Genomic DNA, 72,089 nt, shown 5'->3' with positions numbered 1-72,089 from the left:
GAAATGGGAGACCGCAGTGAAGTCATTAGAAATATCTCAAAGGAAATCCAGAAGTTAGTCTATGTTAGAACACAAGAGTGGACCCCTTCATTTGATACCAGCTGGTGGGACAATTTCTGGTCATTAAAAGGAAACTGGTGGAAGAAAAACCAGCCTTTTTCATCATATGTGAAATTTCTAGTTTGATCCTCCTACCTTGCATGCTCCCCTGTATAATCCGAGTTGTAACATCTGCTGTACAAGCAAGTTTAATGATACCAAAAGAGCTTCATAAGAAAGAAGTAAAAGTAATCATGATGATGAATGATCAAGAACGTCCAGATGCCAAGCAAATTTTCAACCAATATTAAAAATGTACTTTCAAGAAGAAGTAATTGCTAATTGATGCAGGCGTAATCCTAATGAAGAATTAGAGAGGGAAATTGCAGAGAATTGATTGTTAAAGGAGTTGATAGAAAGTTCATTGTTAGAGGAGTTAATATAAAGTTCCAATGTTAGTCATAGATTGTTTGTTGAATGTTTTATAGTTATGTCAAGTTCCAATGCTGGTTAAAGGATTTATAATTATGTAAATCTTCTCACTGTCAGGTGTTCCCCCCACTGCTCCTGTTAGTGTTCAGAAGCACATAATCACGAGAATGATTGTATGCAGGTGCTTTTACTGAAGAGCTCTGAGTGTCAGGGGTACAAACCCAAATCTGTCTCCAACATGAGTTCGGGATGAACATGTTTTTATATTCTATCGTTACATAACTTTCATGTTAATTATTAAACTTTTATTGTTCTGTTGTATACATAGATTTCAGCCAAGCATGGGCTCCTCGTGACCCCCCCCTCAAACATCTAACATAGTTTCTCATGATTCTTCTTATGATTATACAATAATTATTTGTCATTACTAAACAATCATCACATCTAACAATTGTATCATTTATAATATACTGCTTACACAGGTGCAATTTCACATGATCTGGCAAACACAAAGCCTGACATTTTCAGTCTATTTTTAAAATTTTTCCAAGGCCTCACTAAGTCTAGCTTCTTTCTAATTCCCCAATTTTTATGATTTTAGAATCTTTTACTATCACTCCCACTCTCATCTAAGATGGCGAACCACCCAACACCATACAGAAGAGGATTATGTCATAATAACCAAATATGAAAATGCCATAAGACCTAGCAGAAAAGAATGAGCTAATAAAAACCCCTAGAACAACAAGCCACCCTGCAAATGAAGAATTAAAATAACACCACTAACCAGAGAAAACATCAGACAACATCAGGACCGTGGTCAGAGCCTTTTGCCTTCGTCACCCTAACCAGAACAGGCCAAGAGCAGCACAGGGACCATGGACCTGAAACCAACTGTGCCTACCCAGAGACTCTTGAAAGGAGAGAAAACCCAGCCCTGCCAGGCCTTGCTCAGCATTGCAGTTCCCTGCTCACAGCACTGGGCTCCCTGCAATCCTGCCCTCAAGGATCTGCTCACACCAGGTCCTGGGCAGCCTTGGGCACTCCCTGCCCTCACTGGGGCCCAGCCATGCTCCAAGGCACTTGGAGTTTTGCTGCTGACTCCTTGAGCAGCTTCTCCATCCTTCTCTGCGTGCCTGAGGCTCCTGGAGCCAGCCCCATATCCAGGGTGGGGCTGATTAAAATACAGAAAGGCCTCAGGAGCTCTTTGTCTCCCTTCCATTGTCTTTGAGTCTCCAGGGCTTGTGCAGTGATTGGAGTCAGTTTGGAGTTGTCTTCAGGAGGCAGATTCCAATGTGCACCTCATGATTTTTCTTTTCTGTCAAGGGAATATTGTTTTACTTTTCATTTCAGAGAAGAGAGGACAGAAGCATTCCCCAAGTGATCTGGATGCTGAATGTCTCCTTAGGAGGTCTGGGCAGGGAGAAGAACGAGCCCCTTGCAGGCTGAGCCTGTTTGGACAAGCTGGTCCTCACCCACAGCCTCACCATGTCTGACAACATGCACCTGGGACTGAAATCCAAAAATATCCAGAAACGTTCATGTAATTTATTATTTTATTTTTATTCTACACAACATTTTGTGTTAATATTTATTTATATTTTTATTAAATTTATTTCTAAGAAAAATATTGATTTTTCTTACCTAATTTTTATATTTAAGAACATATACATTTTTAGTAGACAAAAAAATTGATGTTCATTGTTTCTAAGTAACACAATTACCTTAATTCATATTAATTAAGGTCTATTGGCTATCTCTTTCTTCCTCTTTATGGAAATTAGGAATATTTCCAGTCATTTTCTGAACATCTTCAACATCTTTTTCAGACACAGGGACAAGAAGGGGCACTTCGGGGCCCCTGGAGACATTTCTGGGGCCCATTTGGGGCAGTTTTGGGTCTGGGAAGGGAATTCAGAGACAACTTGAGGGTCTGCAGGACGCTTGGGGGAGCCGGGTGGCCACTTGGAGGGGCACTCAGGGATTCTGAGGGACAGTTCGGGGTCCAGGGCAGCACTTGGGGGTCCAGGGGCGGCCCTTGGAGGTCAGGGAGGGAAATCTGGGGCCCTTCGGGGTCCGGGCGGACCCTTGGGGGGCTCAAACAGGGCTCTCTGGGGCGCGGGGGATGATGGGAGTTGTAGGCGCGGGTATAATACGGTTTAACGGCGCCGCGGAGCATCACGGGAGTTCGAGGCGCAGCTGCAATGGCTCTCGGTGGGGCGCGGGGCACGACGGGAGACGAAGTCCCGTCTGGAATACCGCCAGACGTTCGCCGCGAAGCATGATGGGAGCTGTAGTCCCGCAAGTGGCTCGAACACGATGTTTGGAGGTCAGAGAAGGCTCTTGTGGGGGAAACTTTTGTGTCCGAGCCGCGACTTAATGGCCTCGAGGGGAACGTAAATGTCTTCGGAGCCCTTGGGAGGAGGTCTGGGATCCCTAACTGGGCTCTTTAGGGCACGGGTCACAGCAGGAGTTTTAGGCGTGGGACTGTGTTCTGAGGGGCTCTGGGGCCGCGCGGAATGAGAGGAGATGAATTCCAAGAAGTGGCTGTACCGGGCATCTGTGGGGTTGGGAGCACTCAGGGGATCCGGCGACGCTTTTGGGAGGGTCCGGAATAGGCGCTGAGGGGGTACTGGGGTATCCTGGAGGGTCTGGGGGATACTAATGGGACATATGGGGGCGGATGCCGGGGGGGGGAGGGGGGGGTTTGGAGCGCAGGGCATGACGGGAGTTGTAGTCCCGGCTTCAATGGGGCTGTATCCGGCGCGGGGCATGACGGGAGATGTGGACAAAAAGAAATATGGTGCCCATCTAGGCACCGCCCCCAGACCCAGATCCCAGGTGCTGATTGGCTGCAACTGCTGATGGGTGGGAGCCTCGGCAAATGGGATGCGTTGTAGGTGGGAACAGCCAAATCACCCTCCTCCAGTCCCTCCCAGTACAGCCCAGTTCATTCCCAGTACAGACCAGTATAACCCCAGTAAAGTCCATTTCATCTCAAGTAGAACCCAGTTCAACCCCAGTGCCCCTCCAGTTCCTCCCAGTGCAGCCCAATCTATCCCAACACACCCGAGTTCATTCCCAGTTGTTCCCACTTCCTCCCCATGTCATCCACAGGATGCCCGAGTGTCCCCCAGTCTTCCCTGCAATATCCCCAGTGTCCCCAGTTTCTCCCAGTATCCCCCAGTGTCACTCCCAGTATGTCCCAGTGTCTCCCACAGCGTTCCCAGTGTTCCCCAGTATGTCCCAGTCCTCCCCAGAGTTTCCAAGGACAGTTTAATTTCTCTTGGTGGCTGTGGCAGCCAAACCCAGCAGTGGGGTCAGTGCAGTGCCCATGGCCACAGTCCCTTGCAGTGGCCCCGTGCAGCTTGGGCTGATGATCCACCCTCACAGCTGGCCCAGGGCAGCTCTGCAGTGCCTTTGGTGGCACCTGGGGCTGGCACACACCTGAGCAGTGTGTCTGTTTGCAGTGGGGAAACTCAGGAGTTTCAGATTGCTTCAAAAAATCCCAAAAAGGGAAAACCCCTCTTAGGCTGAGTGCAGCCAGCTCTGCAAGCAGAGCAGGTCCCAGGGGAGTGAGGACAGACAGGATGAGGCTGGGCAATGTGGAGCAAGGTTGTCCCCACTGGGTCAGAGCTCCAGGCACAGCTTCTGTGAGCAGGCCAGAGCTGCTGAGGAGAGACCTTGGATCAATATCAATCACAGAATGCTGCAATCACCTCTGTTCTAAAGAGAAATAAAACAAAATGCATCCTTTAAAATAGGAATGTGTATTTCTTACAAGGTCTTTGAAATCTTTCTCCATAACTGGACTAGGAAAATTTTAATGATCCTCCCAGGCCTTTGATGTTGTTTACATCAGACTCAGTCCCTGAGAGTGTCTTCAAAAACTTCTCAAGAACTTAAACTCAAATTTAGACTCCAAAGTTCCTTGACGTTTTTATGGGTTCCACTGAGGGACACAACTGGGAAAGTGTCCCCAGGTTCCAGTTAGAGCAGAGCACTGGAGGCAGTGATGGCAGCTGGGGACAAACAAGGCCAAGGTATCTCTGGTGCTGAGCAAAGCTGGATGTGTTTGAGGAATGCAAAGGGCCAAGGCCTGAGCCCCAGCCCCTGGCCAGGCAGATGCTGTCCCTCCCTCCTTGCTCAGGGCTCTTGCCGGGATGGGCACTGGCATGTGGGGATGTGCAATGGCAAGGGCAGGAGCATGGGGCGGCCCCTGCCAGGCTGCTGAGCAGGGACAAGGAGGCAATGAGGCCCCAGGCCTGCAAGGGTCGCTTGTCTCCTGCTCCTGCCTCAGGTCCCGGCCCAGCAGCCATGGCCAAAGTGCTGCCCAAGTTGGCTCTGGCAGGGCTGTCTTGCCGCTGCTGCACATGCCTGTGCCCTGTGCAGCCCATTCTGTGCTATGGTGTCCCTGCCCTGCGCCTCTGTCCCTGCAGGCTGTCGGCATCCCCCGGCTGCCCCACCTGGCTGTGCCCTTCCTTTGCTGACAGCTCTGCCTCCTTCCTGCCCCTGCCTGCCCACACAAAGCCTGGGGCTGATACCAGAAGGATTCATTCCATGTTTACCCTGCCTGTGAACTTTCAGCACAGGAACAAGTCATGCAGGGGCTGCTTTCCCAGCAAGGATGGTTTGAAGAGAAGACGAAGACATCTGGCTCAAGGGTGCAGAGTTAGAAAAAACAAGGAGTGAATCTTGGAACTTGGGGTGGGTTTTATGGAAGTGAGTAAATTGTAATTCACATTTAGGGACTTTATATAAGTAACACACTGGTAGAATTCCATGTCCATAAATGGTTAGAAGTTATCCCATTTTGGACCTTAGCCCTGAATAAATGATACCCTCTGAAATAGCAAATGAGTGTTCAGGACCCTTATTCTGATATTTCAGAGATTTGGTGACAGCGGGGCCTCACAGAACCAAGGAGTCAGCTGTGACATTTTGCGAACTCATGGAACAAAAGATCCATGGTGACACAGCAGAACCCCATGGAACCAAAATCCATTTTGGCACATTGGGGCCACAATGAACCAATGGTCCATTGTGATGCTGCGGATCCAAGGAGACCATTGTGACCCTGAGAAACCTCATGGAACCAAGGGGCCATTGTGACACAGCAAGGCCTGGTGGAACCACGGGTCCATGGTGACACTGCAGAACCTTACGGAACTAAGGTGACCGTGTTCTACTGCAGAACCTCATGGAACAAAGGGTCCATGGTGACACTGCAGCACCAAGGAGACTGCTGCTGTCAGTGTGAGAGCTCATGGAACCAGAAGTCCATTGTGACACAGCAAGGCCTGATGGAACCAAGGGTCTCTTTTTAAACTCTGTGGCCTCATGGAACCATGAGCCATTGTGATAGAGCAGAATCTCATGGAACCATGGAGGCCATTTTTACACTTGGTGGCCTTGAGAAACCAAAGGGCGATCGTGGCACTTCAGACACTTGTGGAGCCAAAGGGACCACAGTGACACTATGGGGCTCCATGAAACCAATGGTCTGTTGTGACACTGCAAGGCCTTATGGAAGCAAGGAACCATTGTGACACTGTGGGGTCTTGGCAGGCCAAGGGGCAGTTGTCACACTGTGTTGCACCATGGAACCAAGGAGGCCATTGCGACACTCAAGGGCCCCATGGAACTAAGGATCCATGGAACAGTGCAGGACCCCATGGAACCAAAGGTCCATTGTGACATTGCAGGGCCTCATGGAATCCTGGAGGCCGTGATGACACTTGGAGGCCTCGTTGAATCAAGGGGCTCTGCAGGGCCTCATGGAACCAAGGAGACTCTTCTGACATTGTGAGTCCCCATGGAACCAAGGGTCCATTGTGACACTGCAGCACCAAGGAGACCCCTGTGACACTGCAAGGCCTCATGGAAGCCAGGGACCATTGTGACACTGGAGCCCCATGAAAAGAAGAGGCCAGTGTGACACATCTGGGCCTCATGGAAGCAAGGATCAAATATGACACCACCACTGTGACACTGCAGGGCCCCATGGAAACAAGAAAATAGGGAACAGGTTGTGTTGGTTTGGCCTGACTGGTCCAACTGCCCTTTACATGTCGATGGTCGCTTCCTATGTACTCCTGAAACCCTGGGGCTCTGGGCTTTCCTTCAAATGGGAAAGTACTGCTCTTCTCGTTCAAGCATCCATGGCCAAAATGGGATTCCCCCTCCAAAATTCCCAATATCCAGGGATTTCTCTCACATAAAAGCTGCCATTACAACACGTCTGGCTGACCTTGTCTTCCTGAAGGCTGGGTCTCACCTGCCTTCAGACACTGGGGCTCTGTGCTTTCCTTCCTATGGAAGAAATGAAATATCCCTCCTGCATCAGCACCCATGACCAAAACTGGTACTTGTCCTCCAAAATTCCTGCATTCAAGGGTTTTTTCTCCCAGACAAGATCTCCCAGTACAGACAGGTCTGGCTGGCCTTGGCTTCACGTGGTTGCCTGAATTCTGCCTTGAAATACTGGGGCTCTGCCCTTTCCATCCTAAGGGAAAAGAACCATCCTTCACCAGGTGCCCATGGTTGAAATTGGGTTTCTACCACCAGAAGTCTGATATCCAATTATTGCCCCTACACAAAAGCTTCCATTACAGACAGGTCTGGCTGGCCTTGGTCTCCGCTGCCTGCACTTCATCAGCCCCTGAAGCACTGGGGTTCTGTGCTTTCCTTCCTATGGAAAAGAATCTTCCTATTCTGTCGGATTTTGGGGCTGTTTAGATGGTCTGGGAAAAGCCCAAGATGGCCTTGGGTCGCCCGCGTTCCAAAGGACGAGAAGAAACTTCAGATTTTTTCTCGGTCTCGGTGTTTATTAATTGCTTATCTAAAAGATTTTCTCTTAGCCTGACAGAGTTCTGCTCAGCAGTCAGCCATGGGCACACACTGAGAGCCCCTGGGGCGGCCACCTATCTTTATACCCGGAGTTACGTATACAATATTTATCATTTTTCTCCAATACCCTCTACCCTTATTAACCAGTGTTCTTTTAGTAAGGTCCAATCCCAGAGTGCCAACACCACCACAGAAGATGGAGGCCTAGAGGAAGAAGAAGAAGGAGAAGGGCACGCCCCAGTTCCTCCATCTTACTTCTCTAGACCCCCCTGTACAGAAATCTTAAACCCTGTATCTTACACTCCAATTAACTTATCCCTTCACCATTCACCCCGGTGAAATCCTCCTGTCCTCATACTGATGTCATCTCCCATGTGGGATCAAAGTCCAGCCACCAGACATTTCTGGCAACATTCCAGGACTCCCGAGCCCCCCAGGGGTGGTCTCGTTCACCCTGCACCCCAGTTCTGAGAGACTGAGATCCCACATCTCCCCCTTCTGTTTGCACCAAAAAGATCTTTTTCGCCATCCGATTCATTGCACGTTTTAAACATGCAAATATGCATGGGACAACAAGTATGAGGACTAGGAGAACTATTAAAACATTAAACCCTATCTTTAAGATTCCTCTCCAAATGGGAGAGATGTCAAAGAATTCTGCCAGTTGATCGATCCATGATCCTGTGATCTCGCCAAGCTTATTTATGCTGTCCTTTATATTTTTGATATTTTCATGAATTGACTTTGAATGATCTGAGAGATTCATGCAGCACATCCCTTCGAACTCTTCACACCCATGTTGTATGTACTTCAACATGCTCTTTCATAGGGAGACCTTCTTCGTCGAAGATTGACATGACCTCTCCAACTGCGTGTGGCGGCAATGCGAAGGCTCTCGCAACCACAGTATTTTCCGGCACAGTCAATGGTGGACGAAGCGCTCTTGCCAAAACTGTTAACTCTGTATTTTTATCTGCTGAGACAACTGTTGGATAAACAATGAGCCCAAGAATACTGCACTTATCTTGTCCAATTATCAAGAAATCTTGTTTCTTGTATGAGTCCCCGCGGATACCTGTCGGTATCTCCGCATGACTTTCATCTAGAAAGCATACTAGTTTTGAAGCTGCCAATGCACACTGTGCCCCTGGTGGGAGGAGGTCTGGGTCGCTGTGGAATCGACTGAGGGTTTTGCTGAGGGCATCTGCTTGTCGCTCACTGATGACTGCCCTGTCTGTTCTTGTGACACCGCCAGTACTTGTGTCTGAGCGCGCTGGGGATTTCTCGCGCTCAATTTCCCGTTTCCCGGAAGCGGTAACGGATTTCCTTCCACATCTGTCCGGGAATAACATTCTTTCACAGAGTGTCTTCCTCTTCTGCATCGTGCGCAAATTGGTCTTTCCACTCTCTGGGCTGGCGTTGGTATATGTGTCCGTGGGCAATTCCTTTTCATGTGCCCAGACTCCCCACATCTGTAGCACTGTCCTCCTTGGGGTTTGTTCTTCATCTGAGCTTTCATCATCTTCATGAAATTCCGAAGTGGATAGGTAATCCCTTTGTCGTGTTAACATTGTCTTCTTCGAGGTGCTTTTCTTTTTATCTATTGTTGGAAAAAATTGCTGCATTGTTGCAGTCTCGCCACAAGACGGCGCTGTGGCTCTGCCGAGCCGACCCGGCATGTCATGCACTTCCGCCCTCCTGCCACTAGGTGGCGCTGTCACTGGCCTCCCTGGCTCGGATGACGGAGTAATCTCGACTGCCCCACTTCCTCTTCCGGCTCGGCGTCCCCCGTGAGGGGAAGGGACTGGGACTCCGAGGGTTTGAACCAAAGGCACCAGGTCTGGAGACGGTGTGGAGCCCCGGGACGTAGAATCCCTAACACGGCCCCTCCTCACCCGCGACGTCACAGGGGACCGGGCTCGGGTCCGCCCGCGCCCTACTTTCTGCGCATGCGTGCTCTCCGAGCCGCTCCCTGTGTCCCCCAAGCTGACGTCATCGTCTCCCCCCTGTCCCACCTCCGAGGTATTCCGCCCTCGGTCTTTCCCTGAGTCCACCTCCTCCTCCTCTGACGTTGTGTTCACCTCTCCCGCCGGCACTCCGGCTCTCCCCATGATTCGAGCTGACCTTCGCACCGGGTCTGACGTCACAACCGCGCGCCTCCTGCGTCTCACCACGGCGGCCCTCTGAGGCTGTACATTTTCCCTCAGTCCGCCTCCCGCGTTCGCCGCCCCCGCGCCCGTATGTGAGTCTACACCCCGGTTTTTGCGAATTTCGCCCTCCGCGCGCGTCTCCTCATCTTCACCCGCGCTGCTCGCGTTTGCCGCTGCCGCCGCGTCGCCGCTTTCGCCGCGAACGAGCGCCCCCCCCGATCTCTTATCTTCTTGCTCCCCCCCTTCTGCTCCTGACTCCTCTACACTCTCTGGAGTTTCAGGACGCCCTTGGGGTTTGTTGCGTTTTTTGATCGGGGGTTTTAATATTTTTTCCTGCTCTCTTTTTCAAGAGCCCTTTCCCCCTGGCTTTTTAAAGCCAGAGCAATTTTTTTCCTGGAGCTTCGCAGCTCTGCTCCGTCTTCTGAGGGTACCGCAGCTTCTCGCTGCTTTTCAAGTCTTTTAGACTGCACTGAGATACTTTGTAACATGATTCTTTCCGGCGAGAGTAGCTTTAACGCTGTCTCATCTTTTTTTGTTGCTAAAATATATAAATGCTTATTAATTTCTTGCCAAAACCCCACTTCGAACAACAAACATGTCTCCGCAAGTGGATAATTAAGCTTTGCTTATAATAACAGATGTTTTAATTCTTTCTTTGGGATCCCTTCTGTATATAATTTTGCTACACTTTGTAAGGTGGATAAGATTTCCCGTTGTTCCTGGGAGAGTGTGGCCCCCATGATATTATTTTGGCCTTCTTACCGAATCTGTCGTCAGAGTGGTCTGAAAGCCCTCAGTCTCCGTCCAGCAGGTCACGAGGGATAGATCCAGAGGCGCCTTTCTGGTCCCAGTCCAGGCCGCTCTGCTACGAACTGTCTTCGGCAGAAGCTGAGAGATGGAATTTCTCAGTGACTGCTGATTTTTGCAGCTCCTCCTGGCCGGTTTTTTCTTTTTCTTCTTTCTTTCTTCAGGCTTTTCTCCTCAGGAGTTATCAGTGCTGTCCTTTTGGCTCTTCAGCTCTTCAGGGCTTTCCCCCCCCCGAAAGGTTTGGTGGGAGATAGCCCGCACAGCGGACGCCAGTTGTTGGATTTTGGGGCTGTTTAGATGGTCTGGGAAAAGCCCAAGATGGCCTTGGGCCCCCGGGTTCGAAAGGACGAGAGGAAACTTCAGATTTTTTCTCGGTCTCAGTGTTTATTAATTGCTTATCTAAAAGATTTTCTCTTAGCCTGACAGAGTTCGGCTCAGCAGTCAGCCATGGGCACACACTGAGAGCCCCTGGGGCAGCCACCTATCTTTATACCCAGAGTTACGTATACAATATTTATCATTTTTCTCCAATACTCTCTACTCTCATTAACTAGTGCGCTTTTAATAAAGACCAATCCCAAAGTGCCAACATCACCACAGAAAATGGAGGCCTAGAAGAAGAAGAAGAAGAAAGAGAAGAGCACGCCCCAATTCCTCCATCTTACTTCTCTAGACCCCCCTGTACAGAAATTTTAAACCCTGTATCTCACACTCCAATTAACTTATCCCTTCACCATTCACCCCAGTGAAATCCTCCTGTCCTCATACTAATGTCATCTCCCATGTGAGATCAAAATCCAGCCACCAGACATTTCTAACAACATTCCAAGACTCCCGAGCCCCCCAAGAGTGGTCTCGTTCACCCTGCACCCCAGTTCTGAAAGACTGAGATCCCACAGGTAACCCTCCAGAGGAGACCTAAAGACTATTGGAGACTGTCTATAGTCAAAAACTTGTTAAGAACTGTTTAAATAATCAAAACTTGTTAAGAACTGTTTAAAATTGTAGTTACTGTTATTTATATTTTAGTTTTGAGTTTGAAAAGTAGATACTTTCCTGTTGCATTTATTATTAGTTAGTGATTATTAATGAATGTGCAGTTTTTAGTTTGTGTTGGAGCCTTTGTTTGTTTCGGCGTATATTGTGATTTTGTAGGATTAGGCATAAGAGTAAATACCTTGTTATTTGTTTGGAGTATTTTTTCTATCATTTTGGATACCCAAAATTCTTAAAGTCATCTGACCATTGAGTTCAAGGTTTTTAGGTCATGTTTTCGTGTGAAAAAGTTTAAGTGCCCAGTTAACTCCAATCTTAGTGTGCAAAGCAATCTCCTATAAAACATCCCTCAGGGCAAAAATAAATTAGTAAAGAAAAGTCAAATGTGTTGACACCGAGAGAATAAAATCTCTCCACTAAAACCAATGAGCTCTTCTGTAGCAGAAAAGCATAAGCAGGAGGCAAGGCTGGGTGAGTCTACAGTCCGCCTAAAAACAGCCACTCCAATCACTGGGTGCAGCTCAGTAGTTGTAGAGTTTAGGGGAATGCCTCATACCAGACTCCTGGGAATGCTCTTACTGATCTAACTTGTTAGCAACACGCTGGGAAGTCAGAAGAGCCCATGTGCTAAATGTTACTACCCCCTTTACAAAGGGGAAGAAACCGGATCTTTATTACGAGTACAAACAAATTTAAACTGTGCCGACCTCTCTCTGTTAGCAACATATCAAGGGCACGGGAAGACTTACTGGATTTCACAAAATATAGCCACTTATCAGCAATGACTGCTTGGGGAGTGTCCTATAGGAGATGCTTGGCATTGCTTTGAACATAAGTCCAATCAAAAAGGCACAGCAGACTTAATAAAAGAGAAAGAAGTAACAACATCTGTAAATGAGAACGAAGACCTAGAAACATCTCGTGGGAAAAACTTGTTCATAGATTTAGTGGAAAAGATCAGTAAAGAGTTGAATGTAATCAATTGCTGAATCTGTGGAAATAAACAAATGGCCAAAGTCTGGCCTTGGGAAGGGATCAGCTTAAGACCAATAGATATGTTAAAATGGACACAAACGAGACAAAAAGTACCAACTATTGGACAAAGAGGAAAAGAATGGTGGGAATTAACGTCTAAAATAATTGGAGAATAGTAATGTATATCAAGGAAAGGGAAAATGTATAAAACTCCAGTAGGAGAAATGTCCTGTAAAAGATATTTAAAAGTAAAACATCCATTAGCTAGACAGATCCCTAGAGAGTCCAATAAATACTTGTCCATTGGGAAGAAAGAAATGGGGTGTATCTATCAAGAAGGAGATTAATTCCATGAGTGTACTGGAAAAGGAATAAACCCATTCTGGGGAGTGAGAGAAATATCCAAGTATTGGGAATTTCCAATGACTATCAGTGATGCTTCTTGGAAAGCTCCAGAAAATCTGCTTTAGGTATGTGGGAAAGTGGCTTACACTGAATTACCCGGGGAGTGGAGCAGAACTTGCACTATCGGAATTATTAAACTGTCATTTTTCTTAGTCCCAAAAGAGTCTGGATTGAATCTAGGGGTCCCAGTATATGATGATTTGAACAAATCTAGCTGACCAAAAAGGAACTTAATTGAAATTGGAGGAACCCAGACACGGAAAAACACAGTATGGACTCCCCAGGAAATAATTTGCACTTATGGACCGGCGACCTGGGCTCAAGATGGGTCCTGGGGACACCAGAGCCCAATTTATACGGGGTTAAATCGGATTCTGAGATTACAAGCAGTACTCGAGATGGTATCGAACCGAGCCTCTCTGGCTTTAGACCACATAAGTGACCAACTATCCCAGACTAGAGCTGTGGTGTATCAAATCAGACTAGCAGTAGATTATTTATTAGCCCATGAAGGAAGCACATGTGGAAAATTTAACTCCTCGAGTGCTGCTTAGAAATGGGAGACCGCAGTGAAGTCATTAGAAATATCTCAAAGGAAATCTGGAAGTTAGTCTATGTTGGAACACAAGAGTGGACCCCTACTATTGATACCAGCTGGTGGGACAATTTCTGGTCATTAAAAGGAAACTGGTGGAAGAAAAATCAGCCTTTTTCATCTTATGTGAAATTGCTACTTTAATCCTCCTACCTTGCATGCTCCCCTGTATAATCCGAGTTGTAACATCTGCTGTACAAGCAAGTTTAATGATACCAAAAGAGCTTAATAAGAAAGAAGCAAAAGTAATCATGATAATGAACGATCAAGAATGTCCAGATGCCAAGCAAATTTTCAACCAATATTAAAAATGTACTTTCAAGAAGAAGTAATTGCTAATTGATGCAGGCGTAATCCTAATGAAGAATTAGAGAGGGAAATTGTAGAGAATTGATTGTTAAAGGAGTTGATATAAAGTTCATTGTTAAAGGAGTTAATATAAAGTCCCAATGTTAGTTATAGATTGTTTGTTGAATGTTTAAATAGTTATGTCAAGTTCCAATCCTAGTTAAAGGATTTATAATTATGTAAATCCCCTCACTGTCAGGTGTTACCCCCACTGCTCCTTTCAGTGTTCAGAAGCACATAATCACGAGAATGATTCTATGCAGGTGCTTTTATTGAAGAGCTCTGAGTGTCAGGGGTACAAACCCAAATCTGTCTCCAACCATACATTCGGGATGAACATGTTTTTATATTCCATCATTATATAACTTTCATGTTAATGATTAAACTTTTATTGTTCTATTTTATACATAGATTTCAGCCAAGCATGGGCTCCTCGTGGTCCCTCTCAAACTTCTAACATTGTTTCTCATTATTCTTCTCATGATTATACAATAATTATATTTACTTACTAAACAATCATCACATCTAACAATTATATCATTTATCATATACTCCTTATGCAGGTGCAATTTCACATGATCTGGCAAAACACAAAGCCTGACATTTTCAGAGTCTATTTTTAACATTGTTCCAGGGCCCCACTAAGTCTAGCTTCTTTCTAATTCCCCAAATTTTATGATTTTAAAACCTTTTACTATCACTCCCACTCTCATCTAAGATGGCGAACCACCCGACACCATAAAGAAGAGGATTGTGTCACCCAGTAACCAGATATGAAAATCCCATAAGACAAGGAAGAAAAGAATGACCTAACAAAAACCCCTAGAACAACAAGCCACCATGCAAATGAAGAATTAAAATAACACTTCTAACCAGAGAAAACATAAGACAACATCAGGACCATGGTCAGAGATTTTTGCCTTCGTCACCCTAACAAGAACAGGCCAAGAGCAGTACAGGGACCATGGACCTGAAACCAACAGTGTCTACCCAGAGACTCTTGAAAGGAGAGAAAACCCAGCTCTGCCAGGCCTTGCTCAGCATTGCAGTTCCCTGCTCACAGCCTTGGGCTCCCTGCAATCCTGCCCTCAAGGATGTGCTCTCACCAGGCCCTGGGCAGCCTTGGGCACTCCCTGCCCTCCCTGGGGCACAGCCATGCTCCAAGGCACTTGGAGTTTTGCTGCTGACTCCTTGAGCAGCTTCTTCATCCTTCTCTGCGTGCCTGAGGCTCCTGGAGCCAGCCCCAAATCCAGCGTGGGGCTGATTAAAATACAGAAAGGCCTCAGGAGCTCTTTGTCTCCCTTCCATTGTCTTTGAGTCTCCAGGGCTTGTGCAGTGATTGGAGTCAGTTTGGAGTTGTCTTCAGGAGGGAGATTCCAATGTGCACCTCATGATTTTTCTTTTCTGTCAAGGGAATATTTTGTTACTTTTCATTTCAGAAAAGAGAGGACAGAAGCATTTCCCAGGTTATCTTGATGCTGAATGTCTCCTTAGGAGGTCTGGGCATGGATAAGAATGAGCCCCTTGCAGGGTGAGCCTGTTTGGACAAGCTGGCCCTCATCCGCAGCCTCACCATGTCTGACATCACGCACCTGGGACTGAAATCCAAAAATATCCAAAAATGTTCATGTAATGATTTTATTTTTATTCTGTACACAACATTTTGTGTTAATATTTATTTATATGTTCATTAAATTTATTTCTATTTCTAAGAAAAATATTGGTTTTTCTTACCTAATTTTTGTATTTACTTTAAGAATATATACGCTTTTAGTAGACAAAAAAATTGATGTTCATTGTTTCTAAGTAACACAATTACCTTAATTCATATTATTGGCCATTTCTTTCTTCCTCTTTATGGAAATTAGGAATATTTCCAGTCATTTTCTGAACATCTTCATCATCGTTTTCAGACACAGGGACAAGAAGGGGCACTTCGGGGCCCCTGGAGACATTTCTGGGGCCAATTTGGGGCAGTTTTGGGTCTGGGGGGGGAATTCAGAGAGAACTTGAGGGTCTGGAGAGCACTTGGGGGAGCCAGGTGGGCACTTGGAGGGGCACTCAGGGATTCTGAGGGACAGTTCGGGGTCCGGGGCAGCACTTGGGGATCCAGGGGGGCCCTTGGAGGTCACGGATGGTAATCTGGGGCACTTTGGGGTCCGGGCGGATCCTTGGGCAGCTCGAACGGGGCTCTCTGGGGCGCGGGGGGCGATGGGAGTTGTAGGTGTAGGTATCACATGGTTTAACGAGGCCGCGGAGCATCACGGGAGTTCAGGGCGCAGCTGCAATGGCTCTCGGTGGGGCACGGGGCATGAGGGGAGATGAAGTCCCAGCTGGAATAGTGCTGGACGTGCGCCGTGGAGCATGATTGGGAGCCGTAGTCCCGGAAGTGGTTGGAACGCAGCGTTTGGGGGTACGGGAAGGCTCTTGGGGAAACATTTGCGTCTGAGCCGCGACTTGAGGCCCTGGGGGAAACTCAGATGGTTAGGGAGCCCTTGCGGGGAGCTCAGGGAGCCCTAACTGGGTTCTTTAGGGCACGGGGCATGGCAGAAGTTTTAGGCGTGGGACGGTGTTCTGAGGGGCTCTGGGGCCATGGGGGATGAGAGTAGATGAATTCCCAGAAGTGGCTGTACCGGGCATCTGTGGGTGTGGGAGCACTCAGGGGCTCCAGGGACGCCTTTGGGGGTCCTGAATGGGCGCTGAGGGGTCACTGAGGGATCCTGGAGCGTCTGGGGAACACTCTTGGGACAGATGAGGGCGGATACCGGGGTTCTGTGGAGCGCAAGGTATGATGAACATTTTAGTTGCGGCTCCAATGAGTCTGTATCCGGCCGCGGGGCATGACAGGAGTTGTAAGCAAAAATAAAATATGGCGCCAATGTAGGGACCGTCCCTAGTCCCGGATCCCTTGCGCTGATTGGCTGCGGCTGCTGATGGGCGGGAGCATCGGCAAATGGGATGCGGTGGAGTCGGGAACAGCCAATTCACCGTCCTCCAGTCCCTCCCAGTACAGATGGGTTCATCCTCAGTACAGCCCAGTACAACCCCAGTGCCCCTCCAGTTCCTCCCAGTACAGCCCAGTCCATCCCAATACATCCGAGTTCATTCCCAGTTGTTCCCAGTTCCTCCCAATGCCATCCACAGGATGCCCCGGACTCCCCAGTTTTCTCAGCAATGTCCCCAGTGTCCCCAGTGAGTCCCAGTCACCCCCAGTGTCACTCCCACTATGTCCCAGTGTCTCCAACAGCGTTCCCAGTGATCCCCAGTATGTCCCAGTCCTCCCCAGGGTTTCCAAGGACAGTTTAATTTCTCTCGGTGGCCGTGGCAGCCAAACCCAGCAGTGGGGTCAGTGCAGTGCCCATGGCCACAGTCCCTTGCAGTGGCCCCGTGCAGCTTGGGCTGATGATCCACCCTCACAGCTGGCCCAGGGCAGCTCTGCAGTGCCTTTGGTGGCACCTGGGGTTGGCACACACCTGAGCAGTGTGTCTGTTTGCAGTGCGGAAATTCAGGAGGTTCAGATTGCTGCAAAAAACCCCAAAAAGGGAAAACCCCTCTTAGGCTGAGTGCAGCCAGCTCTGCAAGCACAGCAGGTCCCAGGGCAGTGAGGACAGACAGGATGGGGCTGGGCAATGTGGAGCAAGGTTGTCCACACTGGGTCAGAGCTCCAGGCACAGCTTCTGTGAGCAGGCCAGAGCTGCTGAGGAGAGACCCTGGGTCAATATCAATCACAGAATGCTGCAATCACCTCTGCTCAAAGGAGAAATAAAACAAAAAAATACCTCAATTAAACTAGAAATCTGTATTTCTTAAAAGTTATTTTAAATCGTTCTTCATCACTGGACTAGGAAAACTTTAATGACCCTCTCAGGGCTTTGATGTTGTTTACATCAGACTCAGTACCTGAGAGAGTATTCAAAAAACTTGTCAAGAATTCAAACTTAAACTGAAAGACTGAAGTTTCTTGAAGCTTTAATGGGTCCCACTGAGGGACACGACTAGGAAAGTTTCCCCACGTTCCAATTAGAGCAGAACATTGGAGGCAGTGATGACAGCTGGGGACACACAAGGCAAAGGTGTCTCTGGTGCCGAGCAAAGCTGGATGTGTTTGAGGAATGCCAAAAGGGCCAAGGGCTGAGCCCCAGCCCTGGCCAGGCAGATGCTGTCCCTCCCTCCTTGCTCAGGGCTCTTGCCGGGATGGGCACTGGCATGTGGGGATGTGCAATGGCAAGGGCAGGAGCATGGGGCGGCCCCTGCCAGGCTGCTGACAGGGACAAGGAGGCAATGAGGCCCCAGGCCTGCAAGGGTCGCTTGTCTCCTGCTCCTGCCTCAGGCCCAGGCCCAGCAGCCATGGCCAAAGTGCTGCCCAAGTTGGCTCTGCCAGGGCTGTCTTGCAGCTGCTGCACATGCCTGTGCCCTGTGCTGCCCAGGCTGTGCTACGGTGTCCCTGCCCTGCGCCTCTGTCACTGCAGGCTGTCGGCATCCCCTGGCTGCCCCACCTGGCTGGCCCCTTCCTTTGCTGACAGCTCTGCTATATCAGTTACTTGTGAGGGTTCCTCAGGGTGAGAGAGATGGATGAGAATCTTGCTTCATGATCAGATGGCTGGATTTATTAATATAAGATATATTACCTTATGACTATATTAAAAGGAATACAGAGAAAAGTTGCAGAAGCTGCTAAGCTAAGAATAGAATAGAAATCTGAAAACAACTTTCGGTGTCCAGGCAGAAAGCAGGACAATCTCTCCTGTGAGTGGTCAGTAAATCCAAACACTCACAGAAGACCTATCACAGATGCATCTGTTACATTCCACAACAGCAGATAATAATTGTTTACATTTTTCTTCTGGGGCCTCAGCTTCCCAGAAAGGACAAATTCTAAAAGAAAAGATTTTTATGAAAAGATGTCTGTGACATGTCACCTTTCCAAATTATATAAATTAAAAAGAAAAAATGCTGATGTGGAATGAACAGGAAATTTCTTCACCTGTATAACATACAATACTAACAAATCACTAAAACAATCTTACAATCTAAAAAAATGCAAAAAACAATGCCAAGAAGATTGAAGTCCAAGCAGCTGAGTTTCAGGAACAGTCCATGGGCTGAAATCCTTCCTCTTGGACATATCTGAAAGTCCTTTTTGGTCCTGAAACAGAATTGCTGCAAAAAGTCCATCAATAGTTGTCAAAAACCATTGACAGTCATAAAACAATTTCAAAAAATTTGAACAATTTTTGGAAAGTCATTTTCTGTCCCTTCAATGCTTCAGTGTTTCAGAGCTGCTACCAGGTATTTTCAATCATTTTTATTTAATTTTAAATTTTTTTTTAATCGAAAAGAGCAGCAGCAGAGCAGAGCTCATTATTATTGTGCCTACTGGGGCTGTGAAACAATAGCCAGTGGATGGCTACCACCGCGGAAAGATGAGTACGTTGGAGTCATTTGGGGACCTAAAGGTTACACTCAACCTACACTTCACAACTATATTGACACTGGGGATCAACCACCGATGGGGAATGTCTGCAAGTATTTGAACATTACTACCCAGAGGCTAGCAGATGCCTCGTGGTTAATAGGGAAAAAGTGGGCTGTCCGATTGGCAGTAGCCGGGAAGGATCCTGGCAGTCTATTTGCTATTAAGAAAGAGATTGCTCCACCGGACCCAGAACCAGTGGGACCGAATCTGGTACTGAGTCCAGAAGTGAGCATAGGTCAAACCTCAGACCCAACCAAAGACAACTCCTTAAATACAGTTGGGGAAGGGATCGATAACACTCTAAGTGAATAAAACAGCAGAGCAGAACACTTTGTGGAAAGTAATGCAGGCCAGTTTTGGAATTCTAAACAAGACCAACCCGAACGTAACTGAGGGGTGTTGGCTATGTTATAATATCCAGCCTCCCTTCTATGAAGCAATTGGGGTAACTGCAAAAGCTAGAAGGGTGAATGGGACAAATCCTAGTCAGTGTCATTGGAAACGGGACAAAGAAAATACTAATTTTCAGGGAATAACACTCTCCCTGGTAACAGGGAAAGGCCGATGTGTAGGGGCTATACCAAGGGACAAGCAGCACTTATGCGAGGAAATCATCCGAGTAAAAGACAGCACACCTCCTGCGGAATGGCTCCTGCCTGCTGCTAATACAAAATGGGTATGCCAGGGCATCAGAGTAACTCCCTGCTTATCTTTGAAATTGTTCAACCACTCAAATGACTACTGTATCCAAGTAACTATCATACCTAGAATTATGTATCATTCCATGGATTATGTAATTGACCAACACACTACAAGGGAACACTACTTAGTCAAAAGAGAACCATTTACGGCATTGACAATAGCTGCCCTCCTCACAGTTGGGGGGGTAGGGGCTGGTACAGGGGTGACTTCACTGGTCAGTCAGCATAAAGAATTTAGGGAGCTTAGAATTTCAGTCGACAAGGACTTAAGCAGAATCGAACAAGCTATTGATGGATTAGTAAAATCTGTACGGTCCTTATCAGAGGTGATGCTACAAAATAGAAGAGGATTAGATCTGCTGTTCTTACAGCAGGGTGGACTGTTTATAGCGCTTAAGGAAGAATGCTGTGCTTACGCTGATCATACCGGAGTTGTTGTTGATACCATGGCAGAACTAAGAAAACGGTTGGAACAAAGAAAGAAATGGAAGCACACCAGAGTTGGTACGAGTCATAGTTCAGCCACTCTCCCTGGTTAGCCACGCTACTGTCTACCATTGCAGGGCCCTTAATTTTACTAGTGCTTGGACTTACATTTGGGCCATGAATATTCAATAAGTTGATTGCTATAGTAAGAGGACGCTTGGAAGCTGCACATCTTATGCTTGTTAGGGCTAAGTACAAGCAAGACTCAGAAGACAAAACGGTGGATCTTGCTAGACGGGAATTGCAAAGATTTAATAAACAAAATAAACAAACAGAAACGATTTGATGAACAAAATGGTTAAAAAGAAAAAGGGGGGAATTGTAATGGGTTAAAACTTAAAGTTTGTTCATCAAAGCTGACAAAGTTATTCCAGTAAGAATGTTGCCTAATAAATTTCCAGACTTAAAAGGATTAAGAAGGTGAAACCAAAGACAATGGGTTTCACAAACATTTGTTTATCTGCTGAGTAAACTGTTGGGTGGTGGGCTTGCTATGATTGATAACACAGTATTAGCTTATCCGCTCAGTAAACTTAAGATTCCAGGAACACAGCTTAAAATTCCAGGAATCAGACAAAGGAAAAATACCAACGTTCATCTTCAGACCTCCGGGAGGTGGACTGTGACCACCTAGACACAAAAGAAGAACACACAGAGTACTACACATCAACCCGGAAGCAGGACTGTATAAGAACTCCATGAAAAATCAGAAGAGCGCAGCAGCGGTGGAATGGAGACTCCCCTGTCGCCCAGAGCTGATTTGCTTATTGCTTTACCCACTGTAATCAATAAATTCTCAATTGATTTTACTTGGCAAATTGTCAGTTCAATTTATAACAAGGGGTTATGAGGGCCTCTGGGAGGGGATGAGAGGGATGCTATGGGTCATGAGGGACTGTGAACTGTGAAGGATCGTGAGGGGTCATGAGAGGCCAAGAGGGGCTTGGAGGGGCCATGAGCAGATTTTAGGGGCCATGACGGGCTCTGAGAGGCCATGAAGGGCTGTTGGGGACCTTGAGGGAGAGAAGGCACTCTGAGAGGCTGTGGGAGGCCAGGCACCTCATGGAACCAAGGGTCGCTTTGGACACTGTGGAACCAAGGAGACTGTTGTTTGCAGTATGGAAACTTATGGAGTCAAAAGTCCATTGTGACATTCTAGAGCCTCATGGAACCATGGAGACCATTATGACACTTCAGGACCCTCTGGAACCAAGGGGCCATTGTGACACTGCAGGGCCTCGTTTAACCAAGGGCTCATTGTAGCACGGCAGGGCCTCATTGAATCAAGGGTATCGTAGTGGGGCTCCATGAGACCATGGGGACATTCTGACTCTGGGGAACCAAGGAGACCATTGTGACACTGCAGAGCTCAGTGGAACTAAGAACTCATGTCACAGTGAATAGCCCAATGGAATCAAAAGGCCATTCCGTACTTCAGGGCTTCATTGAGCCCTGTGGGGCCTCATAGAATCCTGGAGGCCATTATGTCACTTTGAGGCCTCATTGAGTCAAGGGGCTCGGCAGGGCCTTGTGGAACAAAGGAGCTCTTTGTGACACTGCAGGGACTCGTGGAAACAATGAGACTGTTCTGGCACTCTGAGTCCCCATGGCAACAAGGGGCCAGTGTGCCACAGCCATGTCCTGAGGAACCAAGGGTCCATTGTGATCCTGGGGAGCCCAATAGAACCAAGGGGCCATTGTGGTACTCTGCACAGTCCCATGGAACCAAGGAAACCATTTTGACACTGCAAGGCCTCATGGAAGCAAGGGGCCATTGTGCCAATGGGGACCCAACAGGGCCACTGTGATATCACTGGACTTAGGGACACAAAGATCTCTTGCTATACTATGGGGCCATATGGAACCAAGGGGCCACTGTAATGCTGCAGGGACCCAAGGATCAAAGAACATAGAAAAGTTCTGGTTGGCTTGGCTTGACTGGTGCAGCTGACCTTGGCATGTTGAGGGTGCCCCTAAACTGCCCCTAAAACCCTGGACTTCAGTGCTTTCTTTCCTGTGGGAAAGAACTCTTCTCCTCCAGGTGTTCATGGCTGAAATTGGGATTCTACATCCAAATTCAGTTTTATCGAAGGATGATTCCTGTATGAAACCTGCAAGAATAGACAGCTCTGGGTGGCCTTGACATCTTGGGGGCCACCTCTCATCTGCCTTCAAAACAATGGGGGGCCAAGCTCTTCTTTCCATGGAAAAATATTCTTTCAAGTGCAGGTCTCCATAGCCAAAAGTGGGAATCCGCCTCCAAAATTCCTTATTTCCTAGAATAGCTCCCAGACAAAAGCTGCCAGGACTGTCTAGGTTCCCTTGGTTTCCTGAGGGCCAGCTCTCATCTGCCTGTAAAACACTGGAGCTCTGTACTTTCCTTCCTATGCAAAAGAACTGTCCTTCTCATCAAGGTGCCCATGGACAAAACTGGGATTTGGCCTCCCAAACTCCATCTATCCAAGGACTGCTCCCAGACAAAAGCTGCCAAGACAAACAGGTCTGGCTGGTCTTGGCCTCCTTGGAGCTGCCTCTAATCAGCCTTTGAAACACTGGGGCTCTGCCCTTTCCTTCCTGTGGAGAAGAACTGTCATTCTGGTCCAGGCACATGTGGCTGAAATGAAACTCCACCTCCAAAACTACACAAATATCCAAGGGTTGCTTTCAGACAAAAGCTGCAAGGACAGACAGGTCTGGCTGCCCTTGGCATCTGGTGAGTGGCTCTGATTTTCCTTCAAACCCCTGGGGCTCTGTGGGTTCCTTCCTGTAGAAAAGAACCGTCCTTCTTGTCCAGGCACCCATGGCCTCAAGCACATGAGCACTGTACAGGGACAGAGGAGCTCTGTGCTCAGTGGGGTGGGGACTGAGGACAGTAGAGGAGAGCCCTGGGAGGGACTGAAGGGTGGTTACAGACATGGTGGATCCTTTTAACATAATAGTAAACAGGGAGAAAAAAAGAAAAAAATTAATGTAAATTGCCACTGGGGAGATCTGGACTGGACACAAGGACAAAAGAATTTCCCTCACAGGGCAGAGCTGTGGTGCAACACATCCTCCAGAAGGAGTCTGGGTCAGCCCCAGGCTTTGTGTGGGCAGGCAGAGGCAGGCAGGAGGCAGAGCTGTCAGCAAAGGAAGGGGCCAGCCAGGTGGGGCAGCCGGGGCATGCCGACAGCCTGCAGGGACAGAGGCGCAGGGCAGGGACACCGTAGCACAGCCTTGGCTGCACAGGGCACAGGCATGTGCAGCAGCTGCAAGACAGCCCTGGCAGAGCCAACTTGGGCAGCACTTTGGCCATGGCTGCTGGGCCTGGGCCTGAGACAGGAGCAGGAGACAAGTGACCCTTGCAGGCCTGGGGCCTCATTGCCTCCTTGTCCCTGCTCAGCAGCCTGGCAGGGGCCGCCCCATGCTTCTGCCCTTGCCATTGCACATCCCCACATGCCAGTGCCCATCCCGGCAAGAGCCCTGAGCAAGGAGGGAGGGACAGCATCTGCCTGGCCAGGGGCTGGGGCTCAGCCCTTGGCCCTTTGCATTCCTCAAACACATCCAGCTTTGCTCAGCACCAGAGACACCTTTGCCTTGTTTGTCCCCAGCTGTCAATACTGCCTCCAGTGTTCTGCTCTAACTGGAACCTGGGGACACTCTCTCAGTTGTGTCAATCTGTGGGACCCATTAAAACTTCAAGGAACTTCTACGTCTAAATTTTATTTTGAGTTCTTGAGAAGTTTTTGAACACTCTCTCAGGGACTGGATCTGATGTAAACAACACCAAATCCCGAAGAGGCTCATTAAAATCCTTCTGCTGTTTCTGTGCTGCTGAGCTTTAAAGGAACGGCTCTTGCCAGGGCCAGCTCCTCTCCCAGCCCAGCAGGGCTGAGAGCTCTGCCTGCTGGCACTGAGGGACAGGAGCCAGGCAGAGACAGGCTGAAAACAATCAGGATTGGGAAGACATTGAGCTGAGACTTCACTTGGGGAAAGATCTTCACAGCCCTGTGCATGGTGAGTGTGTGGGTGCAGGGTATTGTCCCCTGTGCTCCTGGAGGGATCTCCTGAAGCCAGCACACCCCACAGCCTGGGGGATGTGTCAGGAGGACTCTCCCACGTTCTCTGTGGCACAGGAGGAGGAGGATGAGGATGTGCTGCAGAGCGGGGCTGCCCTGGGCACCGTGAGAGGGACAGGGCAGGACGGCTCCTGCTGCCAGGGACGGCTGCAGGGGCTGATGCTGGGGCTGCAGCCAGGGCTGCCCAGGGCTGTCCTGCAGAGCAGCTCCTGCAGCCCTCACGGCTCTTGGCCAGCCCAGGGCATGTGCCACTTCCAGGGGCAGCTCTCAGCCTGCCTGGCAGCTCCCCACGGACGCTGCAGGGGAGAAGGTGGAGGTGGAAGGAGCCACCCCCATCAGGGCAGATTCCTCCTGCTCTGGAGATGGTGCTGCATGGCCAGGGCTGCTCTCAGCTTTCTCCTAAACGGAAGGGAAAGGGGCTGTCCGCTTTGGCTGTGTCACTGAGACTTCTGCACTGTGAGCCTGGGCATCAGCAGATGGGCCTCAGATCACCCTCAGAAAGTGCCTCCTCAGCCTCCTCTCCCTACAGACAGCAGCAGCAGCACCTTGGCTTGCAGCATCTCTGTTTGTCTGGCCTGCCCTTAAGGCCCTGCTGCCAGGGAGATGCCCCTGGGCAGTGCCCTGTGCTGGGAGGGGTCTGCAGGGCAGAGCTGAGCCCCCAGGGCTGGGCTGGGCTCTGGTAGCACTGGCAGGGACAAGGCTTGGGTAAAGAAAAACAGCTCCCAATAGGCACAACTCCAGACAGCAGAGAGACAGACCTACCCTTGGTATCCCATCCTGTCCAGCTGCACAGGGAAAGAGGAAAGGGTTTGGAGAAAATTAGTTTTAAAATTGAGAATTCACAAAGTCCACTTTGTTTTCAAGAAAGTTTTAGGTGTGATCATGCTTAAATCAAAAGAGGTGAAATGAACAAAGGGCATCTGTTTAGCGACTAGCGCTGCGTGCACTGGGGCACAGGGAGCCCTCTTTTCCTTCTGGGCTCCAGAGTGTTCAGGCTGAGAGCAGTGCTGAAGATGAGGCAAAAACTCAGCTCACAAACCCGAACTCAAATAAAGTTTAGCAAAGTTCCCTCACAGGAAGAGAATTAATTTTGAAGGGAATTTCAACTAAAATACATAGGATAGACTTAAAGCCTTGGTCCAGCTATTCAAGTCTTCTTTCAACAGTCCATGATCCCCAGAGTGAAGAAATGTCCAATCTGGCACTGCCATTTCCTTCCCAGGCAGGTGTTTATGCTCTATAAATACCTGTACCCAAAGGCACCAAATGTCCAACAGCAGCTCCATCAGGCACTTCCTCCTGCTGGCATTGGCAGACACGCGGCAGCTGCAGCTCCTGCACTTCTGCCTCTTGCTGGCCATCTCCCTGGCTGCCCTCCTGGGCAACGGCCTCATCATCAACGCCATAGCCTGCAGCCACCACCTGCACACGCCCATGTTCTTCTTCCTGCTCAACCTGGCCCTCAGCGACCTGGGCTCCATCTGCACCACTGTCCCCAAAGCCATGCACAATACCCTCTGGCACACCAGGACCATTTCCTACTCCGGATGTGCTGCACAGCTATTTTCCTTTCTCTTCTTCATTTCAGCAGAGTATTTTCTCTTGACCGTCATGTGCTACGACCGCTACGTGTCCATCTGCAAACCCCTGCAATACGGGACCCTCCTGGGCAGCAGAGCTTGTGCCCACATGGCAGCAGCTGCCTGGGCCAGTGCCTTTCCCTATGCTCTGCTGCACACAGCCAATACATTTCCCCTTCCCCTCTGCCATGGCAATGCCCTGGGCCAGTTCTTCTGTGAAATCCCACAGTTCCTCAAGCTCTCCTGCTCCAAATCCTACCTCAGGGAACTTGGAGTTTCTGTTTTCACTACCTTCTTAGCATTTGGTTGTTTTGTGTTCATGGTTCTCTCCTATGTGCAGATCTTCAGGGCTGTGCTGAGGATCCCCTCTGAGCAGGGACGGCACAAAGCCTTTTCCACCTGCCTCCCCCACCTCGCCGTGATCTCCCTGTTCGTCAGCACCTCATTTTTTGCCTACCTGAAGCCCCCCTCCATCTCCTCCCCATCCCTGGATCTGGCCCTGTCAGTTCTGTACTCGGTGGTGCCTCCAGCCCTGAACCCCCTCATCTACAGCCTGAGAAACCAGAAGCTCAAGGATGCCCTGAGGAAAATGATGACTAGCTGCTTTTGAGAAGCAAAAAATGGACTGTTTTCTTTTGCATAGCTTTTGGAATGGAACTGATGACAGGCCCCACAGGCCTTCCTGGGTCTTTGGTAGGGGTCAGTGGGGTTTTTAGTCATAATGTTGTACTTGATGAAGTTATTTAATCACCATCTAATTCACTGTCTTTCTCTTGAATTTGACCCACAAGCTCTGTAAACCAGGGATTGGGCTATCGCTACATTTGAAGAAAAGAAGCTTCCTTGCAGTGCCTGTTTTATCTGGAATTCCAGCTCAGAGCCCTGTGTAAAGTTAGGGGGAAGAAGGGGAAAAGAGTCCCAGCAGAGCAGCACGGCCAGGGAGCAGCAGGGATTGGTCCTTTCAGAGCTGCTCTGCCCAACTCCACCCTGTCCTTGCCAGCCCTGCTGTGGCTGTAAGGCCGGAGTGCTCTGGCAGCTTGGTCACTGTCCTGCTGCGTGTCCCTGCTGTGGCCACAGGCAGGGCCAGGCCATGGGCACTGCTGGGACACAGCTGGGCTCCAGCACAGCAGCTCCAGCAGCAAAGGGCATCTCCTGAGGGCAGGGCAGGGAGGCTTTGCTCCCCTCCAGAGCTCTGTCAGCAATGTGCCCCAGGAATGCCCTGGCACAGCAATGTCCAGTGCCTGGGGCGGGGGGGGAGTGTGCAGGGGGGGCTCACAGCAGTGTCCTGGCACAGCCAGAGCTCCTGACATGGACCTGGGGCAGCAGCAGAGCAGGGCCTGGGCTGTGTCTCTGTTCTGGGACAGCCTGGGAAGATGCCCCAGGGCAATTGTCCCACACCAGCCCCTGCAACCACCATTGCCAGCACTGGCCTCTCCCCACCTGCAGGAGGTTGTTTGTCCCTGCACGGAGGGACACCAAGTGACCAGGCCAGCAGGCCATGTTTGCTCTGTGCTGAGGAGATCGCAGCAGTACATTGTGTGTGTGTGAGGGGAGATGAACCCCAGTGAGCACAAACACCATCAGCAACACCCGGGGATGGCACAATTCCAGTGGCACAAACAGTGTCTTGAGGCCACTTCACTCTGAGAGTAACGTCCTCTGGGAAAAAACCTGAATTCTTTGCTGGGTTGTGGTTATGACAGCATAGAGAGAAATATCCCAGGAAGAGAGGCTCCAGGAAAAAATGCTCAGGGCAGTCATGGACTGCACAGAGACACATTGGATAGAGTGAGGATCTGTGGGGAGAAATCAGAGCTGCTTCCCTTTTGAACCAGCCTGAGGACCTGGATAGGGCTGTGCTGTGTTCTGGGATCTGGGCTGGAACTGAGGGATGTGGAAAAGACCTTTGGTGTCAGGGCTGTTGAGAAGGCTGGGCAGCGTCACTGTGGGACCTCTCTCAAACACCTTGGAAAGGCCAGAGCCATCCCAGAGGGTCCTGGGCACTTGGGAAGGGTTGACATGGAACCAGTCTGCAAACAAGGCAGGGAGGGGCACTGGGAGAGTCACAGCCTGCTCAGGCTCAGCAGGGAAGGGTATGTGGCAAATCCTCCTGCAGCCATTCCAGGCACTGGCAGGACAGGGCAGGGACTGCAGAACCCACGTGGGAGGGAAAAGAAGGGGATATTGTGTGCCCAGAGTTCAGCCAGGCCTGGGACAAGGTCTGCTGTGGTCTCCTCAGAGCCAGACTGAAGAGAGCTGGGCTGAAGGAGTGGAACATGGGCTGGGTGGGAATTTGGCTGAACAATGAGGGTCAAATGTCATCCATGGTACAGAGTCCTCTTGGCAGCCACGCTCTGGTACCATCCCTCATTGACCAGCCCTTGGCCACCACTGTGGAACATTTCTAGCATCTCTAAAATGGCATGAAATGTACTTTCAATTCCTTTATGAATGCTGCCTGATTGCAGGGAGTCTGTACTGAACTCATCTCGTTAATGGTGACTGCAAAATGTAATTGTGCAAGATGACTGAGTTGGGTAAATTTATCTTGCCATCAGGTGCCAAGCAAGCCACAATAAAGGGCAGAAAAAACTTATGCATCAGAAGAAAGTCAGTTCAATAGGGAAAAACCCAAACCCAAACAAAAAATAAAAACCCCAAACCCAATCAAAAAAACCAAAGCAAGACCCACCCACAACAACACAAAATCCCCAAAAACAAACCAACCACAAAAAGAAAAAGCCACAAATAGAAAAAAAATCAAATTCACAGGATATGTCCTATCAGCAGAAAATGTTTAACCAACTTCTGGCAGGAGAGGATTCTGTATGTGTAGGTGCTGTTTTGAAAGAAAAATATCTGAAAAAAGAAATTAATCTCCTAATCCCCTTGTCCCCCTCCCCCCCCCCTAGTTGATTACTGATCATGGTGTGACATGGAATGGAACATCCCTTGGGTCAGTCCAGCCCAGCTTTCCCATCCCTGTTCCCCAGGAACACTTACCCACACCAGGCCCATAGGTTGGAGGGGGTTGCAGACGCCTCATGCGGGGCGAGCACTGAGACAAGGACAGGAGAACAGAACAAAATTTACTCTTGTCAAGGACAGTAGAACAGAACAGCTCAGCCTTGGAGAAACTGATTAAGGATGTACCTCTGGCAAACAGAAGTCACACAAAATGCAAGTAGGATGCCAGCCCACCTCTGCAAAGCTGACAAAACAGAAATTACTCAAAATAATAATATTGCCGTTACTCAAAAGGAGGGGTCAAGGAACAGCCACCTAAAAGGGCACTGGATGTTAAAGACAAAACCCAAAGAACCATGAAAGGATTTGTGATAAGGGGTGCAACTATGTCAAATAAACTCAAAGGAAGTGGGGATAGCTCATCAATACAGAATGAATGTGTGTGATAAAAACTCTGATCATTCAATGCTAATGCACTCCAATGGAGGAAGGATGGCCCAAGTGACCACCATGCTGTAATAAAGAATACCTGCTTTCAAATACTCAAAACTCTGTTCAGAAGTTTCTCTCTAGAGGGTTTCAGTATCAGTGGTGTCCTTGACTCCATTGTGCCCCACAGCTTCACAATGGCTTCTGGGTTCCATGAGGCCCTGCTGTTGAACAATGGACCCTTGGTTCCATTGGGTTCTGTACTGTTAAAATGGCCTCCTTGGTTCTTCACTGCCACAATGCTCTCCTTGGTTCCACAAGGCCTTGGTGTTTCACAACAGCCCCTTGGTTCCATCAACTGCCAGAGTGTCACCCTGGTCTCTTGGATCTGCAGCGTCAGAATGGACAATTGGTCACAAGCAACCCTGCTGTGTCACCATGAATATTTGGCTCCATGCAGCCCCACACTGTCACAATGGCCCCTTGGCTCCAGGAGGTTCCACAGCATCACCATGGTCTCCTTGGATCTGCAGTATCTCCATGGACCATTGGTTCCATGTGGCCCTGCTGTGTCTCAGTGGTTCCTTGGTTCCATGAATCCCCACTGCATAGCAATGGAATCTTGGTCCTATGAGGTTCTCTACTGTCAACAATGGTCTCCTTGGTGCTGGACTCTAACAATGGACCTTTGGTTCCATGAGGTTCCATGATGTCACAATGGTCTCCTTGGTTCTGTAGTGTCAAAATGGCTGCATAGTTCCGTAAGGTTTCTCAGTGTCCCCATGGTTTCCTTGGTTCCATGAGGCTCTGCAGTGTCACTATGTCCCATATTTTCCAGGAGCTTCTGTCCAACCAACCATATCCTTTGTTCCAATGAGGCCCCGCAGTGCCACAACGGCCCCTTTGTTCCATGAGGTTCCATAGTGTGTCATGGTTGCCTTGATTCCAAAAGATTCCCCAGTGTCACAATGGCCCCTTGCTTCCATGAGGTTCCACAGCATCACCATGGTCTTCTTGGATCCGCAGTATCTCCATGGACCATTAGTTCTAAGTGCTCCTACTGTGTCACAGTGGTTCCTTGGTTCCATGAAGCCCCACTGCATAACAATGGAATCTTGGTCCTTTGAGGTTCTGTACTGTCACAATGGTCTCCGTGATTCTGGACTCTAACAATGGACCCTTGGTTCCATGAGGTTCCATGATGTCACAATTGCCTCTTGCTTCTGGACTGTAACAATGGACCCTTGGTTCCACGAGGTTCCATGATGTCACAATGGTCTCCTTGGTTCCACAAGGCCTTGTTTTGTCACAATGGACCCATGGTTCCTTAAGCTTCCATGCTGTAACTATGGTCTCCTCAGATGCACATTGGCACAATGGACAATTGGCTCCATGGGCCCTGTTGTGCCACAATAAACCCTCAGTGCCATGAGGTTCTGTGATGCCACCATGGTCTGCCTGGTTCAATGAGGCCCTGGAGTGTCACAATGGCTACTTGGTTCCAAGACCTCCCATAGCATCAACAATGGTCTCTTTGTTTTTGCAGTGTTATAATGTACCCTGGTTGCACGAGGTCGCTAAATGTCACTGGTTTCCTGGGTTCCATGTGGCCCTGCTGTGTCACCACGGCCTCTTGGTTCCATGAGTTTCTGTACTGTCAGCAATGGTTCCTTTGTTCCACTGAGGCCCTGCTGTGTCACAATGGACCCTGGGTTCCATGAAGTTCTTCAGTGTCACAATGGCCCCTTGGATCCATGAGGTCCCACAGTGTCACCATGGTGTCCTTGGATCCACGCTGCCATAATGGGCCATTGTTGCAGCTGGAATAGCTGCTAATAAAGCCCAGGGTAGGGAAGCAAAAAGGGCCTTTGCATGGTATCCACAGATGTTTAATTCAGCCGTGAGGTGAGATGTTCTGGGTCACAAGGCAGGACTCCTGGGGGGAGTCCAGGTTTCTGTATCTCCAGAGGAAGGGGTTGATCAGTGCCATGGGGGCAGTACAAAGATGGAGCCAATGGGGGAATGGGGAGGGAGGGGCTGAAGGACACAGAACAAGGGGAAGGAGCCAATGGGGTCGCACAGCTTTTGAGGGAAGCTTCTTGTGTCTCCCTAACCCAGGGAATGCCTCTCAGGGTCTCCACAGCTGCAGAGTGTCCAAATGGCCCCTTGGTTCTTTTGGGCTCCTCACAATCCCAGTGGCCCTTGGCTGCATGAGGCCCAGCTGTGTCACACTGGCCCCTTGCTTCCATTGGGCCCCACAGTTTCACAATTGTCCCTCCCCTTAGTTCTATGAGGCCCTGCAAAGTCACAATGGACCTTTGGTTCCATGAGTTCTACATTGTTCCATGAATCCTTAGTTCCATGGGGCCCTGTAGTGTCACAGTTTTCTCCTTGGTTCCGTGGTGCCACACAGTGCCATAATGGCCCTTTGGCCCAACAGGGCCTCATAGTGACACAATGGACTCCTTGGTTCCATACGGATACAAAGTGCCACAATGGCCCTTTGGTTTCACAAGGCGTCAAAGCGTAAAAATGGCCTCCATGGTTCCATGATGTCCTGCAGCAGAGCAATGGTCTCCTTGGTTCCACAGTGTCAGAATGGCCCCTTTGTCCCATGGAGCCCCACAGTGTCACTCTGGTCCCCTTGATTCCATGAGGCCCAGAGGTGTCACAATGGCCCCTTGGTTCAAATGGGTTCCAAATGGTCAGATCGGTCTCCATGGTTCCATGAGGCCCTGCAACCTCCCAATGGACCCTTGGTTCCAAGGGCCCCGCAGTGTCACAAGGCTGCCTTAGTTCCACGAGGCCCTGCAGTGTCGTGGAGGCCTCTTGGCTCCATGAGGCAAAGCAGAACCAGAATGGCCCCTTGGTTCCAAGGAGCACGATGGTTTCACCATGGTCCCATTGGTTCCACAGGGCCCCTCAGTGGAACAATGGACCTTTGATTCCATGAGGTTCCTCAGTGTCTCAGTGGCCCCTTGGCTCCATGTGGCCCCACTTAGTCACAGTTCCACGTGGTTCCATGAGGTCCCACAGTGTCCAAATGGTCTCTTTTGTTCTGGGAAGCCTCACAGAGCCACAAGGGACTCTTGGTTCCAGAAGGCCTTGCTGTGTCACAATGGGCTTTTGGTTCCAGGAGCTTTCACACTGTCAACAATGGTCTGAGCACTGCAGTGTCACCAGGGATCCATTGTTCCATGAGGTTCCAGAGCATAACATGATCTCCTTAAATCTGGAAGGTTCTGCAGTGTCCCAGTTGTGGTAGACAGGGAAAGGCGCTGCGGAAGATCTCGCGATGTCACGGAAAGCCAGGACCCTCTGATCCCCTTAGATAAGACCATCTGCTTCCCGTAGATAAGAAACTAACATAGGACGGTAGCCTCCCTTAACCAAATTCCAGTAACTTTCCATCCCCTACCCAGTAACAGTCCACCTCTTACTAACCATAGATGGTAAAGACAGACCCATGCTGACGTAGAGACCCCTTAGACTATAAAAACCCAAGAGATGAGATAATAAACGCCTTTTGACCGTCCATCACATTGATGTCTGCGTGTGTCATTGGCCCGAGTGGCCCTGGTGAGTGGGCCACCGTGCTGTTCATCTGAACCAGGTCGCCTGCCTTGCTCCAGAAGGCAACATACTGGTGCCGAACCCGGGACTGCTGCAGCGCCCGAGGTTCGGGAATTCTCCTGGACAGAGATCAGCGGCTGCTGGCAGCAGGTCTGACCACAGCGGGAGGGACACCTCCGGACCAGCGTGGACCACGGAAGCCATTGCGAAGGTCGTAACAGAGATGCATGCACAATGGGGTATAGAATGTAAACTTAGGGATTTATCTCTCGCATTGCCGAGACTGATTAAGCTTGGGGCTATTGAAAGCCCCGTGGACGTCCTACATTCGGACGTGTGGGATAATTGTACAAAAGCCCTGGCGGATGACACCATGTCCTTGGGCTCAGGAAAAGCCCTAAAATCGTGGGGCAGGGTTGTCCAGGCTCTGCAAAAGGCTCGACAAGAGCAAGAAACCTGGATAGCCGCGCGAACTTGTTTATTAGCCGTGCCACAGTTGGGGGTGGGTGCGGCGACACAAATCGCGGAGGGGCCTGACCCGGGCGGGCGCGCGGAGGCGCGAACGCCAGACCCCCCTCAGCGAGCGGATTCACCATCGGAGGGGGTGGAACACCCGCAGACGTTCTGGTGGGGGCTTGCGGAGGAGGCGCGGAACGCGGCCGAATCGGCGGACCCCGTAGGGACCGATAAAAACGCCCCCCCACCATATGCGTTTGAAAATGGCGCCGAACCGCATGGTCAGGGCGGAAAGGAGGAGGCGGGGGGCAGAAGCGCGGTCAGCCCGCTTAACAACGCATGCACAGGCAAGCGGGGGGACGGGGCGGCCCCTGCGGAGACGCGTAAAACCAATCAGAGCCCTCAGTTCACATTAGGTCCTTATAGGGCAAGGACCTCCCCCAGCAGGAGGCGGGGGGACCCCAGGGGGAGGGAACGGCCCGACCCCTGCAAGAAGGGGCGGGGTCGGAGCCCGAGGAGAAGGCAGAGCAGCCCGGAAGCGTCTCCCTATTCAACTTCCGGCTCAGACTCGGGCTCGAACTCCGACCCCGAGATAGTATTGGAGGATTCCGATTTGGATTCCGGCTTTAACAGAGAGAGAGAAGCGGTGTGTAAGGTCACTAGCCACAGCGCTCCCGCTTGGGTGAAGGGGTTACCAGAGAAAAACCAAACCCCACTTACAAACTGGCGGAAAATAAAAATGGCTTGCGCGGAATGGACTCCGTCTGCCACTCTAGTGTTCCCGGTTCGTGTGGGGGGGGCAGGCGGAAACCAAAGGACTTATTCACCAGTCAATCCGAAAGATGTGCAGGCAATTGTTAAAGCGATTGCGGATAAGGGAATTAATTCTGCCATGGTTTGCACACTTATTGACGGCCTTTTTGGTGGGGACGATATGCTTCCCTTTGATATTAAGCAGACGTGTAGAATGATATTTGATGGTGCAGGGATGATCGTTTTCAAACAAGAATGGGAGGATACTTGCATGAAACAGCTAGCCTTGGTAACAGGGACAGACCATCCACTGCACGGCTCCAGCATACAGAGGCTATTGGGCACAGACCCCACCATGATCACCCCCCAGCAAAAGGCTGAGGGCTTGCGAGCCCATGAGGTCATGACAACAACCCGAGCTGCCCGAGAAGCCATCCGTGACACTTCTAAAGTGGTAGCCAAACCCTCTCCATGGTCTTCCATAAAACAGGGTGAGAGTGAGAGTTTCACTCAATTTGTGGACAAGCTCTAGGCCGCATTAGATTCCTCTACGTTACCCTCAGAGGCGAAGGGTCCCGTGCTGGCAGAGTGCTTACGCCAGCAATGCAACTCAGCCACTAAGGACATTTTAAGATCACTGCCACAGGGGTCTAATATAGCTGCCATGATCAGACACGTTGCAAAGGAGGAACACCTAGCTCCCATCCAAGCAGCAGTTCAAACTGCAATAACCAGCGTGATGGCGTGCCTTAAGTGTGGCCAGGCAGGCCACTTGGCAGTAAACTGCCCCCAGCCAAGGCGCCTATCAGCAGCTGCTCCACCACGCCAAGCGGGAGGCAGGGGGCCGTGCTGGGGGTGTGGAAGGAAGGGGCACTTAGCTAAGGAATGCAGATCCAGGCCCCAGGGAAACGGGAGAGGGAGGGGGTGGCCGGGCCGTGTTCAGCCCTCTCCCACCTGGAATATGCAGCGGCCCAGCTACAGCAATCCCCAGTGGGGCAGGGGACTCTCATACCCTATGCCCCCACAGGGAGCAGTCACCTTTGCATCCCGCCCAGCAATACAATGGCAGAGTTGTGCAGCACCCTCAATACCTTCGCACCCCCCACCACCACAACCCGCGCCGGAGTCACAGGAACAGCAGGGGACGCCCCAGAGCGGGATCCCTGGGTGGCCTTGGTCATGAAAATAGGGAAGGAGCCCTTGATGGTGTCGGGGACATGCCGCCTTTACGGCAGCCAGGATCCTCACGTCATAGGGCTTCAGTTTTGGGCAGACACAGGATCAGACTGCACGATTATTCCCCAAACGCATTGGCCCGGACATTGGCAATTCAAAGAAGTCCCCCCAGTGAACGGAGTGGGGGGGCAGTCCCGGGCATGGAAAAGCACCCAGCTGGTGGCTATAACACTTCACACGAAAAAGGGACCAGAACAGACAGTAGCAATCTACCCCTACATTTTGCAGAATTCTACACCCCTGTTAGGAAGGGACGTTCTCTCCTTGCTAGGATTTCGGATCACAAATTTATCATGAGGGCCACTGCCGTACACCCTCCGCTGCCAATCAAATTGACTTCAAAATCATCAGACCCTGTATGGGTTGAGAAGTGGCCCCTGACAGAGCCTCGAATGGCAGCCTTGCTGGAACTGGTCGACCGCGAACTGCAAAAGGGTCACATAGAACCCTCCACCAGCCATTGGAACACCCTGGTATTCGTGGTTCCCAAAAGGTCCGGACAAGGCTATCGTCTCGTCCACGACCTGAGAGAAGTGAACAAGACGATCAGACCCATGGGTCCAGTCCAGACACTGCTTCCCGCGAACTCAGCCATCCCCACAGGACAGCCATGTGCAGTACTGGACATCAAGGACTGCTTCTTTTCAATACCCCTGCACCCTGAGGACAGAGAACGATTCGCCTTTTCCGTGGCATTTCAGAATGGCGAGCGGCCCAACCTTCGCTTCCAATGGAGAGTACTTCCGCAAGGCCTGGTCGACAGCCCGACCATATGCCAAATCACCGTGGACAAAGCACTGACGCCAGTCCGACACTCGTACCCCACCGCAACCATCATCCAGTACATGGACGACATCCTGGTCGCAGCACCATCGACAAGCCAAGTGGATCACCTGGTGACCACAGTCACGGAAACCCTTCAAGCCAACGGCTTCGAGATCGCGAGCGCAAAGATCAAGAGAGGACCCTGCGTGACCTTCCTGGGAGTAGGCATCACAAGCTCCCACGTGACACCCCCCGAGATGAAGATCAACCGAGACATCGAGATGCTCCACGACGTGCAACGCCTGGTGGGATCGCTGCAGTGGCTTCGCAACATCATCCTGATTCCCCCCGAGGTCATGGACCCTCTGTACGACCTCCTGAAAGGAAAGAACCCTGGGATCCCAAGGAGCTGACACCACAAGCAACGAGCTCCCTCGACTTCATCGAAAACCAAATGGCCACTGGCACGTTTGCCAGGTGGAACCCAGCCATGCCACTGGACCTGTACGTCCACTTTACACCGAAGGGGGGAGTGGGAGCACTGGCCCAAGGACTTGCAGAAAAGGCCCGACCGATCCAATGGGTGGTCCTCGGAAGACCCGCTCGTGCATTTTCCCCAGGAATCGAGTGCATCGCCAACCTCATCATGAAAGGCAGGAGACTCGCCTTGAAACACCTAGGGACAGAGCCGACAAGCATCCACCTTCCGTTTCGCAAGCAGCCGACCATAGAGTCAGCCGCAATATCGGAGTCCCTGGCCCTTGCTCTCTCCGGCTTCGGAGGAGAAATCACCTACTCCTCCAGACCACCCTGGACTAAGCTGCTGACCATAGTCGACATGGACATGCCACCGAAGGTCAAGGACAGACCGCAGCCGGGACCAACGGTCTTCACAGACACTTCCTCCATGACTTCAACCGCAGCAGCAGTGTGGCAGGCAGGAGAGCAATGGCACTGCGTCAAAGCGAGGGACCCCACACTGTCAGTGCAACAACTGGAAGCAGCAGCAGTGGTTTTGGCGTGCGGACTCTTCCAAGACGAACACCTCAACATCATAACGGACTCCATATTCGTGGCAAGGCTCAGCCTATCCATGGCAGGACCAGGAGTGTCAATATCAGCAGCAGCCCTAATGCTGGAAGAAGCACTCTCCTCGCGACAGGGCACCGTGTCAGTCATCCACATCAACAGCCATGACCCAGTCAAAGGTTACTTCCAGATCGGCAACGACAAAGCGGACGCCGCAGCGAAAGGCGTTTGGACCTTGCAAAGAGCCCGTCAACTGCACGAGTTGCTCCACATCGGAGTCAAAGCACTGGCGAAGAGATGCGGAATCTCGACGGCGGACACCAAACATGTGGTAGCCACCTGCCCTCATTGCCAGAAGTCACCCCTTTGGTCCTACGGAGTCAACCCAAGAGGTCTCAAGCCCTCAGAAATCTGGCAGTCGGACTTCACCTGGTGCGAAATACTGAAGCCCCGAGCATGGCTTGCAGTGACAGTAGACACTTATAGCGGAACGATCGTAGCTACACAGCACCCCAAAACCAACTCCAAAACCACAATTCAGCACTGGCTGACAGCCATGGCTTGGCTAGGTATCCCCAAGCAGATCAAAATGGACAACGGCTCCAACTTCAAATCCAAACAAGTACAGGAATTCGCCTCGAAATGGGGTATCACGCTAGTGCATGGCATCCCACATAACAGTACCGGACAGGCCATAGTAGAGAGAGCAAACCAGACCCTGAAAACCAAGATAGAAGTGTTGGCAAAAGCAGAGGGCTTTGCCAATGCCATTCCCCCAGGAGATCAGGCACGTATGCTGGCAATCGCCTTGCTGGCACTGAACCAATTCCCTAGGGGAGATGAAACAAACAGTCCCGTTCAAAAACACTGGGTCACTCGAACGCTAGAAGAGGGCCCGCAGGTGGTAATCAGAAACGAGCTAGGCGAGTGGGAACGGGGTTGGAGGCTGATGCTCACGGGGTGAGGGTACGCAGCTGTCAAAAAGGACGGCAAAATCAGGTGGTGTCCACTTAAGTCGATTAAACTGGACCTTCAGGGCGAGCAGAATGAGACTGATGAGAATTGCGAGTATTTGTTTACAGGGCCTGCTCGTGGGACGCCCTCGTGATGCGTACTTCCCGGTTCCAGACGAAAGTGACAGACCACCAAGCCGCCAAGCAGCACCCGAGAGACCCGCACGGGTGAGACCTAAGCACCAAGGGTGTTTCTGTGTGATTTTGCTGTTGGGGCTTGTTGCCAGGGGGCATGCCGGGGGGCTTGTTGCCAGGGGGCAAGCCAGCCCAGACCACTACCCCCATCAGCCCTTCAGGTGGGTCATGCAACACCTTAGTAGGGGCAAAGCGCTCAGACAAACCACCACACCGAACACCCCATCCTTCGTGCTCCGCATCACCGACCTGTTTCCAGGACAGCCAAAGGTACACCCCTATTCCCCACACGTCACACACTCGTACCTATCCTACTGGTGCCCAGCTTTAAACCCTGGGAAAAGCTACTGCAATCACCCAGGGTGGGGATATTGTGGGCACTGGGGCTGCGAAACCATAGTTACAGATGCCAGACCGTCGGGGCCTGGGTGGGATCCACAAGAGCCAGACAAATTCTTACAGTTCACCTGGGCACCCATCAGCTGCAAAACACCCTTCTTCTTTCACAGAAACTTCCATCGAAACCAACATAAAATCCCTAGATTTCGGGCATGCACTGATTACAACATGACGGTCTTGCAGCCAGATCACCCTAGCTGGGCCATAGGCAAAACATGGACAGTAGTCCTTCAAGGGTCAAAAGAGAGGATGAACGTGCGAATTATCAGGCTCCAACCGTCGGCACCCCGAGCGGTCGGACCCAACAAAGCGATTAAAAGCGTGCCGAAAGGGAGAAACGTAACCTACCCCAAAACCTTACCCACAGGGGTCAGCAATGTCCCGACCGGTCAAGCGGAAACCTTTCAGATGAGCTGCTTAACTGAGTCAGACTCAGACCAAATCCTTCGTATGTTAGAAGCTACCTTTGTATCCCTGAACGAATCCAACCCTAACCTAACCGAATCCTGCTGGCTTTGTTACGATGTCAAACCCCCCTTTTATGAAGGACTCGCTCTAAACACTCCCTTCAGTTATTCCTCAGCCGATGCCCCTCACCAGTGCAGATGGGATACCCCTCGCAAAGGAATCACCCTGAGTCAAGTCAAGCCTAACAGGACAATAAGTGGGCAGTCCCATCCGCATCTGGGATGTGGGTTTGCCAGCGATCTGGAGTGAATCCTTGTGTGTTCCTTCCCAAATTCAATGACTCTAACGACTTCTGTGTCCAAGTTCTGATTGTTCCTAGGGTCCTGTACCACTCAGACGAAGAAGTGTACCATCTTCTTGAGGAACCCAGCTGGATCCATAAAAGAGAAATAATGACAGGTATAACTATTGCAATGCTGCTCGGCCTGGGAGCAGCCAGAACCGCCACGGGTGTCTCAGCCCTAGCGACCCAGCACCAAGGACTGTCCCAGCTGCAACAGACCATTGATGAGGACCTGCAAAGGATCGAGAAATCCATCTCCTTTCTAGAGAAGTCGGTCTCCTCACTCTCAGAAGTGGTCTTGCAGAACAGGCGAGGCCTGGACCTCCTGTTCATGCAGCAAGGAGGCCTGTGTGCCGCCTTAAAAGAGGAGTGTTGTTTCTATGCAGACCACACGGGAGTAGTGAGACACTCCATGGCGGAACTCCGGAACCACCTGGCTCAGAGACAGAAAGACAGGGAAGCCCAACAGGGCTGGTACGAGTCCTGGTTCAATCAATCACCTTGGTTAACCACTCTGATTTCTGCCCTGATAGGTCCATTGGCGATGCTGCTTCTAACAGTTACCTTCGGACCATGCCTGCTGGACAAGCTGGTCCCGTTCATTCAGAGCCACCTGGAACGGACCAACATCCTGTTCTTAGGCCGACGACAATTGCTGTGAATTTAACCAGGGAACACTGCCAATCACAAGATTTTCTGAACTTGTCTGGCAAAAGCTTACTCAGGTTTTCCAAAACCCCCTTTCCCTTGTCAAGTTACAACCTTATACCTCATGTTAGTACCTATGTGTATGACTACCTCATTCATTTGTGAAAAAGGGGGGGGAGATGTGGTAGATAGGGACAGGCGCTCCGGAAGATTACGCGATGTCACGGAAAGGCAGGACGCCCTGTTCACCTAAGATAAGAGATTGCCCTAGGAGTGTGGCCCCACTAACAGTAGTGCTAGTAACTTTCCATTCCTTACCCAGTAATTTTCCATTCCTTACTAACCATAGATAATAAGGACAGACCCCCTTTTGACATAGAGAACCCCTTAGACTATAAAACCCCACGAGAAGAAGTAATAAAGGCCTTTGAACAGTCCACCACGTTGGTGTTAGCGTGTGTTCTTGGCCCAAGAGACCCTGGAGAGTGGGTCGCCGTGCCGTTTCCTCAGAACCAGGTCGCCTTGCCTTCCCAAAGGCAACAAGGACCCCAAGGCCACGGCTCTTGTGCTGCCCTGGGCAGATGGGATGGCAGCAGGGCTGCAGAGCTCTCAGCATCTCCTGCAGAGGAGAGCACGGCAGCCAGGGAGCCTCCTTTCCCTTGGCCAGGCACGTTTCCCCATGCTGGGGCCGAGTCCTGTGGCAGCTGCAGCTGCTGCTGTGCCCTTGCCAGGGGCTGAGGCCGTGGGGCAGTGCCCAGAGCAGCCTGGCCTGAGCAGAGCTGAGGCCGTGGGGCCAGAGCCGGCTGGGCTGGGCTGGGGAGAGGCCCTTGGTGCTGCCCAGAGCTCAGGGCAGCTGGCAGAGCTTGCAGGGAGCTGGGCTGGGCTCAGCGTGCCTGGTCCAGAAACCGTCAGTGTCCATCTCAGCCTGGCTGAGCCTGCAGGGGCCAAGAAGAGCAGCCCAGGTCCTGCAAGTTCTCTGGGTGGGAGCTGAGCTTGTGAGCCCTTGAGCCCTGCCAAGTGCTGGGGCTGCACCTCCAGCTCCAGAGGAGATGGGACAGATGGGAGCAGAGACAAATCATTCCTGCTGGATTCTTTCTTGTGTCTGCTTATACAGGTGACTTGGATCTATATGTAGAGGAGGTGTTTTGTGTCAGATAACACTAGTAGAGTGAGAAGAATAATATTATTTCACTGAAAATAATGTTTCATGCAAAATACACAATGAGGAAAAAAAGTCACATATGATCAGAAAATCATCTGAGTTTTTCAGAGGAAGAGAGGCTCATTGATGTTTCAGTAGCCAAACCTGTTCAAATACTTTCCTCAGGGCTTCCCTGAGATGAGAAGTGACCACCAGATGCCAAGAACAGCCATAGCTCTCTGTCCTGGCAGATTTTGTCTGGGACAACTCTTGCATATAGGGAATTTGTCTGGGGGAGTATCACTTTTGGCCATGGGCACCTGGAAAGTGGGAGAGTTCTTTTCCATAGGAAGGAAAGCACAGAGCCCCAGTTCTCCAGGGGCTGATGAGAAGCAGCCCTCAGCATGCCAAGATCAGCTGGACCTGTCAGGTGGCTTCTGGGAGGCCAAACCAGCCAGACCTGTTCCATCTCCCCTTGGTTCCATGAGGCCCTGCAGTGTCACAATGTTCCTCTTCTGCAGTGTCACAATGGCCCCGTGCTTCCAAGAGGCCCTGCAGGGTCACAGTGGCCCTTTGGGTCCATGGGGCCCCACAGTGTCACAGTGGTCCCCACAGGAAGGAAACCATGGAGCCCCAGTGTTTCAGGGGCTAATGAACTGCAGTGATAAGAGACCAAGGACACACAGATCTGTCTCTCCTGGCAGCTTTGTCTGGTAGCAACCCTTGGTTATTTGAAATCATGCATGTGGAATCCCAATTTCAGCCACTTCTCCCTGGAGGAGAAGGCCAGTTCTTCTCCACAGAAAGGAAAGCGTGGAGCCCCTGTGTTTGGAAGGCAGGTGAGAGCCGGCCCTCAGGAGGCCAAGGCCAGCCAGACCTGTCTGAAAGGGCAGCTTTTGTGTAGAAGCAATCAATGGCTATACAACTTTTGGAGGAGGAATCCAAATTTCAGCCACGGGCACCTTGAGAAGGATGTTTCTTTTCAATAGGAAGAAAAGCATTGAGCCCCAGTGTCTGAAGGCAGGTGAGACCCAGCTCTCAGGAAGCCAAAGGCAGCCAGACTTGTTGGTAATGGCAGCTTTTGTGTGGGAGCAATCCCTGGATATTGGGAATTTTGGAGGGGGAATCCTGTTTTGGCCATGGATGCTTAAATGAGAAGGGCAGTTCTTTTCCATTTGAAGGAAAGCCCAGAGGCCCAGGTTTTCACGGGTACATGAGAAGAGACCCTCGACATGCCAAGGGCAGTTGGACCAGCCAGCCCAAGCAAAAACTCTTCCCTGTTCCCTTGGATTCATGGCACCCTGCAGGGTCACAGTGGTGGTGTCACATTGGATCCTTGGTTCCATCAGGCCCAGATGTGTCACACTGGCCTCTTCTTTCCATGGGGCTCCACAGTGTCACAATGGTCCCTGGCTTCCATGAAGCCTTGCAGTGTCACAGGGGTCTCCTTGGTGCTGCAGTGTCACAATGGACCCTTGGTTCCATGGGGACTCACAATGTCAGAAGGATCTCTTTGGTTCCATGAGGCCCTGCAGAGCCCCTTGATTTAACGAGGCCTCCAAGTGTCATCACGGCCTCCAGGATTCCATGAGGCCCCACAATGTCCCCATGGACCTTTAGTTCCATGGGGTCCTGCACTGTTCCATGGATCCTTAGTTCCATGGGGCCCAGCAGTGTCACAATGGCTTCCTTGGTTCCATGGTGCCACGCAGTGTGACAACAGCTCCTTGGACTACCAGGACTGCAGAGTGTCACAATGGCTCCTTGTTTCAATGAGGCCATGTACTGTCACAATGGTCTCCATGATCCCATAAGGCCTTGCAGTGCCACAACAGACCATTGGTTTCATGGACCCCCATAGTGCCATTATGGTCCCCTTGGCTCCACAAGCCTCTCAAGTGCCACAATGGCCCTTTGGTTCCACAAGGCCTCCAAGTGTAGAAATGGCCTCCATGGTTCCATCAGGCCCTGCTGTGTCACAATGGACCTTTGGTTCCATGAGGCCCCAGAGTGTCACAATCGTATCCTTGGTTCCATGGTGTCAGAATGGATCCTTCATTCCATGGACACCCACAGTGTTCACTGTTATCCCCTTGATTCCACCAGGCCCTGCCATGCTATAATGGCCCCTTGGTTCCACTGGGTCTCAAAGTGTCAGAACAGTCTCCATTGTTCCACGAGGCACCACAATGTCACTGTGCTCCCCTTGGTTCCACAGGGCCCCACAGTGGAAATATGGACTCTTGGTTCCATGACATTCCTCAGTCCCAATGGTCTCCTTGGAACCGCAGTGTCACAGTGGCCCCTTGGCTCCATGTGGCTACGCTGTGTCACAATGGCTCATGGTTCCATGAGGCCACACAGTTTAACAAGGGACCCTTGGTTCCCTCAGGCCATCCTGTGTCACAATGGACTTCTGGTTCCATGTGCTCTCACACTGACAGCAGCAGTCTCCTTGGTGCTGCAGTGTCACCATGGACCCTTTGTTCCATGAGGTTCTGCAGTAGAACACGGTCACCTTGGTTCCATGAGGTTCTGCAGTGTCCCCATGAACCCATGGTTCCACCAGGCCTTGCTGTGTCACAATGGCCCCTTGGTTCCAAGAGGTTTCTCAGGGTCACAATGGTCTCTTTGGATCCGCAGTGTCACAACGGACCATTGGTTCATTGTGGCCCCAATGTGCCCAAATGGATTTTGGTTCCATGGGGTTCTGCTGTGTCACCATGGACCCTATGTGCCATGAGTTTGCACAGTGTCATAGCTGACTCCTTGGTTCTGTGAGGCCCCGCTGTCACCAAATCTCTGAAATATTAGAATAAGGGTCCTGAACACTCATTTGCTATTTCAGAGGGTATCATTTATTCAGGTGCAACATGGGATAACTCCTAAAAATGTGGACATGGAACTCCACCAGTGGGTTACTTATGTACAGTCCCTAAATGCAAATTACAATTTACCCATTTCCATAAAACCCACCTCAAGTTCTCAGACTCAGCCCTTGTTTTCTCTATTCCTGCATCTTTGAGCCAGGTGTCTTCTCCTTCTCTTCCAACCATCCTTGCTGGGAAAGCAGCCCTGCATGCCTTGTTCCTGTGCTGAAAGTACACAGGCAGGGTAAAAATGGAATGAACCCTTTTGGTATCAGCCCCAGGCTTTGTGTGGGCAGGCAGAGGCAGGCAGGAGGCAAAGCTGTCAGCAAAGGAAGGGGCCAGCCAGGTGGGGCAGCCGGGGGATGCCGACAGCCTGCAGGGACAGAGGCGCAAGGCAGGGACACCGCAGCACAGCCTGGGCTGCACAGGGCACAGGCATGTGTAACAGCTGCAAGACAGCCCTGGCAGAGCCAACTTGGGCAGCACTTTGGCCATGGCTGCTGGGCCTGGGCCTGAGGCAGGAGCAGGAGACAAGTGACCCTTGCAGGCCTGGGGCCTCATTGCCTCCTTGTCCCTGCTCAGCAGCCTGGCAGGGGCCGCCCCATGCTCCTGCCCTTGCCATTGCACATCACCACATGCCAGTGCCCATCCCGGCAAGAGCCCTGAGCAAGGAGGGAGGGACAGCATCTGCCTGGCCAGGGGCTGGGGCTCAGGCCTTGGCCCTTTGTATTCCTCAAACACATCCAGCTTTGCTCAGCACCAGAGACACCTTGGCCTTGTTTGTCCCCAGCTGTCATCACTGCCTCCAGTGTTCTGCTCTAACTGGAACCTGGGGACACTTTCTCAGTCGTGCTCCTCAGTGGGACCCATAAAAACTTCAAGAAACTTCAGAGTTTCAATTTAATTTTCAGTTCTTGAGAAGTTTATTGAAGATGCTCTCAGGGACTGAGTCTGATGTAAACAACATCACTGCCCTGTGAGAATCATTAAAATTTTCCTAGTCGAGTTATGGGGAAAGACTTCAAAGAACTTGTAAAACATACGCATTACTATTTCAAAGGATAAATTTTATTTTATTTCTCTTTACATCAGAGGTGATTGCATAATTCTGTGATTGATATTGACCCAGGGTCACTCATCAGCAGCTCTGGCCTGCTCACAGAAGCTGTGCCTGGAGCTCTGACCCAGTGTGGACAACTTTGCTCCACACTGTCCAGCCCCATCCTGTCTGTCCTCACTCCCCTGGGACCTGCTGTGCTTGGAGTGCTGGCTGCTCTCAGCCTAGAGAGGTGTTTTCTCATTTTGGGTTTTTTTGAAGCAATCTGAAACTCCTGAGTTTCCCCACTGCAAACAGACACGCTGCTCAGGTGTGTGCCGGCCCCAGGTGCCACCAAAGCCACTGCAGAGCTGCCCTGGGCCAGCTGTGAGGGTGGATCATCAGCCCAAGCTGCACTGGGCCACGGCAAGGGGCTGTGGCCATGGGCACTGCACTGACCCCACTGCTGGGTTTGGCTGCCACGGCCGCCGAGAGAAATTAAACTGTCCTTGGAAATACTGGGGAGGACTGGGACATACTGGGGAACACTGGGAACGCTGTGGGAGACACTGGGACATACTGGGAGTGACACTGGGGAGGACTGGGAAAAACTGGGGACACTGGGTTTATTGCAGAGAAGATTGGGGACACTGTGGTACCTGTGGATGATACTGGGAGGGACCGGGAATGACAGGGAATGAACTCAGGTGTATTGGGATTGACTGGGCTGTACTGGGAGGAACTGGAGGGGCACAGGGGTTGTAGTGGATTCTACTTGGGATGAACTGGGCTTTACCGGGCTTATACTGGTCTGTACTGGGAATCAACTCAGCTGTACTGGGAGGGACTGGAGGAGGCTGATTTTGCTGTTCCCGCCTCCACTGCATCACATTTGCCGAGGCTCCCGCACATCACCAGTTGCAACCAATCAGCACCAGGGATCCAGGTCTGAGGGCGGTGCCTAGATTGGCAGCATTTTTTTTTTTTTTTGCTTACATCTCCAATCATGCCCTGCGGCCGGATACAGCCCCTTTGCAGCCGCGACTAAAACGCCCGTCATGCCCTGTGCTCCACAGAACCCCGGCTTCCGCCCCCATATGTCCCATAAGTGTCCCCCAGATCCTCCAGGATTCCTCAGTGCTCCCTCAGCGCCCATTCTGGACCCCCTAAAGTGTCCACGGACCTCTGAGTGCTCCCAACCCCACAGATGCCCGGTACAGCCACTTCTGGGAATTTATCTCCTCTCATCCCCCGCGGCCCCAGAGCCCCTCAGAACACAGTCCTGGGCCTAAAATTCCTGCCGTGCCCCGCCCCCTAAAGAGCTCGGTTAGAGTTCTCCGAGCTCCCCCCGTAGGCTCCCGAACCCTTGAAGTTCCCCCGAGGACTTCAACTCACGGCTCGGACGCAAAAGTGTCCCCCAAGTGCCTTCCCGCACTCCCAAATATCGTGTTCCAAAACACTTCCGGGACTACAGCTCCCATCATTCTCCGTGGCGCCTGTACAGCGGTATTCCAGACGGGACTTCATCTCCCGTCATGCCCCGCGCCCTACCGAGAGACATTGCAGCTGCGCTTAGAACTCCTGTGATGCTCCGCGGCTCTGTTAAAGTGTATGAAACGCACACATACATCTCCCATCACCCCCCGCGCCCCAGAGAGCCCAGTTCGAGCCCCCCAAGGGCCCGCCCGGACCCCGAAGGGCCCCAAATTCCCCTCCCTGACCTCCAAGGGCCCCCCTGGATCCCGAAGTGCTGTCCCTGGACCCTGAACTGTCCCTCAGAATCCCTGAGTGCCCCTCCAAGTGCCCACCAGCTTCCCCCAAGTGTCCGCCAGACCCTCAAGTTCTCTCTGAATTCTCTCCCCAGACCCAAAACTGCCCCAAATGTGCCCCAGAAATGTCACCATGGACTCCAAAGTGCCCTCACCCCCACCCCCGGATTGTAAAAAGAATTTTAAAAGTGTCACAACAAGAATACAAATGTATCTAATTACCAGAAAGAGGAATTAATAAATAACTGCTAAATCTTAATAAATAAATGAAGGTGTGAAAAGCGCCAATCACTTGTTTTTAAAATTTTAAACTTTTAATACTAATATAATGGGTATAAAAATAGTAATGGAATTTGAGTTATAATAATTTGGACAATTTGAAGTAGGATAATATGAGACAATAATGACAGAGAATTACGGACCTCCAGGTACCTTTTTCTGGGCAGCACGAGCCCGAAAAAGGACACCCGTTATCAAAGGATTAACCCTTAATAGCAATAGCCCGTTGCATAGTCATACACTTCCTACATGATGCATAAATTCCATTCAAATACAGGATTCTGTCTGGTCATCAGCAACTACTTCTTTCTTCTAATCCTTACAGCGCCTGTGTGGCAGGAAGATGTTAGTTTCTTCTGATAAGAGGGCAAAAAATTCTTTTTCTCTGACAGATTTAGGTGTCCTTGGGCTGCTATCTGCTGTGAGTGCCTCATTCCTTTCTTAAAAACTCCTACTAACATAGTTCTTATTTTAACTACAAAAGGTATCTTTTAATTACAAGACTACATTTATTATTAAAATGTTAATAGAGCACTAGTAATCAATACATCAAAATACATATGGTAAATATCTGCGTGGAGCCATATAATATGTGCTTTTCACAAAGGGAATTGTCTTACTTAGAAACATCGAGCATTAATTTTCTTGTCTACTAAAAATGTAGCGATTTTTTCTATATAAATATGAAAACTAGGTAATAAAATTCAATACTCTTGTTATAAATATAAATACATATAATAAATATATAAATAATAAAATAGTAACACTAAATAATATGTTACAGAGTAAAAATAAAATAATAAATTTCATGAACATTTTTGGATGTTTTGGGATCTCAGTCCAAGGGGGCGATGGTGAGGCTGGGGGTGCGGACCAGGTTGTCCAAACAGGCTCAGCATGAAGGGGCTCATTCTTCTCCCTGCCCAGGCCTCCTAAGGAGACATTCAGCAGCAAGGTCACTTGGGGAACGCTTCCGTCACCTCTTCAATGAACTGAAAAATAATAAAATGCACCCTTGATTAAAAACCAATCAGGAGGTGCATTTTGGAATCTCCCTCCTGAAGAGAAGTCCAAACTGACCCCAATCCCTGCACAAGCCCTGGAGACTCAAAGACAATGGAAGGGAGACAAAGAGCTCCTGAGGCCTTTCTGTATTTTAATCAGCCCCATGCTGGATTTGGGGCTGGGTCCAGGAGCCTCAGGAACGCAGAGAAGGATGGAGAAGCTGCTCAAGGAGTCAGCAGCAAAACTCCAAGTGCCTTGGAGCATGGCTGCGCCCCAGGGAGGGCAGGGAGTGCCCAAGGCTGCCCAGGGCCTGGTGAGAGCAGATCCTTGAGGGCAGGATTGCAGGGAGCCCAAGGCTCTGAGCAAGGAACTGCAATGCTGAGCAAGGCCTGGCTTGGCTGCAGGAAGCAGAAAGGCCAAGCCCTGAGCCCAGCCTGGGCCAGCAGGGCCTGTCCCTCACGGCTGCCTCGGGGCTCTTGGTGGGCCAGGGGGATGTGAGGGGCAGCAAGGACAAATGGCATCAACATGTGGCCCCTGCCAGCTGTGATAAATAGGGCCAGGAGACAAGCTCCTTTAAAAGGCCTTTATTAAAGTCAGCTCTGGGTGGGGAACCCGAGGGGTTGTGCACACCGCCACTGCTCCCACTGGACGGCGCTGAGGAGGAGGAGTGCAGCTTTGTCTTTCGGCACAGCTGGGGCTTCCGTCCTCACGAGAGTCCTTAGGAAGGTGATGTTGGCTCCTACTCCAGGGGTATCTTTCAAGCTGGGTACTATCAAAATTATGGTTCCAGGACTGAATCCAGCTCTGGTCTAGAGTGGGTGACTTAGTGTGGTTCTGGTGGGTTAAAGTCAAAGTTTATGCGCTGGTTTGTTGTTTTGAGAGGGTTCATATAGTTCCCACAGCCTCTCATTTGAATTCAGTCCGGGTGCACATCCTCTGGGGAGCAGGGGAAGTGGTTCCCCATGGGAATGGATACAAATCCCGGGTGAGAGGGAAAGGGGTACAAATACAGAGTATGACAGGGAGAGATACAAATACAAGGTAAAATAGTAACATCTAACAGCGGCCACTAAAGGCAAGTCTTATAATTCTAACATTCAATGTTTAGCAGCACATTAACATGGGGTACACATAGAGAGTATGACGAGGAGAGATACAAATAGAGGGTAAAATAGCAACATTTAACAACGGCAACTAAAGGCAATTCCTAGAACTCTAACATTCAATGTTTAACAACAGACCAAACACTTCAAATTAAGACCATATCAACTTCATTAACATCAACTACCAATTACTACTCTGAAAAAGAGCTGTCATCTCCAGGATTTTCATTCCTCACAGTATCTCCCCTCTTTCTTTTTGATCGAGTTTAAGCCCGCATCAATTTGTAATTTCTGTTTTGTGGACATAAAATTACGTAACTTCTGATACTGGTCATAAACATTTTTAGCTGTTTTATGTTCTTCTTCTTGACTTTCAATCATCATTATTTTGGTTTTGGCTTGAGCAGTTGTTTCTGAAACCTCTGTACTAGCTTGAATTGTAGATGATATAATCCTATTTAAACATGGGAGTAGGCAAGGTAAGACTATTAAACTTATTAATGCTGCCACTACTATAAAGATTACTTTCTTCCACCATTTCCCTTTAAAAGACCAAAAATCATCCCACCAACTGGTGCCTATTAGGGGAGTCCACTCCTGATTTCCCACATATGCTATTTTTCGTATTTCTGTTGAGATGTTTCTTATTACCTCACTTCTATCATCGATTTTCAGGCAGCACTCTGATGAATTAAATTTTACACATATCCCTCTTTCATCAGCTACTAAGTAATCAACTGCAAGTCGAATTTGGTAGATGACAGTTCTAGTTTGGGCCAATTGGTAATTAATATGGTCAAGGACAAGTGATGTTCTGTTGGGCACTACTTCTAGTACTGCCTGGAGTCGAATGATCCTACTGAGCATGTAAATTGGAGTACGATATCCCCAGGATCCATCCTGGGCCCAAGTTGCAGGTCCAAGTTGCAGGTCCTCTTCTGCTGTCCAGATTTTTCCCTTCCAGGTTTGTTTTCCCCCCAGGTCAATTATATTCCTTTTTTTCCAGTTAGTGTTTCTCAAATTGTCATACAATGGAACCCCTAAACTTGACCCTGATTCCTTTGGCAATAGAAAGAAAGCAGGTTTGATGACACCTATAGTGCAGCTTCCCATCCAGTCTCCTGGAAGAGTAGTATAGGCTGTGTTGCCACAAATCCAAAATAGATGATCGGGGGCTTTCCAAAAGATGTCTCGGACTTCCCAAGGGTATTCTCAATATTTACAGATTTGTCTTATTCCCCAAAAGGGGTTTACCCCTTTTTCTGCACATTTGTGCAGCCTATAGTCTTCAGGATAAATGCACGCCTTTTCCTTTTTCCCAGTGGACCATTATTGATTTGGCTCTTGGGGAATCCATCTAGCATTTAAGTCTTCAATCTTTAGATACCTCTTGCATGCCATCTTTCCCACTGGGCTATTATATCTCTTCCCTGCCCTTATTATGCATTCTACCCCAATTACTTTAGATTTTAAGTCCCATTGTTCTTTCCTTCTTTGTCCTAAAATGTGAGGTTTCTGTCCTGATTGTTCCCACCTTAGAATTTCTAATGGTTCTAAACTAATTCCCTCCCATGGCCAAATTTCTGTCATTTTAGTACTCCCACAGACCCAGCAGTTGGTTAGATTTAGTTCCTTACTAATTCTTTCAACTAGGTCTAGGAATAGATCCTTCCCTAAGGGCATTTCTATTTCATCCTTTTTGGTGGTTACTGTTAATTGTCTTTCCTTTATTAGATCTTTCAGTCCTTCCTGATTACTTTCAGGCTCAAAACAAAACCAAGCTTTTCCTACAGGGCATTCTCCAAGTAAGCGTTGCCTAAATGAGGCAATGCTTCTCGCAATCCAATAGACTTTCCCGTCCTCTTGACAGGTAAATAACTGGGAGTAGTTAAAAAATAAGGATTTACATTGGTGTGAAGCCATATCAGTGACCCAAGGTTCTCCCCATCGTGTAGGGGGTGATAGTACATGGATTTTCCTTACTCCCTATACTTTCCTTAAACAGGAATAACACCAGTCCTCCCAAGAGTCCAGTATGAACCATTGCCATGATCTCACCCGGCCCTGCCTGTTAGGATTGGGGAACTTTCTCCCTTCTCTTTCCTCCCACTTTCTATCAATTTAATAGCTCCTGAGGAATGTTCTGTAGGAGAGTAGGTTTGAAACCCCCGGGGTTTTCCTTGGAGAAAAATAGATTATTAGAACTCTATTGAACCTTTTGAACTTAACTATCATACTAACATTTAATTCTTATAACTCTTCAGCTTGTAACCTTGAACAGTTTAAAAGAGATGGAGGAACCCATTCTCTATATTCAAGATAATATATGAAATCTTTACAGAAAACAGTTAACAAAATGTTCACTCTAATCTCTAATCCAATAATAGCATAATATACTCCAAAACAAATGAAGGCTCCAACACAAACTAAAAATTCTACATTCATAAGTCAACAACAAAAACAATAAATAATGATGACTTGAATAAAAACTATAGCAATTTTAATATATTAGTCTCTTGTACTTTTATCAGTCTTTCTAAGCAACCTTTGGTCTCTTTCTAAAGGTAACTTTGAGATTGTCCGAGTTCAGGATTGCAACCCATGTGGAAGCGTCTGTAGCTGGTACTGTTGGATCCAGTCTGCTGTTTGGGGGGGGTGGTACCAGTCCTTTGACTGGAGTGATGTGAGTCCAGCCTCTTTCTCGTGTCCTTCCTGCAGTGTGCGTCATGAGTAATACCTGGAAGGATCCTTCAAATTTTGGAGTTAATGGCGTATTGCTCCATGACTTCGCTAGTACCCAATCTCCCGGACTTATTTGGTGCACATCTGTATCAAGGGGGGAAGTTTGGGGAAGATTTCCTCTTTTTCTCAGACTCTCTAGGGTCTTTCCAATGGTTTCTATTTACTTTCAGGTAGCTTTTTCCCCTTCTAAATAGTCCCCACTAGTATATGGAGTCATTAAAAATGGGAGTGCAAACATCATTTCATGGGGCGGAAACCCTATATCTGATCAGGGTCCTGTCGTGGTCCTTAAAAGGGTAAGGGGTAGACATTTGAGCCAGTTCATCTACGTTTCTGCAATTAATTTTGTTAATATATTTGTGAGGGTTTTATTCATTCTTTCTACCCTCCCAGAGCTCTGGGGATGCCATGGGGTATGTAATCTCCGTTTTATTCCTAAAGCCTCAATTATTTTATGTAATGCTTGTGCGATAAAGTGTGGTCCCCTATCTGAATCAATATTGTTCATCAACCCGTATCGGGGATTGATGTTAGAATTCTAAGATAATCTTGGCTACTATTTCCGCTTTTCCGGTCTCTTTTCTAGTTGGAAAGGCTTCTACCCAATGAGTGAGGTGGTCAACTATTACCAATAAGTGTTTGCAACTCTGTACAGAGGGCATTTCAGTAAAGTCTGAGTGTTTTGGTATAGTCTTTTGGCTAATTCTCTTCCCCCTCGTATGGTCCTCCTCATCACTTTTTGATTTAGTTTTTGGCAAATTAACCATCCCTCAGTTACTGCTTTTGCTGCCTCATGTATTCCGATACATAAGTTTTCTCTTAAATAGTGATCACATAACCCTTGGACTCCCCAAATTGGTTAATTCCTGTATCTCTGGTAACATTTTCTGGGCTAGGGCTTTATTTAAAAGTTTACGCCCATCTGGTGTCAACCACTCCCCTTGGTTCCCCCGATGCATTTTTAATTCTTTTATTGCTTTTAGTTCTTTCTCACTGAATACTAGTTTTCCTTTCCTTTCTTCGCCTAACACTTTGTTTACCCTGAGCAATTTCACTGGCTCCCCTGGGTCTAATGCTGCCTCCTTAGCCACTTGGTCAGCTAAGTGATTCCCTTTTTCCTCGATGGTATCCCCTTTCTGATGTCCCACACATGTACCACTGAGATCTCTGCAGGTTTAGGTAGAGATTCTAATATTGACCTTATCCGTTCTGTGTGCACTAAGTTTTTTTCCTTTGGAGTTCAGATACCCACGTTCCTCCCAAATCTTTCCAAATGTATGAACGATTCCAACGGCGTACCGTGAGTCAGTGTAAACTGTCCCTTGGCCCCCTTCCAATAAGTCAAGTCCCCTCTTTAAGGCATAGATTTCACAACACTGAGCTGATCAATTAGAAGGCAGTTTGCCCTTCTTGGTAAACCTCATGTCTTCCTTTTCTGTAGTTTCAATTATTACATATCCAGACATCCTTTTTCCCTCGACTACTCTTGAAGACCCATCAGTAAATAATTTTATTCCATAAGGTAGAGGTATCTTTTCTAGATCTTCCCTAACTTTTGTCTGAAAGTCCACTAGTTCCAAGCAGTTATGCTCTAGTTCTAATAATGGCTCTCCAGAGAGAAACTGCACTGGATTTAGAGTTTTAGAGGTTTCCATCTCTAGGTTATCAGTATCTATTAAGATTATTTCATATTTTAATACTCTGGAGTCAGTAAGCCACTTCTGGGCTCTTTGGCCTTAAAATTGTTTTTAGATCATGTGGTGTATGGATTCTTATTTTACATCGCAGGGTCAGTTTTTGAGTCTCTTCAATTAAGGTGGTTGCTGCAGAAACTGCTTGAATACAGGCGAGCCACCTCCTAGCTACCTGGTCTAGCAGTTTGGAGATGTAAGCTATTGGTTTCTTACACCCTCCCCACTCTTGGGCTACCACCCCATATGCAATTCCTTTTTCGGTATTTACAAATAGGTCAAATTCTTTTTCCAGATTGGGCAAACTTAGGACAGGTGCTGAGGTTTGTTTATCTTTCAAATTATTTAGTTTTTTGTCATCCTCATTTCTCCATTCTATTGGGTCAGCGTTTTGTCATATAAAAATTTTACACTTTGGGTATATTGGTCTAACCATAACTTACAGTACCCAAATAAGCCTAATAGTTTTCTGACATCTCTCTTAGTTTTTGGTGCTGGTATGGATAGTATGCCTGAAATTCTTTCAGGACTTAATTTGTTATATCCTTTCCCAATTATGTGTCCCAGATAAGTAACTTCCGCTTCCACAAATGGCAATTTATTCTGAGATACTTTTAAACCCTTTGCTCTTAGGATATTTAAAAGGCGTATACTTGTTACCCTGACATTATTCCGTTCCTCTCCAGATATTAGTAAGTCATCTACATATTGTAGAATTTGTACTTCGCTCTCAGGGTTGAATTGTTCTAAAAGCCCTTCTAAGGCCTGCCCGGAGAGATCTGGGGACTCGGGAAATCCTTGGGGTAGGCACGTCCACCTTAATTGTTGTTTCCTCCTCTTCTCTGGATGTTCCCACTCAAACACGAAGCAATCCCTACATTCCTCAGCAAGAGGACATTCCCAAAATGCATCTTTTAAATCTATAATAGTAAACGAGGCATGCTCCCTTGGGATCTGACTCAAGAGGGTGTAGGGATTTGGGACCACTGGATGCCTGGTTATAGTTCTCTTATTTTTCTTCCTTAAGTCTTGGACAAATTCGTATTTTCCACCTGCCTCCTTGATTGCTAAAATAGGGGTGTTGTGGGGAGACATACACGGCTCCAGGATACCTTCCTCTAATAGCTGCTCAATCACAGGGGTCAGTCCCTTTTTTCCCTCAATAGACCTTGGGTATTGCTTTACTTGAACGGGAGGAATTCCTTTTTGCATTTCAATTCTTATTGGTGGGATGTCTAGATAGCCCCTCTTTCCTTCTCCTGCCCAAACCTCTGGGTTTATCTGCTCTGTATCTCCTGATGTCAATTTCATGATCTGGACTATCATTCTCCTATCCTTTGGGATAATCCCCACTCCTAATGAGACTTGTAGGTCCCTTCCTAATAAATTACTTTCTAGATTAGATAAATAGATAAAGTCAGCCACACACTGCCTTCCGTTTTCTTTAACTTCTACGTTTTCAGCTATGGAGGCTCTAAATGGTTTTCCCTCTGCTCCCATCACCTCACAGACCTTCCTCCCAGTCGTCGCTCCTGCGGGTAATTCCTTTATACTTGATCTATCTGCTCCGGGGACTTCTCTAAGAGGAAAAAGCTTCTCCACTTTAGATGTTTTAGATCTTGTATTACAGTAAGGTCCCTCCGTGAGGTTACCCTTCTGGGAAGAAACAGGAGGAGTGGGGCTAGCTGAGTCTTACTGGGTTAGAGATGGAGGTGCTCACCTCCCAGTTAGGAGGGAGTAATGGTATAGCAGTAGGTAAGGGGAAAGAGACTGAACCCGTAGGAAGGGACACTGGAGGTGGGGCTGGAGAGACAGTTGAAGAGGCTGAGGGGGAGACTGGAGAAATAACTGGATTAGAGGGAAGTGGGACATGAGTGTTTGGAGCAGGTAAGGGAGTTGAGGTTAGGGTAGGAGTAATAACCATAGGAGTGTTAATCAGAGGTGGTAATGGGATCGGAGCGGCTGCTGATTCTGGGGATGGAGAGGCCAGAGGTAAAATCGGGAGATCTGGGAGAGGAGCCTGGGGCCTTGCCAGGTAAATAGGAGGGAATGGAGGAGGAGGAGGTAAGCAATCAAGGGGGTCCCACTTAACACTAACCTCTTCTCTCCCCTCATTATTTTCCTTCCGTTTTTGTAGTTCACAGATTTTTATAACATTGCCAGTGGTATCCCTCTGCGAACATGCAGCATATGTTAACTGCTCAAGATTGGGACTTTCTCGGGTTTTCAGGTGTTGGTTTAATTGGGAACACATCCATGGATCTCTTGTCCCATACCATGGCCACTCCCCCTGCAGGTTTAACTTTGGCCCAATACAATAGTGAATATTTTTAATTTTGTCTAAGCCTTTCGTGGCCTCCTGAATTTTGGGAATTCTGTCCATCCCTGCCCCAAAGACCAAAAGAGATGTTAGAAAATTATTAGGTTTGTTTGAGTATTGCAGATTATGGTTTGATCAGTATTAAATCACTAAAAGCGTTAGTCATTTAGTCATTAAATCACTAAAAGCGTTAGTCATGACAAATTGATAGACTCAGAGCCTGTAACCTGGACCTCAAATGATGAGGAACAGCTTTAGAATCTGAAAACTAAATTCTCCTCTGCCCCTGTGCTGAGCCTACCAGACCTTTAAAAGATTTTTGACCTATTTGTAAATGTGGAAGAGGGGATAGCTTGCGGAGTTCTTACACAGGACTAGGGAGGATGCAGGAAGCCGGTCGCATCTCTCTCCAAGTTACCAGATCCAGTAGCCAGGGTGGCCAGCCTGTGTGCAAGTGAGAGATGCAACAGCCACCCCAATAGAAGACACACAGAAACTAACCTGAAAGGGGAAGATCCGGGTTCATACCCCACACAATGTGAAAGGTGTTTTAAGTCACAAGGCCCCTCAGGGGCTAACTGACACCCAAATACTAAAGTATGAAGTCATCATAATAAGTACCAAGGGCCTCGAATAAGTCACTTTAAAATGTTTAAATCCAGCCCTGCTCCTCACGGGAGAGCCATTAAAAGACCTGGAACATGATTGTTTAGAAATTATTGAAATGCAGACTAAAGTGCGAGAATATTTAGAAGATAAGCCCCTCCCATATGGGAGAATTTTATTTACAGATGGATCATCACAAATGGTAGCCAGTAAACAGGTCTCAGGGTATGCAAGCATAGATGGGCAGAATCTGCAAGTTGAGGAAAAAGGAAAGCTACCCTCAAATTGGTGTGCCCAGTGCTGTGAAATCTATGCCCTGAAGAGAGGACTAGATTTATTAGAAAAAGATAAAGGAACAACCTATATCGACTCCTGGTACACATTTGGGATTGCCCATACATTCGAAAAATATGGGAAGAACAGGGGTACCTTAACTCTTAAGCCAAAAATATAATACATGAAGAGCTAAGAAAATTAGTACCAGAGTCACTAAGGAAACAAATAGAGATAGCCAAAGTTCACATAAAAGGACATCAAAAAGGGGACACCCTTGAAATAAAGGGAAACCAATTAGCTGATCAAGTAGTGAAAGAAGTAGCTTTGCAACAGGAAAGTCCAGTTAAAATTCTTAAGATAGAGAGAACACCTAGTAGAGAAAGAAAAGTGGAAAAACCCATCTTTGATGAGAAAGAATTAAGGGAGTTAGAAAAGATGAGAGGACAGCAAAAAGAAAATGGAGAATGGTGGACCCCTGATGGACAGCAAATTTTAAATAAAGCTCCAGCCCGAAAGGTGATGACAGAGTTATATGAGTTGACCCATTGAGGAATACAAGGATTATGTGACCCCTTTCCAAGGGATCATATGTGCATGGGAGTACATAACATAGCAAAGGCAGTTACCAAGGGATGTTTAACTTGCCAACAAATTAATCAGAAAGTAATGAGAAGAGTACTGTCAGATCTGGGGGAAGAGAGTTGGCCTTGTGGCCATTCCAAAGTGTGCAGGTAGACTTCACAGAAATGCCCCCTGTCCAGGGACAAAGACTTTTATTAGTGACCATGGATCACCTCATCCATTGGGTAGAGGCATTCCCAACCAAAAGAGAGACAGCCCAAGCAGCCACCAAAGGAAACCTACAAACATCATTCCCCGATATGGGGTGATAAATAATGTCGATTCTGACCGAGGTCCACATTTTACTGCCCAAGTCCTACAACAAGTTGTTGAAGCCCTGGGAATGAAATGGAGGTTGCACAGCCCATTGGCATCCCTGGAGCGCCAGAGGAGTAGAAAGAATGAATAAAACCATCAAAAACATGTTAACAAAATTAGTTACAGAAACTGAGATGAATTGGCTTAAATGTCTACCCTTAGCACTGTTACAAATTAGAACAAGGCCTCAATCAGGTATAAGAGTCTCACCGTATGAAATGATGTTTGGGCTCCCCTTCTTGACAACCCCATATAGCATTGGAATTTATCCAGAAGGAGAGACAGCCACCCTAAAATATCTAAAGGCTATTGGAAGTACGTTCAAAGATCTTAGGAGAAAGGGCTATCTCCCTCAAACCTCTCCCTTAGACACTAAGGAACACAACATCAATCCAGGGGACAGGGTGTTAGTTAAATCATGGAGCTCTGCACCTTTACCCTCTAACTTTGAAGGCCCTTTTCAGGTCCTACTCACTACAAATACAGCCATACAGACCCAGGAGAAGGGGTGAACACATGAAACACAGATTAAAGGACCTGCACCACCTCCCACTGAGGAGTCAAAATCAACCGCATCTCCTACTAAGTCTTCTGATGAATGGATTGTGACTAATCACTCAGACGATCTAAAGGTAACCCTCCAGAGGAGACCTAAAGACTATTGGAGACTGTCTATAGTCAAAAACTTGTTAAGAACTGTTTAAATAATCAAAACTTGTTAAGAACTGTTTAAAATTGTAGTTACTGTTATTTATATTTTAGTTTTGAGTTTGAAAAGTAGATACTTTCCTGTTGCATTTATTATTAGTTAGTGATTATTAATGAATGTGCAGTTTTTAGTTTGTGTTGGAGCCTTTGTTTGTTTCGGCGTATATTGTGATTTTGTAGGATTAGGCATAAGAGTAAATACCTCGTTATTTGTTTGGAGTATTTTTTCTATCATTTTGGATACCCAAAATTCTTAAAGTCATCTGACCATTGAGTTCAAGGTTTTTAGGTCATGTTTTCGTGTGAAAAAGTTTAAGTGCCCAGTTAACTCCAATCTTAGTGTGCAAAGCAATCTCCTATAAAACATCCCTCAGGGCAAAAATAAATTAGTAAAGAAAAGTCAAATGTGTTGACACTGAGAGAATAAAAAACTCTGCACTAAAACCAATGAGCTCTTCTGTAGGAGAAAAGCATAAGCAGGAGGCAAGGCTGGGTGAGTCTACAGTCCGCCTAAAAACAGCCACTCCAATCACTGGGTGCAGCTCAGTAGTTGTAGAGTTTAGGGGAATGCCTCATATCAGACTCCTGGGAATGCTCTTACTGATCTTACTTGTTAACAACACGCTGGGAAGTCAGAAGAGCCCATGTGCTAAATGTTACTACCCCCTTTACAAAGGGAAAGAAACCGGATCTTTAATACGAGTACGTACAAATTTAAGCTTAAACTGTGCCAACCTCTCTCTGTTAGCAACCTGTCTAGGGGAAGGGAAGACTTACTGGATTTCACAAAATATAGCCACTTATCAGCAATGACTGCTTGGGGAGTGTCCTATAGGAGATGCTTGGCTTTGCTTTGAACATAAGTCCAATCAAAAAGACACAGCAGACTTAATAAAAGAGAAAGAAGTAACATCAATAAATGAGAAAGAAGACCTAGAAACATCTTGTGAACATCCTAAAACAAGAAAAACTTGTTCATAGATTTAGTGGAAAAGATCAGTAAAGAGTTGAATGTAACTAATTGCTGGATCTGTGGAAATACACAAATGGCCAAAGTCTGGCCTTGGGAAGGGATCAGCCTAAGACCAATAGAAATCTTAAAATGGACACAAACAAGAAAAAAGTACCAAGTATTGGACAAAGAGGAAAAGAATGGTGGGAATTAAAGTCTAAAATAATTGGAGAAGAGCAGTGTATATCTAGGAAAGAGAAAATGTATAAAATGTATAAATTTATAAAACCTCAGTAGGAGAAATGTCCTGTAAGATATATTTAAAAATAAAACATCCAGTAGCTGGATAGATCCATAGAGAACCCAATAAATACTGGAAGTATTATTTATTATTTATATATTGGAGAAATAAATATTATTATTTATTAAGGAATAAACAATAATATTTTAACTTAATAAATTTTTATTATTTATTAAATAGTAAATAATATTATTAATTTATCTAAATATTATTTATTAAATAATAATAATAATTTATTAAAAGACTATTTAAATATAATAACAATTATATAATAATAATATATATTAATATTATATATTAGTATATAATATTTATTAATAATTAATATAATATTTACTATATATTTTATAATATTTTATAATATTTTATAATATATATAATGAAATATATAATGCATAATATAATATAATATAATATAATATAATATAATGTAATGTAACGTAATGTAATGCAATATAATATCATATCAAATAATATAATAATATAACAATAACTAGTAGTAGTAGTAGTAGTAGTAGTAGTAGTAGTAGTACTATTATTGGTGGTGGTGGTGGTGGTGGTGGTGGTGGTGGTGGTGTTGTATTAAAAGAATAAATTAAATACTGAAAATCCATTGGGAAGAAAGAAACGGGGTGTATGTACTGAGAAGGATCTAAATTCCATGAGTGTACTCAAAAAGGAATAAATAAAGGAATAAATAAACGAATAAACAAAGGAATAATAGGAATAAACCCATTCTGCAGAGTGAGAGAAATATCCAAGTACTGGGAATTTCCAATGACTATCAGTGATGCTTCTTGGAAAGCTCCAGAAAACCTGGTTTGGATATGTCGGAATATGGCTTACACTGAATTACCTGGGGAGTGGAGCACAACTTGCGCTATTAATTATTAAATTTTTAAACCATCACTTTCCTTACTCCCAAAAGAGTCTGGATCGAACCAAGGGGTCCCAGTATATGATGATTTGAACAGATCTAGCTGACCAAAAAGAAACTTAATTGAAATTGGAGGAACACAGACACAGAAAAACACAGTATGGAGCCCCCAGGAAATAATTTGCACTTATGGACCGGCAACCTGGGCTCAAGATGGGTCCTGGGGACACCGGACCCCAATTTATATGGGGTTAAATCGGATTCTGAGATGACAAGCAGCACTCGAGATAGTATCGAACCGAGCCTCTCGGGCTTTAGGCCACATAAATGACCAACTATCCCAGACTAGAGCTGTGGTGTATCAAATCAGACTAGCAGTAGATTATTTATTATTTGTGGAAAATTTAACTCCTCGAGTGCTGCTTAGAAATAGATGACTGCAATGAAGTCATTAGAAATATCTCAAAGGAAATCCGGAAGTTAGTTTATGTTGGAACACAAGAGTGGACCCCTACATTCGATACCAGCTGGTGGGACAATTTCTGGTCATTAAAAGGAAACTGGTGGGAAAAAAAAACTGTTTCATTATATGTGAAATTTCTAGTTTGATCCTCCTACCTTGCATGCTCCCCTGTATAATCTGAGTTGTAACATCTGCTGTACAAGCAAGTTTAATGATACCCAAAGAGCTTCATAAGAAAGAAGTAAAAGTAATCATGATGATGAATGATCAAGAAAATGAAGATGCCAAGCAAATTTACAACCAATATCAAAATTGTACTTTCAAGAAGTAATTGCTAATTGATGCAGGCTTGAGCCCGATTGAACAATTAGAGGGGGAAATTGTAGAGAATACTTTGTTAAAGGAGTTGATATAAAGTTCATTGTTAAAGGAGTTAATATAAAGTTCCAATGTTACTTACAGATTGTTTGTTGAATGTTTAATAGTTATGTCAAGTTCCAATGCCAGTTAAAGGATTTTTAATTATGTAAATCCCCTCACTGTCAGGTGTTCCCCCCACTGCTCCTGTTAGCGTTCAGAAGCACATAATCACGAGAATGATTCTATGCAGGTGCTTTTATTGAAGAGCTCTGGGTGCCAGGGGTACAAATCCAAATCTGTCTCCAACATGCATTCAGGATAAACATGTTTTTTTATTCTATCGTTATATAACTTTCATGGTAATTATTAAACTTTTATTGTTCTATTGTATACATAGATTTCAGCCAAACATGGGCTCCTCGTGGTGCCCCTTAATTTTCTAACATAGTTTCTCATGATTCTTCTGATGATTATACAATATTTATATTTAATTACTAAACAATCATCACAATTATATCATTTTTCATATACTGCTTAAGTAAATGCAATTTCACATGATCTGGCAAACACAAAGCCTAACATTTTCAGAGTCCATTTGAAACATTTTTCCAGGGCCCCACTGAGTCTAGCTTCTTTCTAATTCCCCTAATTTTATGATTTTAAAACCTTTTACTATCACTCCCACTCTAATCTCAGATGGCGAACCACCCGACACCATAAAGAAGAGGATTATGTCACCCAATAACCAAATATGAAAATGCCATAAGACCAGGAAGAAAAGAATGACCTAACAAAAACCCCTAGAACAACAAGCCACCATGCAAATGAAGAATTAAAATAACACCTCTAATCAGAGAAAACATAAGACAACATCAGGACCATGGTCGGAGCTTTTTGCCTTCGTCACCTAACCAGAGCAGGCCAAGAGCAGCACAGGGACCATGGACCTGAAACCAACTGTGCCTACCCAGAGACTCTTGAAAGGAGAGAAAACCCAGCTCTGCCAGGCCTTGCTCAGCATTGCAGTTCACTGCTCACAGCCTTGGGCTCCCTGCAATGCTGCCCTCAAGGATCTGCTCTCACCAGGCCCTGGGCAGCCTTTGGCAATCCCTGCCCTCCCTGGGGCCCAGCCATGCTCCAAGGCACTTGGAGTTTTGCTGCAGACTCCTTGAGCAGCTTCTTCATCCTTCTCTGCGTGCCTGAGGCTCCTGGACCCAGCCCCAAATCCAGCATGGGGCTGATTAAAATACAGAAAGCGCTCAGGGGCTCTTTGTCTCCCTTCCATTGTCTTTGAGTCTCCAGGGCTTGTAGAGTGATTGGAGTCAGTTTGGAGTTCTCTTCAGGAGGAAGATTTCAAAGTGCACATCAGGATTTTTCTTTTCAGTCAACGGAATATTTTTCTTGTTTTCATTTCAGAGAAGAAGGGACAGAAGCATTTCCCAGGTGATCTTGATGCTGAATGTCTCCTTAGGAGGTCTGGGCAGGGAGAAGAATGAGCCCCTTTCATGCTGAGCCTGTTTGGACATGCTGCTCCTCACGCCCAACCTCACTATGTCTGACATGGCCCACCGGGGACTGACATCTCAAAACATGTAAAAAAATTAAAGTATTTTTCCCGATAAATAAAATTTAATTAATAAATAAAGTTATAAACATATTATTCTAATTTATAATAATATATTTTATTATTTTTATTACATAATTTTTATATTTTTCTTTCAAAATCTATACATTTTTAGCAGTAAAAACAAATTGTCTCCCATGCTAAGAAACACACTTCCTTTCATTAACTAATTAATATCTATTGGCTATTTCTTTCTTCCTCTTTATGGTAATTACATACTTTTGTACTCTTTTTGCCATCTTTTTTATCATCTTTTTCTCACACAGGGTCAAGGGGCAGCACTTTGGGGTCCCTGGACAAATTTCTGGGGCACATTTGGGGCAGTTTTGGGTCTGGGTATGGAATTCAGAGAGAACTTGAGGGTCTGGAGGACACTTGGGGGAGCCGGGTGGGCACTTGGAGGGGCACTCAGGGATTCTGAGGGACAGTTCGGGGTCCATGGCAGCACTTGGGAGGTCCAGGGGGGCCCTTGGAGGTCAGGGAGGGGAATTTGGGGCCCTTCGGGGTCCGGGCGGGCCCTTGGTGGGGCTCCAATGGAGCTGTCTGGGGAGCAGGCGGAGATGGGAGTTGTAGGCGCGGGTATCATACGGTTTAACGGCGCCGCGGAGCATCACGGGAGTTCGAAGCGCAGCTGCAATGGCTCTCGGGGTGGCGCGGGGCATGACGGGAGATGAAGTCCATGCTGGACTAGCGCTGGACGGGTACCGCGGAGCATGATGGCAGCTGTAGTCCCGGAAGTGGCTCGAACGCGATGTTTGGGAGTTCGGGGATGCCCTTGGGGGACACATTTGTGTCCGAGCCGCGACTTGAGATCATCGGGGAAATTTAAAAAGCTCGGGAGCCCATCGGGGAAGCTAGGGGAGCTCTAACCGGGCTCCTTAGGGTGCAGGGCACGGCAGGATTTTAGACGCGGGACTGTGTTCTGAGGGGCTCTGGGGCCGCGGGGGATGAGAGGAGATGAATTCCCAGAAGTGGCTGTACCCGGCATCTGTGGGGTTCGGACCACTCAGGGGATCCGGGGACGGTTTTGGGTGGTACCGAATGTGCGCTGAAGGGGCACTGAGGGACCCTGGAGGGTCTGAGAGACACTTATGGGACATATGGGGGCGGATCCCGGGGTTCTGTGGAGCGCGGGGCATGACGGGCATTGTAGTCCCGGCTCCAATGGAGCTGTATCTGTCCGAGGGGCATGATGGGAGATGTAGGCAAAAATAAAATAAGGCGCCCATGTAGGCACCGCCCTCAGGCCTAGATTCCTTGCGCTGATTGGCTGCGGCTGCTGATGGGCGGGAGTCTCGGCAAATGGAATTAGGTGGAGGTAGGAAAAGCCCTTTCACCCTCCTCCAGTCCATCCCGTACAGCCCAGTTCATCACAAGAAGAGCCCAGTACAATCCCAGTGCCCCTCCAGTTCCTCCCAGTACAACCCAGTCCCTCCCAATACACCTGAGTTTATTTCCAGTCGTTCCCAGTTCCTCCCCGTGCCATCCACAGGATGCCCCAGTGTCCCCAATCTTCTCTGCAATTGTCCCAGTGTCCCCAGTTTCCCTCAGTATCCCCCAGTTTCACTCCCAGTATGTCCCAGTGTCTCCTACAGTGTTCCCAGTGTTCCCCAGTATGTCCCAGTCCTCCCCAGAGTTTCCAAGGACAGTTTAATTTCTCTCGGTGGCCGTGGCAGCCAAACCCAGCAGTGGGGTCAGTGCAGTGCCCATGGCCACAGCCCCTTGCAGTGGCCCAGTGCAGCTTGGGCTGATGATCCACCCTCACAGCTGGCCCAGGGCAGCTCTGCAGTGCCTTTGGTGGCACCTGGGGCTGGCACACACCTGAGCAGTGTGTCTGTTTGCAGTGGGGAAATTCAGGTGGTTCAGATTGCTTCAAAAAATCCCAAAAAGTGAAAACTTCTCTTAGGTTGAGTGCAGCCAGCTCTGCAAGCACAGCAGGTCCCAGCGGAGTGAGGACAGACAGGATGGGGCTGGGCAATGTGGAGCAAGGTTGTCCCCACTGGGTCAGAGCTCCAGGCACAGCTTCTGTGAGCAGGCCAGAGCTGCTGAGGAGAGACCATGGGTCAATATCAATCACAGAATGCATCAATCACCTCTGCTCTAAAGAGAAAAAAGGTACCTCCATTAAATTAGAAATTCTTAAAAGTTGTTTTAAATCTTTCTCCATAAGTGGACTAGGAAAATTTTTATGAGCCTCTCAGGACTTTGGTGTTGTTTACATCAAACTCAGTCCCTGAGGGTGTCTTCAAAAAACTACTCAAGAATTCAAATTTAGACTCCAAAGGTCCTTAAAGTTTTAATGGGTCCCACTGAGGAACACGACTGAGAGAGTGTCCCCAGGTTCCAGTTAGAGCAGAACATTGGAGGCAGTGATGACAGCTGGGGACAAACAAGGAAAAAGTGTCTCTGGTGCTGAGCAAAGCTGGGTGTGTTTGAGGAATGCCAAGGGCCAAGGGCTGAGCCCCAGCCCCTGGCCAGGCAGATGCTGTCCCTCCCTCCTTGCTCAGGGCTCTTGCCGGGATGGGCACTGGCATGTGGGGATGTGCAATGGCAAGGGCAGGAGCATGGGGCGGCCCCTGCCAGGCTGCTGAGCAGGGACAAGGAGGCAATGAGGCCCCAGACCTGCAAGGGTCACTTGTCTCCTGCTCCTGCCTCAGGCCCAGGCCCAGCAGCCATGGCCAAAGTGCTGCCCAAGTTGGCTCTGCCAGGGCTGTCTTGCAGCTGCTGCACATGCCTGTGCCCTGTGCAGCCAAGGCTGTGCTACGGTGTCCCTGCCCTGCCCCTCTGTTCCTGCAGGCTGTCGGCATCCCCCGGCTGCCCCACTTGGCTGGCCCCTTCCTTTGCTGACAGCTCTGCCTCCTTCCTGCCCCTGCCTGCCCACACAAAGCCTGGGGCTGATACCAAAAGGGTTCATTCCATGTTTACCCTGCCTGTGAACTTTCAGCACAAGAACAAGGCATGCAGAGGCTGCTTTCCCAGCAAGGATGGTTGGAAGAGAAGAAGAAGAAATCTGGCTCAAAGATGCAGGGATAGAGAAAAGAAGGAGTGAATCTGGGAAGGTAGGGTGGGTTTTATGGAAATGAGTAAATTGTAATTCACATTTAGGGACTGTGTATAAGCAACACACTGGTAGAATTACACGTTCATGTTATGTTGGGAGTTATCCCATGTTGGACCTCTGGCCTGAATAAATGACACCCTCTGAAATAGCAAATTAGTGTTCAGGAGCCTTATTCTGATATTTCAGAGAGTTGGTGACCGTGGTTCCTCACAGAACCAAGGAGTCAGCTGTGACACTGTGCAAACTCATGGAACAAAAGGTCCATTGTCACACAGCAGAACGCCATGGAACCAAAATCCATTTGGGCGCATTGGGGCCACATTGAACCAATGGTCCATTGTGATGGTGCGGATCCAAAGAGACCATTGTGACCCTGAGAAACCTCTTGGAACCAAGGGGCCATTGTGACACAGCAAGGCCTTGTGGAACCATGGGCCCATTGTGACACTGAAGAACCTCACGGAACCCACGTGACCGTGTTCTACTGCGGGACCTCACGGAACAAAGGGTCCATGGTGACAGTGCAGAACCAAGGAAACTGCTGTGGGCACTGTGAAAGCTCATGGAAGCACAAGTACATTGTGACACAGCAAGGCCTGATATAACCCAGGGTCCCTTGTTAAACTGTGTGGCCTCATGGAACCACGAGCCATTGTGACACAGCAGGGCCTCATGGAACCATGGAGACAATTTTTACACTTGGACGCCTTGTGGAACCAAAGGGCCATTGTGGCACTTCAGAGCCTTATGGAGCCAAGGGGACCACAGTGACACCGTGGGGCTGCATGAAACCAATGGTCTGTTGTGACACTGCAAGGCCTTATGGGATCATGGAGACCATTGTGACACTACAAGGCCTCATGGAAGCAAGGAACCATTGTGACACTGTGGGGTCTTGGCAGGCCAAGGGGCAGTTGTCACACTGTGTGGCACCTTGGAACCAAGGAGGCCATTGTGACACTGCAGGACCCCATGGAACTAAAGATTCACGGAGCAGTCCAGAACCCCATGCAACAAAAGGTCAATTGTGACATTGTGGGGCCTCATGTTATCCTGGAAGCCATGATGACACATGGAGGCTTCGTTGAATCAAGGGGCTCTGCAGGGCCTCATGGAACCAAGCAGACCCTTCTGACATTGTGAGTCCCCATGGAACCAAGGGTCCATTGTGACACTGCAGCACCAAGGAGACCCCTGTGACACTGCCAGGCCTCATGGAAGCAAGGGACCATTGTGACACTGTGAAGACCCATGGAAACAAGAGGCCACTGTGACACATCTGGGCCTCATGGAAGCAAGGATCCAATATGACACCACCACTGTGACACTGCAGGGCTCCATGGAAACAAGGGAACAGGGAACAGGTCTGGTTGCTTGGCCTTACTGGTCCAACTGCCCTTGGCATGTCAAGGGTCTCTTCTCATGTACCCCTGAATCCCTGGTGCTCTGAGCTTTCCTTCAACTGGAAAAGAACTTCCCTTCTCATTCAAGTATCCATGGCCAAAACGGGATTCCCCCTCCAAAATTCCCAATATCCAGGGATTTCTCCCACATAAAAGCTGCCATTACAACATGTCTGCCTGACCTTGTCTTCCTGAGGGCTGGGTCTCACCTGCCTTCAAACACTGAGGCTCGGTGCTTCCCTTCCTATGGAAAAGAACTGTCCCTCCTGCACAGGCACCTATGGGCAAAGCTGGTACTTGTCCTCCAAAATTCCTACATTCAAGGGTTTTTTCTCCCAGACAAGATCTCCCAGTACAGACAGGTCTGGCTGGCCTTGGCTTCTGGTGGTTGCCTGAATTCTGCCTTGAAACACTGGGGCTCTGCCCTTTCCATCCTAAGGGAAAAGAACCATCCTTCACCAGGCGCCCATGGCTGAAACTGGGTTTCCACCACCAGAAGTCCTATATCCAATTATTGCCCCTACACAAAAGCTTCCATTACAGACAGGTCTGGCTGGCCTTGGTCTCTGGTGCCTGCACTTCATCAGCCCCTGAAGCACTGGGGTTCTGTGCTTTCCTTCCTATGGAAAAGAATTTTCTTATTCCTCCATGGCCAGAATTGCTGCTCCTGCTAAAATATTCACTATATGAAGGGTTTCTCCCAGACAAAACCTGCCAGCTCTGCCTGGCGCTGTGGGCTCTGATGGCCACCTGTCATCTACCCCTGAAACACTGGGGCTCTCTGCCTTTCTTGTGATGGAAATAGAACAGTCTCCTCGTCCAGGGGCTGTGGCCAAATTTGAGATTTGGCCCCTAAATTTCATATATCCAAGGATAGGTCCCAAGCAAAAGCTGCCAGGAGAGATGAGTCTGGCTGGCTTGGCCTCCCAGGAGCTGCTTCTCATCTACCATCAAACCCTGGGGCTCTCTGCTTTCCTTTAGATGGAAAAGAAATGGCCTTGCCATCAAGGAACCAGTGGCCAAAACTTGTATTCTACCTGCAAATTATGTGTATCCAAGGATTTCTCTGAGCCAAAAGCTGCAATTGCAGAAAAGTCTGGCTCACCTTGGCCCTTGGTGGCTGCTGTTCATCTGCCCCTGAAACACCGGGCCTCTGTTTTCCTTCCAATGGAAAAGAATCAAAGTGCCCATGGGCAAAACTGAAATTCGACTTAAAAAATTCCATCTATCCAAGGATTGCTCCAAGGCAAAAGTAGCCAGGACACACAGCTCTAAATGGTCTTGTCCTGAGGTGATTTTCTTAGATTATGAGCAGAATGTTTTCATTTGCCAACACCTTGAAGAGGGTTGAGAGATCTCCCAAGATGGGGTTTGGAGGCCTCAAGCACATGAGCACAATATAGGGACAAAGCATCTCTGTGCTCAGTGGGGTGGAGAAGGGGGACAGCAGAGGACAGCCCTGGGAGGGACTGAAGGGTGGTTTCAGAGATGGTGGCTCCTTTTGACATAGTAGAGAACAGACAGAATAAGAAGGAATTAATGGAAAGGACAGATAGGGAGGGCCAGACAGGACCCAAAGAGAAAGAAATTTCCCTCCCAGGGCAGGGCTGTGGTGCAACACATCCCCCAGAAGGAGCCTGGGTCCGCCTCAGGCTTTGTGTGGGCAGGCAGAGGCAGGCAGGAGGCAGAGCTGTCAGCAAAGGAAGGGGCCAGCCAGGTGGGGCAGCCAGGGGATGCCGACAGCCTGCAGGGACAGAGGCGCAGGGCAGGGACAGCGTAGCACAGCCTGGGCTGCACAGGGCACAGGCATGTGCAGCAGCTGCAAGACAGCCCTGCCAGAGCCAACTTGGGCAGCACTTTGGCCATGGCTGCTGGGCCTGGACCTGAGGCAGGAGCAGGAGACAAGTGACCCTTGCAGGCCTGGGGCCTCATTGCCTCTTTGTCCCTGCTCAGCAGCCTGGCAGGGGCCGCCCCATGCTCCTGCCCTTGCCATTGCACATCCCCACATGCCAGTGCCCATCCCGGCAAGAGCCCTGAGCAAGGAGGGAGGGACAGCATCTGCCTGGCCAGGGGCTGGGGCTCAGCCCTTGGCCCTTTGCATTCCTCAAACACATCCAGCTTTGCTCAGCACCAGAGGCACCTTGGCCTTGTTTGTCCCCAGCTGTCATCACTGCCTCCAGTGTTCTGCTCTAACTGGAACCTGGGGACACTTTTTGAGTTGTGTTCCTCAGTGGGACCCATAAAAAATTCAAGAAACTTCAGAGTTTCAATTTAATTTTGAGTACTTGAGAAGTTTTTTGAAGACACTCTGAGGGACTGGTTCTGATGTAAACAACACCAAAGCCCCGAGAGGGTCATTAAAGTCCTTGTGCTGTGTCTGTGCTGCTAAGTTGGGCTGGGCTCCTGGCCCAGAGGCAGCTCCTGGCAAACCAAGAAGAGCTTCATGAAGACATTTCTCCTGCGGAGCAGCTCCTCTCCCAGCCCAGCAGGGCTGGGGCACTGCCTGCAGCCACCCCGGGCACAGCACAGAGGCACAGAGAGCTTCAATCAGTCTGGGCAGGGAAGATGCTTAGAAGTGCCTGGGGCACAATCACTGCCAGCGCTTGACACAGGAACCTCTGGCTGCAGGACAATGCAGCTGCAGCTCCTGGAGCCATCTCATAAAGCTGGAATATCCCAATGCCTTCAGACTCTGTGAGTAAATCTCTGAATATTTCTGGTGCAGGGGAGGTGAAATGCTCATGAAGTTTTGAAATGCTGAGGAATGCTGGCCAGTCATAAAATATTTCCAATACAAGGATTTCCTTAAAAATTAGGACATATCCAAAGACTTTGTATTCAGTTTCCTAATATAGGAGAATGGCAGGCTGCGGGGGGGATTACCATTAAAGATTGATTATGAATTATTAGTTATGAAATTTTAAAAGTTCCTCAGACATTGGAACTGTTATTTTAGTGTTCCGTAGATTCACAGGAGATCCCTAATGTGCTTGAAGCCACTCTGCCCATGGACAGCACCAGCATCCCCTTTGCTGGACCCATCAGGCTCAGTCTGAGCTGTCCTTTGTCCCACCTGCAAACACAACCTGCCCCAGCCAGTGCCCTGCAAACAGGCAGGGTTCTGTAGGGCCAAGGAGAGGGCACAGAGATTTGAGGCCTGTGAGTTCTGTCAGGGAGAGATCAGGCACAGGGAAACACCTGCAGGAGGGAAATCTCCAGGAAGCAGAGAGAAGATTGGGCAATGAGAGAAAAAAAACCCAGCAATGCTGTGGCAGGGAGAGCTTAGAGATGCCCACAGGATCCCTTCCAGTGCAGCCCCTCCCTCTGAACAAGCCCCCTCCCTCCTGTGCCCCAGCCCAGCCTCTGCCCTCAGGGCCGGGGCTCCAAGGCGTGCAGCCCCTCCTGTGCAGGCAGAGCTGCAGCAGAGCCGTGGGGCAGCTCTGCGGCCCCGGGCCCAGTTCCCTCGGCAGAGCACAGGGCTGGGAGCAGCTGCCCGGCCCTGGGGGCTCTGGACGGGGCACAGCTGGCTCAGGGTGACGCTGTCTCCAGTGCCCGGCTCTGGGCAATGCGGTCAGGGCAGCCAGGGAAGGAGCTGCACCTCCCTCAATCCAATGCCATCAGAAGGACACCTGGAATATCCCTGAAATTTCAGTCCAAGCTTTGAGCTTCCCTCCAGGATACAAACCTGTCCTGTAGTATCTCTGTGTTATCTAAAAGCCCCACGGTGAGACACAGAAGGTCTGTGATGAGAAAATGCTGTTGGTTTGGTGAAATGAGCTCTGTCTGTCCCTGGGTGCAAACGTGGGGCTGAGACCTTGAGAAGGGGATGGACATTTGGTGGACTGTGGGGATCCATCTGCTCTCAGCAATGTCAGGATGGCTTTTAAAGGAAACATGGGAGGGTGATCATCCTCTGTCTGGGAAAGGTGACAGCCCAGAGAATCCTGGAACAGGACAGGGTGACAGACCTCCCTCCCTCCCTCTCCACTCACCACCCTGCCTCAGAGAACTCACGGTTCTCCCTGAGGGCAGCAGAAATGCAAAGAGTTTCTGACATCCAAAAATAATCAGCAGGGGAGATGAAGAAAAGCTGTAAATAACACTAGTACATTTAACGAGACTTTACCATTCCTGTTCTGTGGCAGTGGGAGGGCAGATACTGACAGGGCTTTCTGTGTTAACAGAGATTCAAAGAGGAACACGAGGACCGCTCCCTGTCCCCCTCCTATGTCTGCACATCAAGGCTGAATTATAAAAACCTCTGTGTGTACCTGCCCTGAACCTGAAGTCCCAGTCAGGCAGCACCAGCAAGGGCTCCACACTTGGAGCTGAAGGAAAATCTGCTGGAAATTGAAAAGGGTGTCAGAGTATTACAGGAGAAGGGTCTGTGGGAAAAGGCTTTGATTTTGCCGGAAGAAGTTTCTCCCAACCGGTCACTGACTTTTCTCCATGAACAGCTTCCAATGGCCAGAGACAGCAAATGTCCAACAGCAGCTCCATCAGGCACTTCCT

General features: G+C 48.7%; 1 protein-coding gene across 1 annotated transcript; it reads left to right on the top strand.

The window, feature by feature from the left end:
- The first annotated feature begins 25,583 nt into the window (after positions 1 to 25,583).
- On the top strand, positions 25,584 to 26,507 carry LOC128949452 (olfactory receptor 14J1-like). The gene has a single exon (XM_054294312.1). The coding sequence runs from the start codon at positions 25,584 to 25,586 to the stop codon at positions 26,505 to 26,507; it is 924 nt and encodes a 307-aa protein (XP_054150287.1).
- The last annotated feature ends 45,582 nt before the right edge of the window (positions 26,508 to 72,089 follow it).

The sequence above is a fragment of the Melozone crissalis genome, unplaced genomic scaffold, assembly GCF_028551555.1.
Source record: "Melozone crissalis strain CALT ecotype California unplaced genomic scaffold, PUWL_Pcris_2 ptg000231l_1, whole genome shotgun sequence".
NCBI lineage: Eukaryota > Metazoa > Chordata > Aves > Passeriformes > Passerellidae > Melozone > Melozone crissalis.
Note: the sequence above shows the minus strand (reverse complement) of the source record. Positions and strands in the feature narration are given on the sequence as shown.

What these genes read in the sequence shown, in the direction of transcription:
- LOC128949452 (XM_054294312.1), top strand. Translation starts at nt 25,584, where the DNA reads ATGTCCAACAGCAGCTCCATCAGGCACTTCCTCCTGCTGGCATTGGCA.